Here is a 53007-nt window from a genome sequence, read left to right on the forward strand (position 1 = left end):
GTAATTTGACGTCTTCGGATTTTAATAGTATCATGTGGCGGAAATAATTTATCAGCCTGATGAACTTCATTAGGAACACTAACATCAAAATGTGCAAAGTGAATTTGTTTAGGCGGTGGTTGGTAAATTTGCCATATTGCCTGTTTGGATAACCACTTTTTAGCAGTAACACGCGTAACTTTTGCTGCTTCAGCGAGTTTACTAATTGCTGCGCTGCCCCTCCAGTATCCTCTTGGGGAATAATAAATCGATTCCATTTATAATTAATTACCAGCACCTAACGCTAATTTACCTTTCATTGCGGATCTAACCAACCAATTAGCTAATGATTCTTTGAAAGATTTATTCATAATAGAATTTAGTGCGTGAATTAATTTCACATCCGCGAGATGCCTATCTTGTAGATTTTTACTTTTATAAGCTATATCATGAGCATGACACGCCTTATCAATAGCGTTTATCGGATACTCACCTGGTTTTGGTTGATCTTGGTCATCAAGTCTAATATCAAGTCGGGTTCCTGGACCGCAGTAATTATATCCTGGAAGATGTTTTTCTCTTGGGTATTTAGCCCACGGAGTCCCAGGTAATTTTTGTTAATTTTGCTGCGATGTCACCCCCGTGTTGCTTTTTTTTTTACTTGACTTTGGCTTTGACTTTGGCTTTTGCTTTTGCTTTGGTTTTGGTTTTGGCTTTTGCTTTGGTTTTTCACCTGACTGTGTGGAGATAAATTTAAATTTCTTTGTACCGCATCGCTCACACTTGCCTGTAACCGCGGATCTGTTATTTTTTGTTGTAATGGTTGTTAGATCACTTGTTGGCGTGCGCGCCCTGCATTTCACACAATATAAATCCATATTTATATTATTCTAATGGAAATCACTGACTTTTCTGCTACAAGGAAACGAGAACCAGTTAAGCTTCACGCAGCGCTACCAAATTCTGTTCGTATGATTATGATTGGACCATCTGGGAGTGGTCAGACGCAGTTGTTACTTAATTTAATAATGAAGTGGATGAAGTGGGGCAAGTTGTATTTGGTAGCACCTTCAGTTGATGATCAACGATGCTACGAAGTGTTAAAAGATTTTAATGAAAATGCAAAATCGTTAAATGAGAGCGGAGATGATGTTGTTGAATTTGTAACTGACATTAATGAAGCGCCAAGTATTGATAATATTGATGGATTTATTAATAATTTACTTGTTCACGATGATGTAATGCTGGATAAGCAGTCCAATCCTGCCAGGATATTTTCCAGATGTAGACACAAAAACACAGATGTAATTTATGTTACTCAAAGATATGTACAGATTCCTAAAGTGATCAGAGTTAACTGTAATATTCTTACTGTCTTTAACGGAGTTGATACTCACACGTTATGTAATTTCATCATACCTGGTGTAGCGGTGATATGGACATGAATAAATTTAAAAATTTCTTTAGTCGTGCTCAATCAACCCCACACGGATTTATAACAATAAACTTACACGATCCTGGAACATGGTATCGAGTTGGTCTTGATATATTTTTTAATTCATAGCAGCAGGGAGGGCGACGACAACGAACTGGTTTATTTTTTTTGTAATCGAAGCGCCATTAATGGGTTTTTCAACCAGAAACCGTATTTGGACTAACTCAGGAGGACCTCCCAAAGAGGCTTATCTCTCCGAGAATTCCTCTTGAAACGTAGTCGACGTTATTTCTGGTTGAAACCCCCTCCTTGTGGAGACTTTATTTCGACATTTGGAACCTTCTAAATTTTGCAGGATTCGCCCTCCCTGCTGCTCCATTCGATCCAGAATCAAACACAAAATTTGTTGCACTTTCGGACTCTAGTCCAACATACCTATCCGACCTCACACAAGTGTATACACCAGCAAGATACTTACGCTCCTCTTCTGACAATCGTATACTCATTATTCCCACGATGTAAACAAAGTCATATGGACAGCGTTCTTTTTCATAACAGGGCCCAGCAACGTGGAATGAATTGCCCACTGAACTTAGACACAAAGACACAGTGATCACATTCAAGAGTGCTCTCAAAACTCACTTATTTCGACTGCAAGAACAAACTTAAAGACCTAATAATGTTTCCAACCTTAAATATTCTCAGCATGTTTTTTTTTTAATGTTTTCTAATTTCACGGTGTTTGTTTTTGTAATCATATCATTATATATTTTTTATTTTATAGGTGTTGCCTAATGTTGTAAAGCGCTTAGAGCTTCTAAAGATTAGGCGCTATACAAAGTCCTCATTATTATTATTATTATTATTATAGTGTAATTTAGATTAATTCAGGCTGATTTTTGAGCACAAGGGAGCAGTCATTTTAGTCAGTAGTGTGCTTAAATCATGTACAAGTTCCAAAAGTACAATATCCAAAGAAATATCATCCACACTACATTAATGTAGCATAGAGGTTTGCCAACATTCTCTCCACTGTGCGTGTTATAAATGCGAACTACTTCACCTTACATACGTCAATCTCTCAAAAGTACATATTAACTGGTGAGCGCCCTGATTATAGATTATACCTCAGGCTTTCTGCGCGTAAACATAGACTGGTTGCTGTCTTGCTTTTTTTTTGAAGTAACCTTATGGGAGCAGTCCATGAGAAAGCGTCAATCTTCATTCATTAGGTGGTACTGACAACATGAAGGCTAAACTCAGGATTTCCGTGCTTTTCCTGGTTGTGAATTGTTGTTGGTCGGTACCATCGACTCTAAGACAAGTCAATCTGGTAGTATTTCGTGTTTTTGTTATTTTTTGTGTTGTTACATTTTTAATTTTATTTATTTTAATAAATGTAGTCAATTTTTTGTGATTTTTTTGTGGGGTGGGGGTAAAATTAATCAATATTGCCAGTTTGTCACTGTTTTATTAGCCACCAGGTAATGATATTTTTTGAGAACTATAGATATGAAAATGTTTTCTGCATAATTTGATGGTGTAGAATTAAAAAGTCATTTAAAGAGCGGCACATTTCATTATTTTTAATACAGGTCTTTGGTCATATTTGCATATTTTCGACTTCGTGGTATTTCGTGCTGAAATTTTCACGTCTATATATAAATGTTTTGTGAGCATTTAGCCTTGAGAATTATTTGACCTTTTATGTGTTCTTTGTACTTCTGAAGCTTTTTGCTCATTTTTTTCAAAGCGACCTTCAATTATTTTTTGCCCAAAATACCATAATTCTTTGAGTAATGCACAAGTTGATTCAATTTTAGCTTCAAAATGGAAAGTTTTCTGCATAATTGGAGTGTGCAGTATTTATCTTAAGCATTCAAATACATGCACTGTCCACCATGTTTAATACTGGTCTTTGGTAACTTTTGCAAGTTGTGGAACTCTTGTCATATCTCTTACATATGATTATATTGAAATGTTTTGTGAACATTCAGCTTTAAGATTAAATTGGGTTTGCCTTTGTTCCAGGTATTTTTGAAGCTCCTCAGTGCCTTTTTAACAATTATCACACCCACCCAACAGTTTTGCATGAAATGCCATATTCTTGAGTCATTCAGTTTGAAATTATATGTTGCTTTTAAAACCAATAGTGCAAATTTATCCATTTAAGTGTTCTTGTACATATACATTGATCTGAAATCATTTAGTAAATTTGCATTTTAAATGTAGTTATGATAAGATATTTTTGTCAATTTTCACATTTTATAATAAAACCAGTTTTCTAAAACAATTCAGTTATTTTCAGCAGTATTGTGCAGTTCACCACTCTGGTGGCCTAATGGTTAGAGTGTCCGCCTCGGATGTGAGAGGTCGTGGGTTCGATCCCTAGCCGAGTCATACCAAAGACTTATAACAGTGGTACTAACAGCTGCCTCGCTAGGTGCTCAGCATTAAGAGGTTAGTGTTAGGACTGGTCAGCCTGGTGTCAGGATAATGTGACGTCAGGATAATGTGACTGGGTGGGACATAATGCTACACGTCTGTGGCATGATGTCCCAGTGCTAGACATCACTATAAACTGCCACACTGCAGACATCGTAGCAATATGGCTGAATTTTTTTAAAGCTACGTTAAAAATCCAAATCACACAAACACACATACATTATGCAGTTCATGAAATTGAGACAAGTGTTAAAATGTGGAATCAGAGAAGGAACTAGCATAGACTTATTCTCAAGAAATATTTTTTTTATTTATAGAATTGCTATAGATTGATTTTCTGTTCTTTATTGTGACAGTATTCATGTTCATATTCACAAAAATGACTTGAATTGATTTTCTTTTATTCCAAATTCAGCAAATTGGTTAAACTTTTACCTCTTTATCACCATGTACTAAATATGACAATTTTAATTTGAATACCAGTGTCTCTAGATAAGTCGTATCAAGAGTATATGGCTAGACAGTGATTAGATATGTAGAGTCTAACCTAGACAATACATTACACTTCAAACGTACTAAACATGTGCAATAAAGTTATCATATTGACTAACATTATATATGTGTGTGAATTCTTTACATAGCTTTAAAAAAAATTGTCATATCACTACGATGTATGTAGTATGGCATTTTTTGTGATGTCTACCACTGGGGCATTTTGCCACAGACATGTAGCATTATGTCCCATTTAGTCACATTATCCTGACACTAAGCCGACCAGTCCTAACACTAACCTCCTAATGCTGAGTGCCGAGTGAGGAAGCTGTTAGTATCATTTTTGTAAGTCTTTGATATGACTTGGCCAGGTATTGAACCTGCAACCTCCCTCATCCAAGGCGGATGCTCTAACGATTTGGTCATAGGAGCATTGTGACTATCGTTATAATATGATGCTTTAGTTTTTAAAAAAGTCAGCTTTTTCATAAAATGGATTTTTTTAAAAACCCAGTTTATTTTGTACTGTTTTCATTGTTTACATTTTTATGTAGCCAGGTGCTGAGAAGAATTATGGATCTTCCTGTCATGGATAACAAGAGAGTTTTATAATTTTGGGGTTTTATACAAAATATTCACACACATTTTAAAATTATTTTTGTAAAAGGAACTCCATATAGAAAAGGTAGGCATAGGTGAGCATACATGTTTTTCTGTATTTTGTAAAATTCTGTTTGTTTCTGCCAAATACATAAAGTTAACCTTTCAACTGTAAATACATTCTGATATAATAATGTCGGCATTATACATATGAATGTAGAGAAAGTGTGAGATGTAAGATAGTTGCCATTTTTTAAAAAAGTGTTAAGCTTTATGGCCATCATCCTCTAGTGCGGTGGTCCCGAGTGGTCTAAAGCGCTTACCATTCCGACCACTGCCATCTCACCTCTTCTGTGGGTTCAAGTGTCAGGCATGGCTAACCATGGGGACATGAGAAGGCTTGAAATATACTTCGAGCAGAAATGGTTTCTATGCGCATGCCCCAGAAAAACTATATAAATATTAAAAAATATAATTCACCAGAAATAATTCTTTTGAAGTTTATTTTAATTACTTAGTCTTGGGGTATAACAAGTATGTTATATAGTAGTAGACTGGGGGGGGATGGGGTAGCAGACTGGGAAGTAATAAACAGTAGGGTAATATACTGGGGGGGTGGGGTAATGTCCTAGACTCATTTTAGGCAGTTGTGTCAAATGGGTGAGCAGCTATGCAGCATAACTAGAAATACTATTTGCACAGCCTTTGAAATTCTATCACTGGGCACTTGTTGTAGAGCATGGAACCATGCTTCTGTTGGTTAGCTTTAGCTAAGGAATATGGCAAGATTAAATAATCAGTCCAGTCACAGTTGTTGTATACTGTTTGGCTTATTGGACATGTGGAAATTGAATCACTCCCTGGCAATTTGAAACATGAGTTAGTATCCAATTCATTCATTAGTATCCAATTCATTCATTAGCATCCAATTCATTCATTAGCATCCAATTCATTCATTAGTATCCAATTCATTCATTAGTATCCAATTTATTCATTAGTATCCAATTTATTCATTAGTATCCAATTCATTCATTACTATCCAATTCATTCATTAGTATCCAATTTATTCATTAATATCCAATTCATTCATTAGTATCAAATTTATTCATTAGTATCCAATTCATTCATTAGTATCCAATTTATTCATTAGTATCCAGTTCATGATAGCATGAACCACAATGATATAAACTTATCTAAACATGAAACTATTAACAGGTTTTTGGTCAGGGCTACATAAAGATGACAGACAATTAGTTATTAAAGAAAGGAAATCTGTTGTTTTTTTGTTGTTGATATGAAATATGTATATAAACTCCTGTGACACTTCCCATTACATACATGCCAAGTCTGCAGTGACACTTCCCATTACATACACTTTCCATTACAGAATGACATAGAATACAATTAATTTTACTATATATTCTCTCCATTGATTTCCTGGTACTGACCTTTCCACTGTGTGACAATCAATACAGATCATTTGTTAATCTAAAATACCTTCAAAGATGACTTCATGGTGAAGTTCTTGCCAAAGGTTCACGTGGATGCTTTTGAGAGGCTGGACTCTAAACAGAGCAGCATGTAAACAGAACACAGATTTCACTTCTGGATCATCACCAAGGCCTTATTACTCACTGTGCACTGTCACTGAAATACACACGGACAACCACACCCTGGGCTCATATTCTTAAAAATAAACAATTACCTTTAAATCCCTATCAAAAATGCATAAATCTAACTCTTCTGTCACCACCAAACCACCAAACTAGGCTAGAACTACATTCATGGGTACTATTGTGACCTGTTTCCATGCATGCCAAGTTGACTCTGACACTTTCCATTATAAACACTTCTAATTTCATACCTGCCGAGTCTCCTGTGACACTTACCATTATATACACTTCTCATTAAATATATGCCTAGTTGCCTTTGACACTTCTCATTACGTACATGCCAAGACTCCTGAATTGAATTGCCTGGTATTCTGTGACACTTCCCATTACATACATGCCAAGTCTCCTGAATTGAATTGCCTGGTATTCTGTGACACTTCCCATTAAACACATGCCAAGTCTTCTGAATTGCCTGGTATTCAATCTTTTGATTTTTGGTCCCATCTTGACCGTCTGATTTGCCAACAAAAACTCTGAAAATAAAAAACTGCCAAGTATGTAAATTTCAAGCTAAAACATCAGTTTGGCATATATATATTTCCAGCTAAAATAATAGACTGTTTATTATTATTGTAATCTTTCAATCTAGTTGTTATCGATCTGACACCTAATCAGATAGTGGCTCATAATTTGTGCTGATGTATTTATTGTTCATGTATTTATCAATATTTCAGTATTGAGTAATGTGTCATATATAATAGTTTGCAGGCAAACTGACTAGTTTAAAATAGTTCATGAATTATTTGGAAATATAATTACTTTGGTGCCATGTTGAAACATAGCCATTGGGTTTGATGTAAATTATTCCATCGGGGGAAAAATGTTTGCAACCTCAACAGTGCTTGAATAGACAAATTTAAATACATGAAGTGTAGTGAAAAAGGAGAAAGCTTTGTGTATTGTTGCTTACAATTTACCTATCAGTCATGGGGGCCCAGAGTGACCGAGTGGTCTTAAGCACTGTTACGGATGACTGCCATCTCACCTCTGTCTGCGTGTGTTTGTGTGCTGAAAAATAGTGTTAAACCCTTCAACAACAACAACCTATCAGTCATTCATGTACTATATAATAAGACCAAAGGAGAATGCTTCTCTCCTATCTTGGGCGACCTATTAAAGAATCATTGTTGGTATTTCAAGCTACATTTTCTGTAATGTAATAAATTTGTTATATTTAGCTCAAGCATTCAACTTTGTATGCCTGCTCAAAAGTTTTGACATACCTTTAAGGAATGCCAGACCATTTTCCCATCCTACCAATTGACATGGCCGTGTCTGCTGCAGTTTATTAACCAAATGCAGTATAGTGAATGGAATATTGTTTTCTCATTAGTCAACCCAAAAATTATGTACCAGTATTGCACCTGGAGATAAGTTGATTTTCAGTTGTTATGCTAATTTCCCTGATTTGAACATAATCTCCCTTATTGAGGTCATAGAAAACTTGGCATGTATGCCATTAGCAGGACTGACGATGACTTACAAGTGAAAATGTTGGTAATAAATTGTTGAGCAATGGTAGTAGTTTACTGGGCAGCCAGATTTTCAAAGCTGGCTGTCCAGGAACATCCAGTTTCCAAAACTTCCATTCCTGGTTTGATCATGTTCAGTTTGAAATATCTGATTTGGGATAATTTGTTTCCAGGTGAACAGAGTAGTTCCTCATAGGTACATGTATTTTGTGAAGAGAGTAACTCATTTAGGTTCAACAAAAGGTGTAACTTAAGACCCCTAAGAATTCTTTGTCTAAGTTTCTTGTAATTTTAGCAACATTATTGAAAAATATCCTGCTCACGTTTGGTTTGCCTGATAGCCAATCAGATCTACAGTATAAAAGGCAGTTTAATTACTACCAATGTAGAAGAGATCATATCTATGTGAGAGTGGCATCATTTTATCTCTTGTGGTCTGGAGGCATGCACCACAGATATAACACATGTATTAATTAAAATTCAATTATATTTTGTGCACTTACTTGGGAAGTGGATATATCCTAACTATAAAGTAGAGGCTATATGAGTGACTGTTTTCATATTAATTGTTTTGGTCTGTAGGCTTGCACAAAAATGTATAATGTGAAGTAAAACCCTTTTTGTTTCCACATTTACCTGTGAAGCTGATTCTGGGATACAGGGATCTAGTTTTTTTTTTATTGAACATTAACATTAGTATCTGAAAACTGCAGTCATTAATTGGTAGGCAATGTCACCATTTTTAAAAAAATTTATACTGAAGGTTATTAAATATTAGATAATACTCTAAATTAATCGTCATGGTGAAACATCATTGATAGATTATTTTATATCCTTGTTTTGGATATAGTGAGTATGGATAGTGTAATTGTTTAAAATGGGCTGTTAATCTTAGTCTGGGTAATTTAAATTCTTGTCCTTAGTTACATTCATGGCAGGGATTTTTCTTTGCAGTTGCACTCTTTTTCCATCATCATTCTGATACAGTTAATGCAAATGGGATAATTTTTAACCATTTTCTGTTACTCTTACTCTTATTGTGTACATCATTATATATGTTTTTTGTTGTTCGTCTGTTGAGTCGATGAGGACCACTCTAGTCATCCAAGGATTGGAGGGGCAGGTTCTGTTCTGAGCCCGCACAGGTGGCTGATGAGGCCAATCTTTGCATGGAATGTTCATTTGCATAAGGGACAAGGGATGAGAGGGACATCTCCAGGAGGGTTGATGGTACACACTTTTCTGGCTTGCCTCTTCAGCTCTGTAGCTGCTGTCCTGCTAGATTCGCACAACTTGGAGCCTTTATTCACGGAGGAATTCCAAGTGACTCGATCGCTTGCTGTTTGCTCCCATAAATCAGGGTTTATGTTGAACGCTTTCAATGCAGCTGGTGGTCTTGCATGCGTACAATATGTCTTGCCCAGTGTAGCTGGGACTGCATCAGGATGGTGTGGATGCTGGGTAGACCTGCTTGGGCGAGTAGTTGAGTGTCTGGAATCTTGGCCTGCCACTTGATGTTGAGGATTTTTCTGAGACTTGTGGTTTGAAAGTGGTTCAGCTTCTTGGCGTGGCATTGGTACACTGTCCACATTTCGCATGTGTTAAGTAGTGTGGGGAGCACAACTGCCCTGCAGACCTTTAGTTTGGCCTGGATGCTGATGTCTCTTTATTTCAGACATTGGCATACAATGTGCCAAAAGGTGAGCTGGCTCTGGCAATGCAGAGGTTCACTTTGTCATCAGTAGTGATGCTCTGTGACATTGTGCTGCCAAGGTAGGTGAAGCAGTTCACTACGTTTAGTTTTTGGTCACTGACGGTGATATTGGGAATCTTTCCTGCGATTGAGAGCAAGGATATACCCCAGTGGTTGTCATTGTCCTGGCTGTTCCCTTTGAGCTCATACAGGCGGATTATGGAAGCATCTTTGAATTCCTGGGGGAATCGTCTCTTGCTGCCACATCAGTGAAAACAGTTGGTGGAGCCTTTCTATCAGGGCCATGCCCCCTTGTAGACTTCAGCTGGGATGGAGTCTGAACCAGGGGTATTGCCACTGGAGAGCAGCATATCGCTTTCTGTGTCTCAAGCTATGCTTGGAGTTTCATCCAGTGCTTCGTTGATGGGTAATTGGTGGAGACGACTGATGGCTTCATCGTTGATGGATGAATGGTGATTCAGGATGCTGTTGAAGTGTTAAGCCCGTCGTTGAAGAGTCTTCTCTTTGTCAGTAATTAATGCTTTCCTGTCTGCACTGAGAAGGGGGGATGATGCAGAGGATATATGTCCATACACTTCTTTCAAGGCATTGTAGAAGTTCTTCATGTCATGCCCATCTGCGTAGCACTGGATCTCATCAGCTTTGTTGCTCAGCTATGTGTTTTGCAACTGACAGAGTTTCTGCTGTACAGTTCTGCGAATATTGTTGTACACATCTTTACTGGAGGTGGACTTTGGGTTGTTGAGGTAGGTTTGGTGGAGTTGGTGTTTCTTATCCAGCAACTGCTTGATCTCGTCACAGTTCTCATCAAGCCAGTCTTGCTGCTTTCTGGCTGAGAGTCCTAGAATTTCTGAAGCAGTGCTGTAGACCAGCTCTCTGAATGCAGCCCAGTCGGTCTTCACATTCTGTTTGTCCAGAAGGATGGATTTCAGATGTTCTTCCAGGGCATCCACGAGGGAGACTGTTTAGTACTGGTACGTGTCAGCTTGGTGGTGTTTAGTTTTTTGGAAGCCTTCCTTCCCTGTATGCATCATTTGGGCTGAATGTGGATGTTGAGCTTGGTGATGATGAGGCGGTGGTCTGTCCAGCACTCGGTGCCAAACAAGAACTTGGTCACATGCACATCCTACCTGTCCCTCTTCCTGACAATGACATAGTCAATGAGATGGATGCCAGTGCTTAGAGTGAGGGTGCATCCATGACGTCTGTTTTTGGGTAGGGATGCAGAAGACTGTATTGGTGATCAGCCTTTCATGCTCGAAGCAAGTTTTGAGCAAAAGGAAACCGTTGATGCTACAGTGACCCACTCTGTACGTTTGTAGCACTCCATTCCAGGTAATGTGATCACAGCCTACTCTTGCACTGAAGTCGCCATGAATAACGAGCTTATCTGCCAATGGAACCTCAGCAATGAGGAAGTGAAGATCCTCATAGAACTTTACTTTCACTTCATCTGGGCTGGTCAGGGTTGGAGCATAGCAACTGATGATGGTAAGGTGATTTCTTCCAGACAGGAGGGGAAGTTTCATGGTCATGAGTCTTGTCGTTTACTCCCTTGGGAGGTCCAGCCAAGAGGTCCAAAGGAGAACTGCCTAATAGGAGAAGAACTCACCAGATACAACGTGGACATTGCTGCCTTTCGCGAGACCCGGCTTGCAGGAGAAGGCAAACTCTGTGAAAGGGGCTTCAGATCCAGTTTCTTTTGGAGTGGCAGAGGAAGTGAAGAGCACCACAAGACTGGTGTCAGCTTTGTTATATATATATGTGTGTGTGTGTGTATAAAATTGCAGTTGCATCTTGATAAGTGAAGGGAAGATTTCCATTAGTCAGAACATAATCTTGTGATCAGACCCAGTTGCATTTATTTCTGTATAAACTATACGGAAAACTACTTTATACTAACTTCTATATTGGTCACATGCAAAGTAACTAACATTAACAGTGAACTGGAAGTCGTACACATTGCATGCCTTTAAAATGAAAAAGAAGTGGTGGGTTTATATTTTAGTTAGAAAATTGAATAAATTGATTTGACAGAATCAAATACATGTAATACATTTTTGCTGTTTTTCTGAATATAAATAATTCTTTATTTGGCTAGATTTGAAAAAGAAAAGCTGGGAAACTCAAAATCTGCCAAGAACATTGGACTAAGCACTTTCACTGCAGCTCATTTCAAATGAATTTAAAACTATAGGTAAATGGATATAGGGATTGGGAGGAGGGGATTCGAAGAGTTATATTATAACAGTTGGATTCACAGTCCTACAGTCTAACATGTTGACCTTGATAGTTATGATGTGGGATAGGTGGGAGGTCCGCTGAACTTCCTCCATTGTAACTGCCAGTGTTGGTGTCTTGTACAGTTTGACCATTGGACCTCCATCATTATAACCATTTACCGAGTCTTATTTTCATTTGTAAGTAGCCCCTGTATGTAGCCTACACTGTTAATCAACACGAAAATAGATTTGTAGACGCAAAAATTAGTTACATGTCAGTACAATAACAATTCGGCCAAGTCACAATGAACTCATGGCAGCATAAAATCCAAGAGTCATTTGCATGTTAAACAAAACAGTACATCCTTTGCTTCGAATATTGAAGTTCTATTCAGATCACACCCACCAATTTAGATAAAAGATTAAAAGACCATGACGTGGAATGTTCCAAACCTTAAATTTACTACCATTGGTAGAATTTTTTTATATGATAATGACATAGCTATTACGTTGGAGATTGAGAACCCTCTGTTCTGTAAATAGCTACATAGCAGATGCCTCAACAAAAATAAGCTTAAACAAGCTCTAAAACTGATAGGAAATATCTTAAAAAAGCAACATAACATAAAACAAAAAATAAAATTAGAAATAAAAACCTTTGGGTGTTATTTGCAGTGTGATTTGGCAACTGAGAGTTTATACCATGATAAACTCAGAAACAACCATGTTAAACTCTTATATATATATATATTTTATTTTTTTTCTTTTTCTTTTCATGTATGCATGTTTTAGGGAAACATGCTAATGAAAAATTTGTTTAAACAAGCCATCAGGGTGACATACATTAGGTTGACTGGTTATTTGCCCGACTATCCAATGGATAATCAAGGATAAAGAATTCAAAGTGAACCCATTATTTTGACCACAATCACAGAAGGACAAAATTATAGATTATACAAGTTTAACTCCAATGAGAAGTTTAGTTCCAATCAATAGATATAACCAGTCATACTACTATGCCACTTTGGTACATGTTACATCCAGGCAATATATCAACTGCAGGCTGCTTCTTGATTTAATCTGATAGGAATTAAATCTCAGCTCTCTAATATGAAATCCAAAACAATGTTGCTAACTTCAGTTGATTAAACATGACCACCAGTTTTGATGCAGACATGATAATGGAGACAAAACAATGCATATGTAATGAGAACTGGCATACATGTTGTATCTTGGCTATCTAATATGCCTTAAACAGGAAGTTTAGCTTGTATTGATTTTATGTGATAACGGTCATCTTTTTTTCTCCTTAAAGTACTGCTGTTATGAAATCATCCTCAATCCATTATCAGAAGATTAAGTCCTGTCAGGTACATTTAAAATCTAATGTGTATTTAATAATGGAGTAGTAGTGTACTAGTGATTTCCTCTTTATTCTACCTCCCACCCCCTTTTATCATATGCACATGCCAATGATTGAATCTTACCCACAGGTGCCCCTGCTGGATCATAATTGTGAAATCAAGAGTACTGATTATGGAATGTATAGTGAGCGCACTGGCATATATGCCAAAATTTACTCGGATTTTACTGCCTGTAATTCCACTAGCTACTGATTCTATATCTGTGCTTGAGGCTGTTGATGGTTTTCTATTTCTGCCATTATTAGTCTCAAATTCAGCCACCGTAATCATTTATGGCAATCAGGTGCAGTTTAATAATTATATTTGAGGGTGCTTTGCATTTGTGAATTAACTAATGATATTGATATTGTATATGTGAAATATTCTGCAACAATTTCACCCAATGCTTTTAGAAACAAACTCATTTTTTTTATAAAAAAAATTGGTGCAGAACATTTGTATAAATACCAGAAGCAACTATGTAAAAATTATTGTTCATGTTTATATTCATAATTTGTTTTTTGGCATTTTTGACCTTCATCATCCTCTGTAGGGGCCCAGAGTGGCCAAGTGGTCTAAAGCGCTCTCCAGTACGAATCACTCCCATCTCACATCTGTCTGTGTGGGTTCAAGTCTAGGATTCGACCAATGTGGGTTTGTGAGAAAGCTTGCCAGTAGCTTCTCATGGGTCGGTGGTTCTTCCTGGGTTCTTCCTCCACCATTAATACTGGCTGCCATGCATAGCCTATCATGTGCTGAAAAATGGCATTAAACCCCAACAACAAAAAGTCTTCTAACTTTGCATAATCGTTTTTGACTCCACCTGGATGACTGACATTTGTGGCTTGCAGGCTTTCAGTCCATCAATGATTATGGCATAGTTTCCATTTTCTTTCACAATATATATTCTGTTACTAATAATAGTGCTAAAATTAGTATTCAATATGCACTGGGTTCAGGTCATTTTTATGTCCAGGGGTTGCCACTCAAATTTAAGTTGCAGATTAGCCTTTATATGGTAGTTATCTTCCCAGGATATCATTTCACTAATGGTAATGCATGAAACAAGAGTTGAAAATGCTTTTTAAAGGAAGTCTATAATTTTTCAGCTTGTGTTTAAAAATGTGAATATAAATTCTCTAGTGAATATAAAGCAAAATAAAATTAGAAAAATATTTGAAGTTATTTCTAGTAGTATATTTACAATAGTATTAGGGACCATGAATAGCACTATCTCTGGAATTGTATTCTTCCATCTGATATTATGTATATTAGTATCCAATCCTATTAGCATTGCAAGTTGTCAGTGTTCTGAATACTTTGATAACATATTTTTGCCATAGATTGATGTGATATCATGGTTGACTTGCACATCAATCCATAAGCAATCATACAGCTTGCTGATTGCTATTCCTCTTGATCATCAATCACTTATAAAAGTAATATTTTGTGATGGGAAAACCAGTGTGACCTATTGCCCAAGTCGCCTAGAGTGCAGCCTGCATGCATGTAACAAAAAATTATTTATTTCTTTTTTCTAATTAAGCTATACTATTGCTGTTTTAGGTTTACCGCCATGGAGATCGGAGCCCTATTGAGATTTTTCCTACAGATCCTAATATTAACTACACCTGGCCACAAGGAATCCCAGGATGGTTAACCAATGTAAGTTTGTTCCTTTATTTGAATAATTAATAATTTAAAAGTAGTAGATGGAGAATAATGAATGTACCCAGTATATGAATGGATAGATGAAAATGCATGTACCAGTATATGAATGGATGGATGTAAATGTATGTACCAGTATATGAATGGATGGATGAAAATGTATGTACCAGTATATGAATGGATAGATGTAAATGCATGTACCAGTATATGAATGGATAGATGTAAATGCATGTACCAGTATATGAATGGATGGATGTAAATGTATGTACCAGTATATGAATGGATGGATGTAAATGCATGTACCATTATATGAATGGATGGATGAAAATGTATGTACCAGTATAAGAATGGATGGATGAAAATGCATGTACCAGTATATGAATGGATGGATGAAATTGTATGTACTGGTATATGAATGGATGGATGTAAATGCCTGTACCAGTATATGAATGGATGGATGAAAATGTATGTACCAGTATATGAATGGATGGATGTAAATGTATGTACCAGTATATGAATGGATGGATGAAAATGTATGTACCAGTATATGAATGGATGGATGAAAATGATGTACCAGTACCAGTATATGAATGGATGGATGAAAATGTATGTACCAGAATATGAATGGATGGATGAAAATGTATGTACCAGTATATGAATGGATGGATGAAAATGATGTACCAGTACCAGTATATGAATGGATGGATGTAAATGCATGTACCAGTATATGAATGGATGGATGAAAATGCATGTACCAGTACATGTATATGAATGGATGGATGTAAATGTATGTACCAGAATATGAATGGATGGATGAAAATGTATGTACCAGTATATGAATGGATGGATGAAAATGCATGTACCAGTACCAGTATATGAATGGATGGATGAAAATGTATGTACCAGAATATGAATGGATGGATGAAAATGTATGTACCAGTATATGAATGGATGGATGAAAATGATGTACCAGTACCAGTATATGAATGGATGGATGAAAATGCATGTACCAGTATATGAATGGATGGATGAAAATGCATGTACCAGTATATGAATGGATGGATGAAAATGCATGTACCAGTATATGAATGGATGGATGAAAATGCATGTACCAGTACATGTATGGATGGATGAAAATGATGTACCAGTACCAGTATATGAATGGATGGATGAAAATGTATGTACCAGAATATGAATGGATGGATGAAAATGTATGTACCAGTATATGAATGGATGGATGAAAATGATGTACCAGTACCAGTATATGAATGGATGGATGAAAATACATGTACCAGTATATGAATCGATGGATGAAAATGCATGTACCAGTATATGAATGGATGGATGAAAATGCATGTACCAGTATATGAATGGATGGATGAAAATGCATGTACCAGTATATGAATGGATGGATGAAAATGCATGTACCAGTATATGAATGGATGGATGAAAATGTATGTATCAGTATATGAATGGATGGATGAAAATGCATTTACCAGTATATGAAAGGATGGATGTAAATGCATGTACCAGTATATGAATGGATGGATTAAAAAAATGAGTTTTGCTTGCAAAATAGTTTGCAACAGGCTCTGTTTTCTGCTATTATGGATCAAAGGTATGTGATTAATTTAATTTTACTTTATAACTATAAACTTTGGAGTCCGCTGTATTAACATGCAGTCTTTCACACATCCTAATATTATTCTTAGAATAATGTCTGGTGATTTAATGTAATTTCCATCTTTGTCTTCTGCAGGCTTCAGTATTATCCAGTTCATCTTAACTTTGATGTCAGCTTGCTTACACCTTCTTCCTATTCATGCATTTCTGTCTCCTTATCTGCAGTTTTCTTTATTATATGAAATTGTAGAAGTTTTTTATTGATTCACCTTGAGTGTAGGATAGCCTGTTTCCTGCCATATTTTGCCTTGAGTGTAGGATAGCCTGTTTCCTGCCATATTTTGCCTTGAGTTTAGGATAGCCTGTTTCCTGCCATATTTTGCCTTGAATGTAGGATAGCCTGTTTCCTGCCATATTTTGCCTTGAGTGTAGGATAGCCTGTTTCCTCCCATATTTTGCCTTGAGTGTAGGATAGCCTGTTTCCTGCCATATTTTGCCTTGAGTGTAGGATAGCCTGTTTCCTGCCATATTTTGCCTCTTGACCCCCATATCTTGATCCATCTGGATTCCTCAGGATTGTATTTTTATCATTACTTCTGATACAAATGATCATTTGTCCCTTGGGTAGGATGGCACATTGAGTTTGTGGTGCAATAGGGAGATTGACTTACTGTGTATATTTTTGTTTTTGTTGTCTTTTGCAGTCATCCTCTTGAAAGAGTGATATCAACTTTTTGTACCTTATGCCAAAGACCTGGATGTAAACCTGTTGCATCACAGCTATCTTTTCCTAAAGCAGCCATATATTCATATGTATTCTGTGTAGGCCTTTGACACTGACAGGCAGTATTCATAGTGTTACATGATTAGGCTCGAATAAACAGTAACACAGAAAGAGTGAAAACAACAAGCTTTTTAAAATGTAACAAATAATTTATTTTCCTGGAAAATTCTGTAAAAAATGAAAAAGGAGAAGAACTTACATTTTCAAGAATCAAATCCAAAAATAATCTGAAAATAATCCACAAATTAAATTACAAAAGTCCTAGTAATAAATGTTCTAATAATTTCAAATTCGAGTCCTGATGTAAATTCCAAGATGGATAATGATGACTTATGCTGTAGTCAGTACCGTGCTTATCTACAGTTCCTTGTAGAAATACAAATAATGCCACTCCGGTGTTGGAAATCCAAATTAAATTTGTAAGCAATGTCTTTACAAAATTTCTGTGTGAGCACTCCTCAAAATATTTCCAGAGAATAAAGAATCCTTTTGAAATCCAACTGATCTGAAGAAAATTATAGCTCAAATCTGGCTACAACAAATTAACTTGGCATTAGTATTCAAAGCCCAAAACTGAGAAATCTCTCTCTACACATCTTTACACAAATGCGTAGTTATGGAAAAACTTGAATTGCGATATGAAAGTGGGTGTGTGTGTGTCACATGATCATGTTTATATCACGTACACAGAATATGGTCTTGATTTACACCAATGATTTTATTCCAAGAATAAAATTTTTAAAAAAGTGTTTACTTTTTAACCCATGAAGTCCCATCATGACGTTGACAACAACCATTTTAAAATAAGATAGAACTTTGTTTACTAATTTTGAATCAAGGTCAGAAGTTAGATCAACACCTGGTGTTTATAAACTAACGGTCAAGGTCAAACAATTTTCTGAAAAAGTATCATCTCTAGTGAAAAAATTTACATTATAATAAAATAAAAAATTAAAAACTGACAAACAATTAAATAAAATAAATATAAATATATATTAAATCAGATATATGTTACAGTAGGTATTCTGTGTAGGCCTGTGACACTGACAGGCAGTATTCAGTCTTATTGGCATGATTGCTTGAGATAAATTATCAACTTGAATATGTTGCATGTTCCTTGAATCAAGTAGATATGCTCACTGATTCAATGGTTCAGCTAGAGTTCATGAAGTCCAAGATTTAGTCTGTTTCCAGCTAACATTTAAATCACCCTTGACAGAAATATTTTGAGTAGTTTGTATGTCAATGTCACTAGAGCCCTAAGTTATGCTGTTCTCAGTCAAGAATGTTTCATAGCACTTCCAACAGTCTTCCTATAGCCAGAGCAGTTTTCTGCTGTGCAAGGCTGTATGGTTTTTGTTTTGCTTGCTGGTGGCAAAGCATTGGTATTAATTCCTATAGAAGCAACATCATGAACAGTGTTACTTTCCTGTGATCAGGTTCTTGAAAATCACATGTCTTCTGCATTCGTTCCTTCATCGAGCTGAAATGTTGATATGATTCAAGTTTGTTCCCTGGTACGCCAGTGTTACTGGCCTCATTTTCACTGCACATCACAAAATATTTTCCTTAAAACGAGATTTGATTATTGTATTGTTTGGTTAGTAATGATGATTTTATTTTTGCCACAGAACATTCAGCAGGCAAACATCCAAACAGCCGTAAAATCTTGAACTTTCCATAAAGGAATGTTGCCTCATCTTTGAGGAAATTTGGAGGATTTCCTCGACTATCTTTTCCAGAAAATAGATTTCCATGTTTTTAAATTTAAAACTAAACAGTAATTTTGAATCCTTTTCACTATCTCTGCCTCCAGTGGAAATATTGATATTGTCTTGTTGTACCATAACAAGATAATTTAAAAGACATTTTGAGAATTTTTGCGAAACTACGGCCAGGCCCCATATTATTGAAACTTTTTGAAGTTCTGGGATTAATGTCCTAAAGCTTTGACAGTCTTTAGCTCTTGTAGACTGCCAAATTTTAGTGAGAGAAATAGATGAAAAAATAGTGTCAATCTGAAGTCCAGTCTATCTACCACAGCAACTAATTTGAAAGTTCCTTTTTTAATTACTGAAGAAATCTGAAATGGTTTGAACACTTGGCTGTTAAAAGGAAGATACGGTCTTAAATTCTTGGACTCTAAATTAGCCCAGTTGAGTGTCAGTCCCTTTTAGGGATATTTATTTATTGATATATTACAATCAGCATTATTTGAACACATCACAATGCATGATATATAGATGCACTACATTTTATACATGTGTATGAAAGGAGATAATAGAAAATAGATAAATACAGTAATAAGACCAGTTGCTATCAGAGTTTATGCACTTGCCACAAGAAGTCATGGTCCTGGGCCTTAAATTCCACTCAGGTCATAAGCTTAGATGAGAGCAGATGAATTTTAAGTCTTTCTTTCAAAAATCAGTCTCATATTACAGGTTCATATTTTTAAATACAAAATATAAATGTTGGGATATGATTACAGGTGGAATGTAGATGTGATTTAAATTTTTTTTTTGATTCTCTGAGGGCAGAGGGATTTGAATGCTCTCTTGCTTGTGTGTAACAGCATGATGGAAAAAAAGTAGAAAAAATTGAAAAAAGTAGGGGGATTCTGGTACTTTGCTGAAGACTCAGGTGTTTGAATTTGTGTTGGCATCTGTCCAAATCTCTTTTTCAGATCGGTATGAATCAGCAATATGAGCTGGGACAATGGCTACAGAAGAGATACGGTGGCTTCATCAGCTCAGATTACAAGGCATCAGAGGTGAGTGTTGTATTGTGTTTTTTTGTCCCACCTTTTTGAAAGAAAAAATGGGGAGTTTGTTCCTTGTATTCATATTTGCTGTCCAGGTGTCGTTGATACAGTTTGACCTCTGAAATATTCAAGTAACCAAAACAGCTTCATTCCATTGATTGGATGCAGCTAAAAGAAACTGACCGAGTCAGATTGCTTGTTATATTTGCCATGAAAAGTTGTTGAGAATAATCACAGTAGACAAGGGATACATCACGTGTATGTTTCTCCAAGGCTATATATAAACCGTTCACACACAAGTGTCCCATGCCATAAAACACCAAAACAAAACTAAGCAAACTCTAATTTTCAAAATGACCATAGGCTTTGATACAATCCTATGATGTTGGTTGAGAAACAGTTCGTCGATTTTATTAAATTAGAACATTTATGTCAGAAATATACAATCATAATATGCAAAGTCCTATGATACCAAACACTTTTACACCATTTTTCACTGTTAGGTTGAAATTAAAGTCGTAATATGCAAAGTCTGATGATATCAAATGATTTTTCACTGTTAGGTTGAAATTTAAGTCAGCTTATATTTATCTCTGTCCAGATTCAGGTCATAAGCTCAGATGAACATATGTAGTCCATTCATATTTTTCTTTTCAGAATTCAGTTCCTAAGCTCAGATGAAAATAATTTAAATTTAGGTCAACTTGTATTTATATCTTTTCAGATTCAGATCCTAAGCTCAGATGAGAGCAGGTGTTTAATGAGTGCATACTCCAACCTAGCAGGAATGTACCCCCCAAAGACTGAAGGGCAAATCTGGAATCCAAACATCACATGGCAGCCCATCCCAGTACACACTCAGCCACAGGAGGAAGACAATGTAAGATCCACATTTAATCATCATTATTTAATTCTTTAATACTGTACCTGGTCATAATATATATGGAGAACATCCATTACATCATTACTCCAGGAACCAAGCAAGAAAATGATGTTGACCTCATCTTTTGGCTGTTGGAGCAGCAATAGTGCTGAAAAGTCATCTGCTATGTCCTCAAACATGGTCAGGCAGGTGTCAAGAGCCCTTACAATTATCTTCCAGTTTGATCTTTTTCACGTGTAGGAGTAATTATTCAGATATTTCTCACCACAGGAAGTATAATTCTTGAATTTTCCTACTGATATTTTTTATTGTGTTATTTATCACATCGTTGGTACAAGGCTTGACACTAATAGACCCATTTCATACATTATGTATGGACACTAATAAACCCATTTCATACATTCAGTATGGACACTAATAAACCCATTTCATACATTCAGTATGGACACTAATAAACCCATTTCATACATTCAGTATGGACACTAATTAACCCATTTCATACATTCAGTATGGACACTAATAAACCCATTTCATACATTCAGTATGGACACTAATAAACCCATTTCATACATTCAGTATGGACACTAATAAACCCATTTCATACATTCAGTATGGACACTAATAAACCCATTTCATACATTCAGTATGGACACTAATAAACCCATTTCATACATTCAGTATGGACACTAATTGACCCATTTCATACATTCAGTATGGACACTAATAAACCCATTTCATACATTCAGTATGGACACTAATAAACCCATTTCATACATTCAGTATGGACACTAATTGACCCATTTCATGCATTCAGTATGGACACTAATTGACCTATTTCATACATTCAGTATGGACACTAATAAATCCATTTCATACATTCAGTATGGATACTATTTGACCCATTTCATACATTCAGTATGGACACTAATAAACCCATTTCATACATTCAGTATGGACACTAATAAACCCATTTCGTACATTCAGTATGGACACTAATAAACCCATTTCGTACATTCAGTATGGACACTAATAAACCCATTTCATACATTCAGTATGGACACTAATTGACCCATTTCATACATTCAGTATGGACACTAATAGACCCATTTCATACATTCAGTATGGACACTAATAAACCCATTTCATACATTCAGTATGGACACTAATAAACCCATTTCATAAATTCAGTATGGACACCAATAAACCCATTTCATACATTCAGTATGAACACTAATTGACCTATTTCATACATTCAGTATGGACACTAATAAACCCATTTCATACATTCAGTATGGACACTAATAAACCCATTTCATACATTCACTATGGACACCAATAAACCCATTTCATACATTCAGTATGAACACTAATTGACCTATTTCATACATTCAGTATGGACACTAATTGACCCATTTCATACATTCAGTATGGACACTATTTGACCCATTTCATACATTCATTATGGACACTAATTGACCTATTTCATACATTCATTATGGACACTAATAAACCCATTTCATACATTCAGTATGGACACTAATTAACCCATTTCATACATTCAGTATGGACACTAATAAACTCATTTTATGCATTCAGTATTTGATCATTACCCACTTGAGATCCTCCATACATAAATATTTTGCACAGCATTTCATCCTTATAATATTATGGCAAATCAGCATCATGTTAATTGCATGCAGATGGTCTATAGTACTTAAAATTCATCTTTGAATTTCACCTTTCTTCTGATGCTATTATGATTATAATAATGCATATTTCTGATATGGATGCTTAATGTTTTTGACCCATTGTCAACTTTACTGCGGTCATGCAGGGATGGTGCTGGCTTTAAAAATGTTGTCGCCCAAAAAATTGCCAAATTCAATATTTTTTCACCAATTTTCAAAAAATGTTGCCATTTTGATATTACATTAATTTCTGTTAATATCAGCATCCTCATGACCAAGGTAATATTGGGGGGGCTGAAAATTAAATTGAAATTTTGCATACAAGTGGAATTTGTAAGAGATGACCTGTCGTCAGTGACTAGGATTTACACAGAGAATTTTGTTTGGAAATTTTGATTAAATGAAGACAACTAGTCTGAAATACACTTGTATATTGACAACTTACATTTGTGTAGTACACTCCACAATGTGTTAAATAATATACATGCATATGAAAAATCCATGAATTCATGTATTTGATCATATGTGAGAAAATTCACATACCAGTCAAATCCCATTTGAAAATGCATCTAAAATGGTATTCCTCATTTTGAACTATCTCTCATTGTCCACAAACACATTTCTCAAAACAATATACTCTGATATTTATTATCCTAGTAGAATGTGGCTGTATAGTTGTTTATGTTACATGTACCTGTACTTAAATTGGGCTAGACTTTGGTCAGCCAGAGACAACTACCATGATGTTGAGGCTGCAGAGGGGATGCAGCTCTTCTTAGGGAAATGAAAACATGAGAACAAATTAAAAAGTTGAACATTCTTGCGAGATGTCCCACCTTCATTTAACTTGACAACCAGATATCTATTGTTTCAAAATATTGGAACTTTAATTGGGATTTTAAACTGCCATTGGTAGTGATCTTAAGCATGAACATTTTTGTTGCAAACAGGTAACTATCACAGTCCAATAAATATGTTCCAGCCACTGTGAAAAATGAAACAATGCATTTATTTAGGATCATTACAGTATACAAGTACTAGAGGTAGCCAGCTTTATCATGCATATCAAAGCATGTACATTGCAGTATACAAACAGTATTAGAGCTAGCCAGCTTTATCGTGCATATCAAAGCATGTACATTGCAGTATACAAACAGTATTAGAGCTAGCCAGCTTTATCATGAATATCAAATCATGTACATTGCAGTATACAAACAGTATTAGAGCTAGCCAGCTTTATCATGCATATCAAAGCATGTACATTGCAGTATACACACAGTATTCGAGCTAGCCAGCTTTATCATGCATATCAAAGCATGTACATTGCAGCATACAAACAGTATTAGAGCTAGCCACCTTTATCATGCATATCAAAGTATGTACATTGCAGCATACAAACAGTATTAGAGCTAGCCAGCTTTATCATGCATATCAAAGCATGTACATACATGAAAAATTCAGTGGACAATTCTTGATGAAATTTACCAATTATAAAATACATATTCAGAAAAATTCACTGTAAATCTCTTAAGAAGGAAATTGAGTTAGATATCAGCACATGTTCACCAAAACTTTGTTTGAAATGTGTGTTATGTTATAGTTTCAGGATATGAGTAAACATGTTATTGTGGACTTTTTGACCTTGGAAGCTGTTGAAGAGTTTATGATGACAGATTTGATGGGGTTATTTCAAAATGATGTTTTGAAACTATCTTAGTTTTTCAAATAAGGGATAATTGACTGAAAATTATTTATCCCAAGCATAAACATCAGTCTTTGAGGAGACAAATAGCTGTGATCATTTGTGTGGATTTATTCATTTATTTCAGTTCATTGGAATTACAAAGTGCTCAGATATACACTTTCATTTGAGGATTGACTGTTTATTATGAAACAAATAAAACTCACATGAAGCACGTGTTAGCATCTAATATCTTCCAGCTGATCAGAGCTGTGAATTGATGTCAGTTGGCGATCTTTTCTCAGACTGTATTGTATTATTGTACCATACCAAATGAAATTCAAAATCTGATTAAATAAAAGAATATTATTAAACTATGAGTTTCATTAACTGTGTATGCAGTTGAATTTAATTATAAGGATTGGTCATCTATTTTTTTAATTGAATGAAGGATGAAAAGAAAACTGGTGTGCAAACCTCTCTGTGATCCGCTTCATCGATCGTAGTTTTCATGGCATTTTGTTCATACGTCGTTGAATTTAACAAATAAATAATCAATCCTTAAATGTTGTCAAGACAAAATCTGCTGTTGCTAATGTTGAATTGAATTGTCCATTGTAGATCTTGGTTATGGGCAAGCCCTGTCCTAAGTATGACCAGTTGCTGGATGAGGCCTTGAAATCTCACCAGATCTCAGAGGAAGAGAAAAGAAATAAAGTAAGTTCCCCACCCCCATTTCATTGACCAACTGTTTCAGTATGCTGGAGAATTGTGATGGTACTGTGTATTCTGAACAATTGACCAAGCATCTACAGCTATTTAAGCATAAAATTGAGGAAGAAAAGATGAATATTAGATGCCTAATTTCCATTTCAAGCCTCTCATTTCATTAAGTTTTTTTATAGGCCCTCCACCCACCTCCTTAGTAGAATTAGCTGTTCTGATTGCCTCAGGGTCCATAGCTGTCCTTAAAAAGCCCTGAATTCCATTGGCATTCTGGAACACCTTGAAAAAGGCTTAAATTTTAATACAATCCTGTCAATTCTGTCAGGAAAACATTGAAAAATGAAAACTGATGCAATCAAAAAGATATTGTGTGATCTCAAATGAAATTTTCATGATTTTAGGTAACCAATGGTTTTGCCTGATTAAATTAACTTTTGAATCAAATATTGGCATTGGTTTGATTGCCCTTCAACATACATGTGATTTTACCTGCAGTAGGACAAAAGTACCATTTTAAAAATGGTCTAGCATCTATATTGCTTTAAAACAATATATAATTAAATTTTATAACAAAAAGTATCGGATATTTGTGCATATATTCTCCCCATATTACAGTAACCAGACATAACCAGTCTGTTAGAAACTGGAAATGTAATACCAGTGCAGTCAGGTTACAGAAGCTGACCTGTGTATGTAACAAGCTGTTAATTGCTTACCTTATTGTTGTAATCTGGAGAGTTTATGGTCAAATGAAGTATGTTTTATGAGGTTTTAAAGTAATAGAGGTCATTCATAATGGCTTTCAAGTCTTTAAAAAAAAATCAGCTGACCTTTGATTTTTTTTCGTGTTGTTGAATTGTGCTTTTGTTTATATAGAATATTTAAGGAAGTTGAGATATGTTTTAGTTCATGTCAGAATGCCAAAACATAAGATTTCTCACATTAATAGAAAAAACATACATAGGAATATGAAACTTGGGACTAGATCGTATCTAACTCTGATACCTTCTCCTCATTATCATGTTGGCTTGGAGGAGTATCGGATAACAGTCTGCAACTTTAAAAACCCAGTCACAGATAAACTAAATTTTAATCTTTATTGCATGCTAAGTCAATGTCTTTCTGTACTCTCCATACTGGTTGTTTTGTGGTTGCCACATTCCAGTGCTGATAGAGAGAAAACATTCTCCATACTTCTCAAAAAATAAAATTATTCAAGGTGAATCTGGACCAGAAAAGCTTTGTCAGGACAAAAGGGACAAGTATATTCTTCATTAAATTCGTCATCATTGTATGATTATTTCATTTTGTGTTCATTCTATATGCTTGATCAACTGGACTGTATAAAGCTACAAGGTCACAGCTTGGAGTAAACACTACTTGTACTCTGAATGGTTGCTTTATACAGATTGGACTGCAATTTGATCATGAATCATTCAAGTTTGTTTTGCATGCATTGATTTATACCTTGTACACATTTAACAGGGTACAAAGACCATGTGCTCATAAAGACTAACTCTTAATGGTCTCCTGAGTGGTATCATGCATTTTCTTTGCATCAGAAAATTCGACTGTAGATCGTTCAGATTTTTGGCTTGGAAAAATTTAATTCTTCATAGGCTTTTGCATACCATTTGCTCATGTTTAATAAAGATACTTTGTTTCAAATTTTATATGTAGTTTTTCTGACAATTTGAACTTGAAAGGTCAGCTTCGATAATTAAATGGACATAACTAAAATTTTAATCCTTAGAGGAAGGAATTTTCTCCCTAGAGATAGCTTGACAGTTTTTGTGTAGCACTTAAAACAATGCAGGATTATATCAGTAGAAGATGTTTATCAATGATAATTCATTAAATATTTTCTGAAATATTTTGTGGATTTTTTTAAACATTTATTTGTTAAGAGATAAGAAATGACTTAACAGATTTGCAATTAAGACTGTCTATTTAGACAGATTTGCAATTAAGACTGTCTATTTGGACAGATTTGCAATTAAGACTACATGTATTTTGACAGATTTGCAGTTAAGACTACAGGTATTTAGACAGATTTGCAATTAAGACTGTGTGGTTAAACAGATTTGCAATTAAGACTGTGTATTTAGACAGAACATGTATTTAGGACAATAAGGTATCTCTCTGCCTATGATCATTAAAAAGTTTGCAAGTTATGTTCATCCTTTTCATCTGGTTTTATGCAGTATTATTTGAACACTCGTACCCATCTGAATTCTCAATACTTTCATATTTTTTTTGGCATGCACAGATTTATACATTTATTAATTCATATTTAACAGCATGCTTGTAATTCAGTGGTCAGAGGATTCAGTGCACTTGGCTCCAATCTCTTCTGTGTTATAGCCAATTCTGTGTTAAATGTGCTGTTAACCCCTATCAGTCCTTCCACTTCCACCAAACCAAATTATGCAAAACACCATGTAATCAATAAAGCTGTCCTTTAGGTTGTCTGGTGCTGTTTGAAGATAGCCATGATAATTGACTTAAACTGGTCCGACCCCTGAGTAGTTTCTGTAAATAGGTTAACCATAAAGTAATTGGACACGTGGTTGGTTGCTTTGAACAGTTTAAATTTAGTCATAATGATTGACTTCAACTGGTCAGATCCCAGAGTAGTTGCTGTTTGCATGTTTAAATGTAGTCATAAAAATTGACTTGAAGTGGTCGGATCCCTGGGGTGGTTGCTGTGTACAGGTTTGACTATAGTCATAGAGAATAACTTTAAGTGGTCAGATCCCTGGGTGGTTGCTGTGTACAGGTTTAAATGTAGTCATAACAATAGACTTTAAGTGGTCCCACCCCTAGATGGTTGCTATACATAACTTTTACTACAGTATTACATCAGATTTATTGCTAATTCAGATATTTTATTTTTATGTGTTGGTGCAATGTGGGTCTATGTACGGCTTTAACACTTGTATTAGATACTAAAGAACTTGTATATAATAAATGAAAACCATACATGCCCACAGTATGTAATATGAAAACCATTCATGTCCTTTATATGTACTATGAAGACCATGCATGTCCTTTGTAGTATGAAGACCATGCATGGCCTTTTTGTGTAGTATGAAGACCATGCATGGCCTTTTTGTGTTGTATGAAGACCATGCATGTTCTTTGTATGTAGTATGAAGACCATGCATGGCCTTTTTGTGTAGTATGAGGACCATGCATGTCATTTGTACATAGTATGAAGACCATGCATGGCCTTTTTATCTAATATGAAGACCATGCATGTGTTTTGTATGTAGTATGAAGACCTTGCATGGCCTTTTTGTGTAGTATGAAGACCATGCATGTTCTTTGTATGTAATATGAAGACGATGCATGGCCTTTGTGTGTAATATGAAGACCATGCATATCTTTTGTATATAATATGAAGACCATGCATGGCCTTTGTATGTAATATGAAGACCATGCATGGCCTTTGTATGTAATATGAAGATTATGCATGGTCTTTGTATGTAACATGAAGACCATGTGTTTCAGTTGTGTATGTAGTCTTTTTCTAATTAAGTGAAGATCTTAAATATAATTCACTGTTTTCAGGGTAAAATAGAAATTCTAAGCTGGAGGGTCATGTTTACCTATTTGTTAGTACATGTATCTGCATAAATTATAGAGACACAGAGTAATTTAACATAAACAGAATGATATGTTCAGAAAATAGAAACTGAAACCTCTTAGAAGCAATCTATGACTTGAACATTTGACATAGAAAAGGAAGGTTTCCTTTTTCATGATGTTTTGATAACTTAGGGATGTCACTCAAACAAGGTCACTGTGACCAATATTTTCAACCCAAGTCAATTGTTTTAACCTTTATATTTAGCTTAGTTTCTTAGACACTGTTGTCATGTAACTTGGTATGTATATGGATCAGGAAGAGTACTACACCCATAAGACACAACTAGATGACTGTGATCTATATTTCACACTTAATAGAATGCCTTAACCTTTGTGCTAAGCTTATTTTCTCAGATACTGTTTCCAGTATTATTGAAGCTTGATATGTAGATGGTTCTCAAAGTACTGCACTTGTCAATAAAAAATAAGGCAATGCAGTCTATATTTCATACTTCATTCATCAAGGTTGACCTATTTTATTTCAGTTACTTAGACATGCAGTGTGTTGATGCTGATGAGAAGATGCATCATAATAAGTACTGACACCATTTATGGTGACTTTAGCTTGCAATCGGACCATTTTGCCATTACCAGTTTGTCTTATTCTTATTATGGAACTCAGGAAAACTAATGTGTTCTGGCCAGGTAAAGCATGTTGCATTATGGAACTCAGGAAAACTAATGTGTTCTGGCCAGGTAAAGCATGTTGCATTATGGAACTCAGGAAAACTAATGTGTTCTGGCCAGGTAAAGCATGTTGCATTATGGAACTCAGGAAAACTAATGTGTTCTGGCTAGGTAAAGCATGTTGCATTATGGAACTCAGGAAAACTAATGTGTTCTGGCTAGGTAAAGCATGTTGCATTATGGAACTCAGGAAAACTAATGTGTTCTGGCTAGGTAAAGCATGTTGCATTATGGAACTCAGGAAGACTAATGTGTTCTGGCCAGGTAAAGCATGTTGCATCATTTATTTTCTTTTGCAGGACTTCTATACCTATATTGGAAACAAGACAGGCTGGGATCACAACAACATTACCAACATATGGCGTATAGCAGATGGTCTTTTTTGTGAGGTACGCTTTTGAGTAGCTTGTTAAGTTACATGGTAGTATCTCAAATATTTGTTGTCATTTCTGTATCTTGCAAAAGAAATATTAATCTGGTGAGAATGTATGCATTTGTCAAACATTGTTTGGTGAAAACTTTTAGTTTGGTAGACAATAAGACAAATTTAGCATGAAAATATATAAATGTGGGATATTTTGTTATTAATATAATAACAGCACCATTCTCTTCCTTGTACAGCATTGTTTACCTGGGGTGATTTGAATCTTATTTCAATTTTGAAACTGTTTTTCTCACCTGCAAAGATATGGTGAGATGTATTATTCACTTTGTCAACAGCATCAACAATGCAAGATATGTGTTGCAGATTTTAAATATCACATAACTTTGACATAATTTATCAGATGAAACTATTTGATATTACATAGGGTTTATGGTTTATGATGTGATATGCTAGGAGTTCCTATCCTGTACATCTTTTGCCCTTATTTTTTTTCTCTTATCTTTATAGGTTTTGTATTTTTACAGAATTTTAACATCTTTTGCTTTTATCATCATTGTACTTTGTTTATTTGGAAGGGTTTATCTTCCCCGAGTTTTTTGTGGTTTCAGTTATATATATTTTTAGAACTTTACTTGAATTGGCACCATATTTCCAGTATTATGCTGAAGTGCTGTTAAATCCTAATGCATACAGACTTGTCACCTTCTTAGGCATATTAGAAAGCAGTTTTAAAGTTTTGTATTTGTTTTTGAAAAGACACATATCTTCTTACATTTATCACATCTTCAGCTGAAACTTTGGTATGATATTACAGTAGACCTAAATATTATATGCTAGGAGTTCCTGTCTTGCCTACATCAGGTGGATGGAACACATTATTTAGATCATAGATCTTAGACATGGGAAGCATAAAACATATTTGCTGTTCTAAAATGTACTATATTTCCTGTAATTTGAATCAAGATTTTTCTTGTACTTTCAGTTGACCTGCACTTCCGCATCTATTTATATATGTATTCAGTACAAAGGACTTCTTTTTTATTCAGATTTTATGTTCCTAAGAAAAACAAAAATTTGTTTTTATCTTCTAGTCATAGACCAGAAGACCTAACTTGATGACCTGTTGTCTGTTTGTGAATCATCAGTCTCTTGTCTGGCCATGATCGGTCCATTAACATAAATGTTATCACTACTTCCCCTAAGCATGGAGCATTGGCAAGAGAGAGAGAAGAGACACACACACTATCTTGGTCCAGCTTAGTGAAGCCTGTCTATTTATTGTCAGTCTGCCCACCAACAATTTGTTCTCCACAAAGTAACTTTGGTACACGACTTTACTCGAATGACACCTCAGAATAATTCAGTGTCTGGCCTTCTGTGTCATTGTATCTAGGAGTTGTGGACCCTGATTGCCCTCTCCCACACTCAAATCACACCAACAGCTTTATAATTCTACAGTGTAATTTTCACAGGGAATGTTGGACTTGAATCAAATTTGGCAAGCAGCTCCATGTTCATAAGATTTTAAGTGAGTTCGGTTTCCAGCATTTAACATCTGCAGGGGTTATGGAGAAAAGAATATCCATAAATCCATGACATAAGTCATTTAAAAATTTAAACTGATAATTTAGTAAATATTTAAACTGATAATTTCTATAAATTTGTTTTAAAGCAAAAGCCATGGGATACTATAACAGTTTTGGATGGTACAAATAATATTTTAAGCACTTGATTAGATCTGTTTATTGTGTTGAGCATTTGTCAGGACCCAGTACTTTATGAGGCAGTCAAGAAGAAATTAGTTGCTTGTATCAATGTCTGGTAAATAAACATTTTGGTTTCTAAAAATGATGCGAATGTAAAACATTAAGAGTGAACAAGTCTGAATCATGTTGATTTGGATGATGCTGATGTGAAAAATAATTTTTGTACAATTAGTTGTACGTCTTATAAATATTTTGACTTGAAGACTTCCTCATGAAACATGTTTTATATTTCTTTTGTTTTAGAAAACCCATAACTTGACGTTACCAGACTGGACATCTAATAGGACGGTGGAGAATATAACTGTGTATGAAAAACTAAGATTGCTAGAATCTTATCAGTTTACTCTGTTGTTTGGAGAAAATAGGAGCCTGTACAAGGGAGGTAAGTTACAGATTTTAAATCTTACAAATATTTGTGCAAATGAATAACATTTATTATATTGCAAATGCAGCTTGATTATATTGCAGATGCCATTAGGGGTCTACTTTGAGCAAACTCAAGAGCAGTTACTCGGCCTTTACCTTTGGTTATAAGAGACAACACAAATAATACTTAAGGTGAAAAAGAAATTGTGATTGCTTCAGCTCAGTTCAGACTTACAGGGGATGTTGGGTGGCCGAGTGATCTAAGGCTCTCACCTTTGCAGATGAATGACATCTCACCTCTGTCAGTGTGGGTTTGAGTATTGGGCTCGACTAACATGGGTATGAAAGAAAGCTTGCCAGTAGCTTCTCTTTTGTTGGTGGTTATTGTCAGGTTTCAAAGTTTTGCAGACAACCACACTGAGGATTTGTGTGAATTTTGTTTGATATCCACATGGTGTGCTTAAAAACATCTTATTTGCATACATTTCATTAGATTTTTGGTTTGGTTTTGTGGGATTTGACACAATTTTTCAGCACGTGACAGGCTATACATGGAAGGCCAGTATATTAGGTGGAAGAAATAACTACCGACCCACAATAAGCTATTCGCAAGCTTTCTGTCAACGTGGGGTTGGTCAAGCTGAGACTTAAACTCCCATGGACAGGGGTGAGAAGTGAGGAATCTGTAAATGCAAGCGCCTAATACCACTATGCCACCGAGGACCCCAGATTTATGCAAGTGCCTAATACCACTATGCCACCGAGGACCCCAGATTTATGCAAGCGCCTAATACCACTATGCCACCGAGGACCCCAGATTTATGCAAGTGCCTAATACCACTATGCTACCGAGGACCCCAGATTTATGCAAGCGCCTAATACCACTATGCTACCGAGGACCCCAGATTTATGTAAGTGCCTAATACCACTATGCCACCGAGGACCCCAGATTTATGCAAGCGCCTAATACCACTATGCTACTGAGGACCCCAGATTTGTGCAAGCGCCTAATACCACTATGCCACCGAGGACCCCAGATTTCATTAGTTATCATCCACAGTGTGCTTAAAATATCTTAATTGGGTGAATTTTATTTGGTGAAAGCTCATCATAAACACACACACACACACACAGTGATATCAGTGTCTCAATTATGTGTATGTACATGATTTAGATAAATTGTAGCAGCTGCCTTCTGTCGCAATAGGCATGCTGGAATGAAGACCAATATGGTTAATAATGGAATTTTTTAAAGTTAGTTTTGACAGTCATTTGAAATCTTGTGTACATTTAAGTATTTTTGTAGTATTGACATATCATTAGCAAGAATATGTTATTTTAAAATTAATAGTTTTAGAAAAATCAATGAAACCTGTTTCATCCTACTGAAGTTTGAAATTTTTATTTCAAAATTGTATACAAAAATTATTTGGAGATATATTTTCTTTTAGGTCCACTCCTAGGTTTGATGTTGGACAACATGAGGAAAATGCAGAACAATACAATAGAGACAAAATTTTTCATGTATTCTGGGGTGTGTACAAATGTCTTCTGCCTGTTTTATGGTCTTTTTGTTTTGCAATCATTTTTTTATTAACATGAATGAAATTGTTCCTGTACACATACTATATTTGCTTTTAAATAGCACATGGCCATCTGTGAATGCGTAGATCTGTTTTCTGAGGCATAATGTGTCTGCTAACCAGGGTCTACAAAGGATCTTCTATTAAAGTCATAACTGGTGGTAATTTTGTCGGGCCATTATTGATGGATAAAATATAACCTTGACCCTAGTTATGAAACTTTACTAGACAAAACTTAATCTTAATGCACAATTGGGGTGTGTGTCTCCTAAAAAGATTATCAATTTTCAGTTCTTCTTTGCTGTTTGCTGATGAAGATTCAAAGTTATAAGAAGTGTTAAGATAATCACTTACATATTTTTCCAACAGTTAATGTTGAAGGTAATCTAGAAAGCATAAGCTATAATGTTGTTCATAGGTCCTGGAGTAGAAAAGTAGTTATTCTGAAATGTATCCTGTATGCAACCATATTTTCTTTGATTATTTTTGTACTGTTAATCACCCAAATTTATCTTTTACCTATATTACCCTTTATACACAACATTTACATTCCATGTCGATTGGGAACCGTCATATATTTTCACCACGTCATTGTTTTTGTACTTGAATCACTTGTTGGAACATTTTTGATACGTACATAATATAGTCTTATTTATGGCTATATAGCCCTACAGTGCCATAAAGCCCATGATCATCCAACTAACCAAGCTTGATCTTGTAGCTTATAGCCCTAAGACTGGAAATATCAATGTGTTCTTTTCATATGAGAGCAAAATTTGGTGTCAAATTAATCAGCAGCCCAACTTCTGTTAGATTGTGTCTTCCCAGTAAGTAAACACTGTCCCATTTGTATCATCCATTCATCCTGCAGTGTGTGGCTTTTGTTTATGAGCAGAATGTTTCTTTTCCTCATGCTATTATGTCATTTCAGTTTTGGAAAGGTGCTACAGAATGTTTGTCTTGCATATGTGATAATGTTGATTGAACTTTGAGAAGGTGTGAGCAGAATGTTTGATTTGCTCCTGTGATAATGTTGATTGAACTTTGAGAAGGTGTGAGCAGAATGTTTGATTTGCTCCTGTGATAATTTTGATTTAACTTTGAGAAGGTGTGAGCAGAATGTTTGATTTGCTCCTGTGATAATGTTGATTTAACTTTGAGAAAGTGTGAGCAATTACTGGTGGGATTTAGTTGAGGGCTCATCAAAATAAGAAATGTGAAAAAGATAGAAGTTTATAACTTTTGTTATTGGACAAAAATATGCATATATTAATGCTTTTAATATTATTCTATAAATTAATGAAAACCATGGCATATGTAACTTCAATGATTTCATTTAACAGTAATGACCATAATCTGCTGGTGTATAATGTGATGGCATCTTTGATCTGGAAGTTGCAACATTTTTTTAATTGGAGCTTCACATTCTTTTGTCAGCCAACCATAATGAACTTTACTTTTGTAATTGGAGCTTCACATTCTTTTGTCAGCCATCCATAATGAACTTTACTTTTGTAATTCCACTTTTTATTGGTTGAGAGTAAAAACTCAATCTTACACTCCAGCTCAGATTTTTATGATCTACAGGCATGGATTTCTGCTGTTGATGTGTGTGTTGAAGGGTGTATTTGCTGGTGTATGTATGTGTTGAAGGGTTTATTTGCTGGTGTGTGTGTGAAGGGTGTATTTGCTGTTCTGTGTGTGTTTGTTTTTTATTGAAGTTTCTTTTTGCTGTTGTATGTGTATGTGTGTTTGATTGAAGGGTATATTTGCTGTTTTGTATGTGACTGTTTGATTGAAGGGTATACTTGTTGTACTGTAGTGTTTGTTTGATTGAAGGGTGTATTAGATTTAGAGTGTTTGTTTGAAGGGTGTACTTGCTGTAGTATTGGGTGTTTGATTGAAGGTGTATTTGCTGTAGTGTATTTGATTGAAGGTTGTACTTGGAGTAGTGTGTGTTTAATTCAAGGGTGTACTTGCTGTAGTGTGTGTGTGTATGTGTGTTTGAAGGGTGTACTTGCTGTAGTGTGTGTTTAATTGAAGGGCGTATTTACGGTAGTGTGTGATTGAAGGGTGTACTTACTTGCTGTAGTGTTTGATTGAAGGGTATTCATGCTGTTGTGTGTTTGATTCAGGGTGTACTTGTTGTAGTGTGTTGATTGAAGGGTGTACATGCTGTTGTGTGTGTGTTTGATTGAAGGGTGTACTTGCTGTAGTGTGTGTTTGTTAGGGTGTACTTGCTGTAGTGTGTGTTTGAAGGGTGTACTTGCTGTAGTGTGTGTTTGATTGAAGGGTTTACTTGCTGTAGTGTGTGTTTGATTAAGGGTTTACTTGCTGTTGTGTGTTTGTTTAATTGAAGGGTGTACTTGCCGTAGTGTGTTTGATTGAAGGGTTTACTTGCTGTAGTGTGTGTTTGATTGAAGGGTGTACTTGCTGTAGTGTGTGTGTGTTTGAAGGGTGTACTTGCTGTAGTATGTGTTTGATTGAAAGGTTTACTTGCTGTTGTGTGTTTGATTGATTGAATGGTGTACTTGCTGTAGTATGTGTTTGATTGAAGGGTGTACTTGCTGTTGTGTGTTTCTTTGATTAAAGGGTGTACTTGCTTTTGTGTGTATTTGATTGAAGGGTGTAATTGCTGTTGTGTGTTTGATTAAAGGGTGTACTTTCTGACAGCTAATATTCATGTAAATATGTCAAACAAAGAGAGGCTCAGCAAGTTGAATATTCATACTGCCAGTGAAATTGAAGTTTCTTTAACACATTAACCCCTGGTGACGAGTTTAAGTGGCAGGAGGTAGTAGCCTACTGCTGAGCTCTGTAGCATCTTGGTCATGTGTGATACACTAAAATGGGTTGTATTATAGAAAGGTAGACAGATGTAGCTCTACAATGATACAAAAAAATCTGGAATTCCTAGTTCCACTACAAAATACAGAGGGAAAAATCTCAATTTTTGGACCCAATTTTTTTCTACCCAAACTTCGCCTGTGGTTGGAATCCGATATTGTGTCTGGAGTTTAGACTTTTAGGTCTCAGATCTCAGGCAGACCAGTATGAACTGCAAACAGACAGATAAACCTTTACAAAAAGTATGATAAAGATGGGCATTTGTAATAAAGAGTAGTCTCGATATGAAAATAATGGGTCCATTAAGCACAAAAAAAGCCAACTTTTACCCTTCTGCTCACGCACGAGCCAAATAGCCAGTGAAAAACAATGTTTCTAACACAACTAGGCAGTATGTTATTGGAAGATCACCTGGAAGTTGGTGTTTTAGGATGTATTCAGAAATACCTTTCAAAATGTGTTTTCTACTCGAATTTCAGACGAAAACGACAAACACCTCCAGGGGTTAATGTTTTAAAAGAAATGCTCCAAATCTTATTAAAATATAAATTCTTGGAGTTGAAAGGAGAGTTTGTTATATGATTAGAAAGATCTATATCATGTAATTTGTATCCACTATCAGTTTTACTCCATAATGGTTGCTGCAAAGAATACATTTATATACCAAATGAACAGTGATTGTTTTGAGAAACATGAGGACCTCTGCTCATATCCAAATGTTTTAGTACCAAGAAAGATGACTTTTATTTGTGCAGAAGTTCAAGATAAATGAATAATCTGCCAGTGACAATTAGTTTCATTTTATCATTTTCTTCATTTAGCATGACACAACAGTTTCAGCCCTTCTTAGTGCCTTGAATCTCTTCAACAAGAAAAGTCCAGCATATGCTTCAACAGTTATACTTGAACTCCATGAAGACCCACTTAAGAACTATTATGTGAACATTCTTTACAAGAACACAACAGACAATTATACCAACATGGTTCTGCCAAGTGAGTTTCTTTTGCTTCTATACCTGTGTGTCTTTTATTTTTTTTAAGAATTTTGTTTTTAATTAACAAGTTCAGTGCAAAATATATATTTTTAAAATAAAAAATAAAAGGGCCTGGATCACAAGTCAACTATTCTTTTCTGAATGAAGATAAGATCCCAGACTTACCTGTTTGACATGTTAACTTGCCAACTTATCCAGCTTATTTTATGTTAAAGCTTCAGTCTTGTTAAATGTAGACAATTGTATATACTTGTGTACATGTTGAGGCCACCTCCAAACAGCATAGACCCTTATCTACCATTGCATAATGCACTGGTAGATCAGGGTCTGTATCATTTGTTTTACTAATTAATTATAACAAAGTGCAGAAACCCAGAGATGCTGGTGCATTAACTGATTGCAGATCTGGGTCTCTGCAGTTTACAGTTTGGCATGGTGTCTGTACTATTATCTTTTTAAGAAGCAACATAATGTTGTTAAGTGGTGTCCCATGTACCATCACAATATATCTTTAATTTGCTTGTATTCAGTACTAGTAATTCACTTCATGTTATTTTATTGCACTGGTCTGGTTAAGATGTTGTTCTGCAATTCTGTGTCACATAAACTTTCCCATTTGAGATGTAGAATAGGTTAAATGTGTTATTTAGGGTTTAAAGTTCAGAAGTTTTTTTTGCTACATTTCTGTACACCATTGTGCCCTTTGTCCAGGGTAGTAGAATTCCAGAAATGTTTGCTTATTTTGAATGATGTTTTTCATGAAATTACAATGAAATCAGAAATCTGAATTTTCCACTCATACGTGCCTCCCACTTTTCACAGATAAGGGGGATATAAATTGGGGTCTGTATTTCTATCCTTCTTTCCTTTCATCCATCTATTCATAGATCCTACTTTCACTTCTACACAGTTAATATTGTATTTCAGTGATATATTTTATGCTACTAGATATTGATAAAATCTTGGCTGTGTAGTTGTCAGCATTGGTATGGGCTGTCAGCATGGGTTTTTCACTTAAAAAATTAAAGCAATATTTAGCTGCTTCTAAATGAATATTGTATTCATCTGATTTCCAGCATGGTACCATAGTTACCTTCTTGAAAATCTTGTCGCCAGGTGCTCAAAGAAAATGTTGTCAGACTCAGACCCAGTTCAAGTGACTCTGAAAAGGAAAAATCACTTGCCCTGACTAAAATTCCTACACCAAAAGATCCATAATTTATTGCTATTATTTTGACACCGCATGACATTACCAGAGACAAGTTCAGTGATTTCTATACGTGATATTAGGTTCAACGTAAAAGTCAATGATAAAGGTGTTTGTACTACACTTACTGGCATCTTGTGAATGTCATGTTAATTTTGATTACCTGATTTAAAGTTTCTCAAGAATATCAGTGAATTCCTGTCAATTCTTTCCTGCCAGTCGAGCATCAATTTCTTTGTGTTACTCTTTTTTTTATGGTATATATTGTTTTGACAATACATGTATATTTCATTTGTGTGAGCCAGTTGAAGTATATTTTGATTATCTGTTTGAGTGATTGGGATGTTGTTCAAGTGTAAGCATTCCAGTGACCTGAAGACTGGAATGATGTGTAAGATAGCTGAAAGCAGAAAGTAACAAAAACTTTCACTGACCTGTTTTATGTTGCATGCTCTGTCAATGCCTGCAGCAGTGTTTCTTTGAAACTGAAATATCACTGTTAAAGATTGAAACTGTACCTACTGTGCATGTGATGTGGATGTTTACTGAAGGTATTTGTTTGTGCTTAACAGGTACTTTCAATCCCGTCTTCCAAATATGCCTCTGTTGCAACTCTGTGGTCTTAAACTAAGTAACCAAAAGAAGCAAACCAACAAGTTTATTAAAATTAACAAATGTATTTCTCAAAGTTACAAAGTGAAAATTCAAGAGGAACATAAGTAATGTGAATTAAATCCAAAATAATCATACATGTTCTTGTACTAGTCCATTAGTTCAGAATGATCCAAATGAATTCCAGTAATCTTGATTAATGTACCGATAGTCTTAAATGAGCTGATGTATCAATAGTCTTGATGTATCACAATGTTATGATCCAGAATGTCTTTGAATGAATTCAAAATAATCCCAAAGTTTTACTCCAAAACGTCACTGAGATCTTTCTAATTCCAATTTTAAATCAAATTGTATCTGAAGAGTAAATGATTCAACTGGCTGAACTTAAAACAGGAATGAAAAAGTGTTTCCCTCTCCATCAAATTGTAAACAAATTTGCTTCTAAAACATTCTTAGTAAATAAGGTTGAGCCCTGAACTCAAAGTGAAGTAAACATCCTTTAAAAAAGATGTCACCATTCAGATAAGCCAAAACTCGACCGTCAATTATGGACAAAGGTCATGCACACAGTATAAATTAAATATCCATAACACTTAAAATAATTTTGTTTCACGAGTTTCTTTAGTCATATGTCAGAACTGTTTATGGAATGGTCTATTGTACATTGTCTGTCCATCATTTGTCATCATCAGTTGTCTGTCTGTCCATCAGGACATGGTTGTTATTGCTGCCTCTCCTCAACCAATTGCAGGATTGCCATGAAACTTACTACAAACACATTATCCCATGGCTTGTTGGTCCGAAATGAAAATGGTGCTGCTTGGACATACATTAATTACCTTGAAATTCTTGTCTCTACTTCTGAATGGATGGTCATATCGACTTGGGTTTTCACACAACAAATTCTTAATGATGTCCAATTGGTCTTAAACAAATATGGTGCTGATCTGACATAAAATCTAGCCATTACAACAGCCATCTTGAAAATCTTGTTATTGATATTCTTCCTAAATGGAAAGTCACCTTGACCTTGGATTTTTACTTATTATGATGTCTAGTTGTTAGTAAATGAAAATGTTGCCAATCTGATGCCTGATATGGCAGCCATCTTGAAAATCTTGTAATTACTTCTTCTGAACATAGTCATATCAATATGGATTTGTCACCAGAAGACTTCATGCGAAGTCTGCTTGGTCTGATTGAAAATGATGCCACTTACAATTGTCACCCAGTCTAATAAATTCTTTCGGTTTGCTTGTTCATATAAAATTCTGGGTAAGTAACACAATTCTTTCTCTCTTTATCAGTTTGGGACTTTTGGAGAAAGCTTTGCTGAGTACTTCTACCATCATGGTTTTTATTCCTAGAATAGGCACATGTATTCCATGATCAGTATTGTTTTAATTTTTATTGTGGATGCAGAAAAGTTGCTACCACTTTGAGCAATACTTAATGTAGAGCCTACTTCATTAATTAATTTTAATGTAATTCTTGTTCAATCAATGTATAATCAAGGAAATATTGAAATAACAACAGTCTTCCTTTGTGCATGATTTTCTCTAGATTGATTCAGATTATGTCTTGATTTGTGTATAACCGCTGCAGTGCAGGAAAATGTCCTTTTGGGGAAAACATTCTCATCTTGCCATTTAGTCAGTTTTACATGGAACATGCTGTTCAGCAAAAAAATTTTGATGCCAATATTTGTAATAAAAATCGATATTCCTTTTGAATTATTATATTTCCAAATTTGTCCGCGTAACACATAATTTCCCTTACAAAGATAGATTATTGGAAGGGACATTTTCTTGCTTTAAAAAAATCTTGTATAGCTACTTGATGTTCAAATTAATTTGTTTCAGACTGTACCATGAATTGTTCATTTGAGATGCTTGTGAAACTTACAAAACACAGGGTACCAGTCAACTGGGATGAAGAGTGTGCTCTTCCAAGTGGAGACCCAGGCACTGCAACATGGAAATTCTCCACCGGTATGGATTTCATGCTTTTTACAGCTCTTAGTCTTCGCACTCATTAGAGGCTAGATGCTATTGTTGTACACATTTCCCCAAAAATCTTGAACACAGGTTCCCATTCTACTGCGAAATCAGGATAAAGTTGGGAGCAATGATAATTTCTTTCCAACTGTGAAAAGTCATTGAATTTTGCAAATATTGACGAAAGTTGGGAAAAAATCATGAATTTTCCTCTACAACTTGACACCCAAAACAGTTACATAATTGAGTCGTAACTGAACTGATTGCGAGTTAAATATATCGAGTTCTAACCAGAATATTTGGTGGTTGCAGTCTGGATCATTTGGGTGCTTGCCATAAATATATTTGTGGAGACAATCCAAACGATCAGTGGATTAGATTCATCTGGTATAGTTTTTGTTTCAGACTTTTCAATATCAGTATCTTTTTTTTTATATGGAATGTATGAAAACCAGTCTAGCATCACAGGAGGCCAACATGGTGGCATTAAAGCATAATCGCTTTACGGATGGGCTAGCCAACTTAAACGTTATTTGTTTTCTCAGAAATTGCGAGTATTAAAATCGTAATGTCTTTAATCTGCTGATAGACGATAAAACTAATGTGCTGATGAAATTTGAGCTGGTACTAATGATTTTGATTGCTAGTCGCACGAGCACACAGAATCTCACAACTGTCCTTTTCAAATATAGTTAAAAGAATATTAAATGAAAGTCTTGTACTGAATGTAATAAAAATACAAAAACTAAAGAGCACAAAATTACCTATATTTATTCCAAGATCAACTTCTGCAGTTTTGTTGTATCACGTGACTACCATGTTGACATGTGCTCTCTCATGCAGGGAGCATACGAAGCAGGGAACCAGACTACTCTGCTTGATGAATCAGACGCCAAGTTTCTTCTAGTTGTTCTTGAAATAAATATGTTGAGAATTGTATGTTCTTTCTGGTTTTTACAAAAGGTGTTAGACTTTCATTTAATATAACTGAAATTTTGTACGACATTTAAAAGGAGTTTGTTGTTATCACATGACTATTGGACTTCTGATGTCGTTGTTTGAGAGTTGTGAAGTCATGTGATTATTAATGCAGATGGCGAGTACGGGGTCCGGTTTCATCTATGCTGAGTTTTGTCTACTCTGTCAGCGGATTAAAGACATAACGATTATAATACTTGCCGTTTTTGAGAAAATATATAATTTTCCTATCGATTTCATGCAGGTATAAGTCGATATAACATAGCTTACCAGCGGGCCCAGCAAATTTAAACTATCTTACGGTGGTGGCAGATTCCAAATTTTTATATGTAATTGCTCTGAACCCACACTCCATCCTAAGTGTCCAGATGTGAAAAATGGGGTTGGAATATTTGGAGGAAACCTGGATTAGAAAAATTTTGAATCTCTGAGCTGAACTTTGGTACAAAACTATTACACAGTGACATTTAGTTTGAAGCATTGGTGAAATAGGAAATGGGAAATTGTCGTCCCTTGTATTATATAGTAAGAAACGATAAGTGCCCATGTATCAAGTTTTGGGACTGGTTTATTGAACTACAAGAAGACAAGTTGATTTTACAGAAAATTCTGTCCTCGTTTATGCAACAGTATATAATTTGGAAGGTCAAAAATTAAATCAAACCTTTTGTAAATGTCTTTAAAGGATGGAATTTTTAACCAAATTGTCTTAAGGAGTTTAGATTGGTTGAAAAATCTTGAGATTTTATTGGCACACATAAATTCAGTGTTAAACTTTTTTCATTACAAGATAAGATACTAATTCTTTGCATTTATTGGTTTTTTTTCATACTGTGATAGGAAATGTTTAGTTTGTATAACGTGCACATATATTGCTCTAGAATTCTTTAGAACTAAAGGTTTGAAAGGAAACCAAATTTATGCTCATTATGTTGTTTCCACGTAGCAACATAATGCAGGTCAGCAAAGTAAAGTTAAAATTTGTAGTCTGTACATTGAAATGGTTTCAAATGCCAATCTATAGGAATATAGTCAGATTTGTTTCATGTGACTAATTTTGTGGTTTTGTAAATGATCATCTTTTCTGACATATATTTTTAGGAGAGTCTTGAAAGAGAAACATCTTCAGATTCGGAAAATGCATGTTTTCTAATCCAAAATGTTCTTTAATTCCATTCAGTAATGGTCATACGTTAACCTTGAAAAATTAATTTCATCTTGAAAAAACCTGGAAAAGACCTGGAAATTTATATTTAAAAAAGCGTGGGAACCATGTAAACATCTTTCAGCATAGAAAATGTTCTTTTTTATCTGCATTTTTGTGTGGGAGTGACACACAGAAATACTGTTGGTGATGCTGCTATGTCAGTGGATGTCACGCTTCCCAGAATAACTGATCTCAATATGTTGTTTGCAGCCTTTAAATTTTTTTTTATAGCTTTGCTTGCTTTGTATATGGCTAGGATCAGCCATATACAAAGCAAGCAAAGCTTAAAAAAAATTGTGTATTGAATCACAGCTGTATTTCAACATTTTACCTTCAAACTGAATCACACTTATACACTGTTTGGACAGCAGAAGTAATTATGTTTTGTGTTTTATACATGGAGTGAAACCAGAGTTTAAAGAAACTTTGCTGCTTATCATGAACTTGCCAAAACCTTTTAAGAAAAATAGGCAGTGAGGTGTGCTAATTTTTTTTAAACATACATTTCTTTGATTTATCTATAACTTTAATGTATTGGTTAGTTCCACTTTACCTGACAGGTGCAAATTAACCTCATGGGCTCTCCCACAGCAGTATTCAAAGAATTTAATATGGCTTTACCCTAGTTATTCTCAGCCACTTGAGTAACCTGTGAAATGGTGGTTGCTTATATATAACCACCTTAACTTTTAATTAGCTGTGATAGTCTATTGTACAAACTTTCCAGAGGGTAGTTTTATATGGACTCTAAGCAGGGCTGTTCACCATTTATACAGACATCATACTAGGAACATATATTTACTGGTGCTAACAAGATTACTTTTTTATATATTTGTATCTAAGACTTTTGAAAATCATGTCTTAAAATATAACCGTATTGGTGATGGGTGTTGCGAGTAACAAATCGTGTTTTTTGCATGAAATGTTTTGTTGTGGCAGGTATGTGTGCATTGTGTAGATTGACACCAAATTAAGTGCTGTTTTGCAAGAATTTAAAATACTCAGCAACCTTAGTGGGTATAGTGCTTTGTCTTTTTCACATGCTAACTGGGTCAAGGTGTGTTAGATGTTAAGTGCATGCTTTTTGAAGTTAATGACTTGGTCAGTTTACATAAAGAGCGGAGTATCTTATCATCAGTAATTTGTAAGAAGTTAAAATTTCATATTTGTATTCCTAGGACATGCTTGGGTTGCATATTATAAGCATTGCACGTTTTGATGTAATTTCAGCTTGGATGGTTACGATAGTCATCTCGTATCTGTTCCTCATGGTTGTTGGGATAATCATCTACATTGCAATAAGAAAGAGACAAGAGGGAGATTTCCTGACCGAATCTTCAATAATTTATAGAAAATTAACATTTCTTATTTATATCCCTAAAATATGCTTTGCATTACTAATTATAAACCACACTTGTGTTGATCTGATTTCAGTTTGGCTGCTTGTAATTGTGCTTTCATGTATGTTTATATTTGCATTTGGAGTAGTCTTTTCTTTTTGTGTTAAAAAGAGACCACATACATTTTGTCTGTATGGATTTAAAATATTGTATAGAAAGTTAATATTTCTTATATGTATCTTTGATACATGTTTTGGGTTACGAATTATAAGCAGTGCTTGTTTTAATGTAATTTCAGCTTGGATGGTGGTGATTATCATCTCATGTCTGTTCCTCATTCTTATTGGGATCTTCATCATCTTTGCTGTAAAAAAGAGAGAACGGAGAGGCTTCCTGTATGGAAAATTTGACACAACCCAGTAGAATATGGATACATTTATTCTGTTCTTGATTCATAACATCAATGACAACAAAGTAAAATATATAAAAATCTAAAGTGAAAGTATAATCATCGTTCTGGATGGCTGCACATGAAGTCCCTACTCATTATAACGCAGTAGCTGGTGTCTGTAACTACTGACTGCATTTTATACAAAACCATGGTATAACGAGTATGATAAAAAATTTAACCAGTGTGTATATGTGTTCTGGGGGATGGGGGCATTCAACAAATAGTTATCATTTTAGTTTATGTAAAATTTATGGTTATAGAGCATTTAATTCTTACCACCAATCATTTTCAGTCAGGAAAAATAAATGTAATACTAAACTTGATGTTGTTTCTTTCAACTATTTACATACGCTTGATGGATCAATTCAAGTGCAATGGTTTAATTTTGGTGATAGGGTCTACAGCAGTTTTACATTATATCAGTTAACTGTGTTACAATGAGAGACATTGTAATGAGGGAGAGCTGTGACTTTCGGTTGTATTTGTTTTTTACTCAAGCAAATGTTTGTTGTGTTTACAGTTCATTACTTAATATTTCAACAAAACATGCAATAAATTGGAAAAACAGTGTTTTTATTTGTAGTTCTTGAAAGATTAAAACATAAATTCTACACAAAATGAGATTTTAATACATGTGTGGGAGAACTGTAACTTTAAACTTTTATCTGTTAGTTTGTGCACCAAAGGAAGCATAAATTTGCCTTGTTTCCACTTTAATAGTATTTTTTTTCCTCGCCAAACATGCAGTAGATTGACAAAGTGATTTTTTTATATTAATATTTGTAGTTTTGGAAAAGTTTTTCCAAATTTTCTACACAGAACTGAGATTACTTAATATCTTGATCTTTTGTAACTGATTACACAAATTGTATTAAACATTTTGTGCATGCTAGTAGTCCAAAAAAAGAGACCCAAGCTAAATGGAAAACACCTATTTTGTACAGATTATTCTTGTCCTTTATACAGTGAAACTTGTATTAAGGGTCACCGCCATATCAAGGTTACCTGCCATATATACTGCCCACAAGTCAGATACAAATGTTAAGTCTTGGATCTTACATCGCATAATGAGCTGGCTTATAAAGGTCTGTGTAGTTAGTAAAGGTGATCAGTAGAACTAACAACGTAGACCCTGATTGGCCAATGCATTATGCAGATCTGTGTCAATATAGGAAGTTGGGCACAGCTTGTACTTAAGAATATATGGTACACAAAATGGCCAGATTCACTTAGTCGTCATCTCTTTAATGTCGGGGCCATATGCTGAACAGCCAGTGGTCACCATACATGGTCAAAAAAATTTGTATTTAATCTTGAGATAGGCATGAATTTGTGTATTTTAAATGCAAGGTATTTATTATTCAGAGTTTAAATTATTGGTATAAGTAACATGTCAAAAAGTTGTGTGTGTATTATTTTCTATACTTGGAATTGTAAATAACAGCTTCATTTCTAATTGTTTCTCTTCTATCCTTCTTGTGTCAGTTTGCCACACTAATTGACTTTGTGAATTAAAGAGGCCTGTCCAAAAGGCCATTTATGGCCAGTCCTGTAGTTAGCACTTGACAGTAAATTAGACTGTAACTGATTCTAGATAAATGAACCAAGTTTCAGGGAACATTCCTCTTATCACAATAGTTTATAAATGTTTGTAATTTTTATGAAACTTCTTAAATTTCAACATATTTGAATAAGATGGTGTCCAGCTATTTGACATATAGCTATAGCTTACATTGTTTTGCAAAATTTAAATATTTTGACATCAGCATGTCAGGGAGACCTTCATAATTTTTGTAACATGATAGTTAACAAATGGAAAAGAGCCTCACTTATTGTTACATTGTTCAGCAGGGTTTTAATTTAATTTTTTGGAAAAATGTTTTGAGTATATTTGGATAAAATTTGTTTTTGCACCTTAAATAGGAAATGTGATTAGTGACTCTGGGAACTGTGACTAGTAGATTCCACATGAACAGGGAAATTTGACAAATAGATTATGCTAGAACAGGGAGATGTGACGAATAGATTACACTAGAACAGGGAAATGTGACAAGTAGATTATGCTAGAACAGGGAAATGTGACAAGTAGATTATGCTAGAACAGGGAAATGTGACAAGTAGATTATGCTAGAACAGGGAAATGTGACAAGTAGATTACACTAGAACAGGGAAATGTGACAAGTAGATTATGCTAGAACAGAATGTGACTAATAAATTAGACTTAAATAGTGAAATATGAATACAGATTACACTAGAACAGGGAAATGTGACAAGTAGATTACACTACAACAGGAGGCCCTGAGTGGCCGAGTGGTCTAAAGCGCTCTCCATTACAGATCACTGCCATCTCACCTTTGTCTGCGTGGGTTCGAGTTTAGGATTCGGCCAATGTGGGTATGTGAGAAAGCTTGCCAGTAGCTTCTCATGGGTTGGTGGTTTTTGCTAGTAATTTCCCAGGTTCTTCCTCCACCATTTATACTGGCAGCCATGCATAGCCTATCGTGTGCTGAAAAATGGCGTTAAACCCCACAACAACAACAACACTACAACAGAATGTGACTAATAGATTACACTTAAATAGTGAAATATGAATATAGATTACACTAGAACAGGGAAATGTGACAAGTAGATTTTGCTAGAACTTCAAAATGGTATGGAAATTTATTGTGATCTCATACAAATAATCATTTTTGAAATGTTGAAGTATTTAACACTTAGAAAAGTTCTAATTTTACATAGCTTTAATTCCATTGAATCCAAAATCACTTCAACAAGAGTCCCTCAACAAGAGTCCCTCAAACGGACTGATGATCAGCTGGCCCTTTAATTGTACATAGCCTTAGATCGTTTCAATCCAAAATCATTTATAGATTTGTGTGCATTTTCTTGTGCTACTATTTGTCAGAACTCTGCCCAAGTTAACATAGAAAATTGTTGAAAATTTGTCCAGTCACTACATTTGTGAAAAAATTGAAGAATCCATCAAATCTGGACAGGTTGGTTTTAGTACAGCAGTTATTGAGATCACGTTGGTTTTCTGCAACAGAAAATCTGATTGGCTGATTTGTGGATGGTCATAGTTTCCTGAAGATTTCCCAAGGCCTTGTATATTTTGTAGACTTTATCATATTATTACTTTTGTCAATATTTTATAAACATTTTTTTTTCATTGTTAAATAAGCAGCAGAAGTTGCAACCACAATTTATGTCCAGACTTTTACAGGGTTCGTAGAGTTTTAATGCACTGAGGTAACAAATTATATCATATTGATACAAAGATACCATCATTTTTAGTAGTGCAGTAAGCATCGATTTTAAGTACCTTATTGTTTATGTGAAACATTGTATTTTACACTAAGAAAGGAAGTAGTAAAGAAATATGAATTTTGAAATGAAGTGGGGAAAAAAGAAATTTTATGTTATTGTTATCAACAGGATTATTTGATTGCATGATGCATGTATAACAAATTACATTGACCTTGGTTTGATGTGACAACAGAGCTTGATCTACATTGATATAAATTGAAGATACAGTGTTGACCCTAATCTGTCAGGGTTGATGTGATCATGATCTTGGTCTACACTAACATAAACTGAAGATACAGTGTTGACCCAGATCTATCATGGTTTTGATGTGACATCAAATCTTGGTCTACACTGATATAAATTGAAGATAGTGTTGACCCAGATCTATTATGGTTTGATGTGACATCAAATCTTGGTCTATACTGATATAAATTGAAGATACAGTGTTGACTGATATTGTTTTCATTTTGTTTTTTTATTTTGTATACATGATCACATAGACTATAACCTAATTATATGGTGAGAGTTACAGATACTTTTTGAAAGTTTCCCTTTAACTTTGTAAATCTTTGAAATATTTTATTCCTCATCATGCCAAGGCTGCCTCAGTGAGTTGTCTGGAAATGAACATGGTTTTCCATTCGTAATGGTAATAGCCAATACTGTGTTATAAGCGCCATTAAATCAGTCACCATGTCAGATGAGAAATGAAAGTAGGCATATTATAGGCATATTATTTAGCAACTTTATTGCATTTTGTAGTACAGTAGTATATATCTGTTAGTTACTGTAGATGCATCAGTAGAGAAAAGTTCTTTTTTTCTTTGTTTGGTTCTTGTCATATATTTTTTTATAGATGAATTCTTTATATATATATATGAAAATTTATTGATTTATATTTGCACTTTGAAATATGAAGTTTTTTGTGCTAATATATTTCTGTCATTTAATTTCTAAATTTGTTTTTAAGGTTTCTGTACCATGAATTAGTAATATATGATTAAGCTGAAATATTATTGCATGACCTTTGGTTTTATGCTTTGATAAATAAATTTACTCAGTTTTTATAAAACTAGCCATTATATTGTATGAAATTATATTTAAGAATTATTTCAGTTAAACTAAAAGGTTGAAATACAGGCTCTCAGTATATTGAAAAAGTCTGTTTAAATTTGATGTTGAAACTGACCGTTCTAATATATTAATGCGTATTCTTTTCCTGAAAATGTGACCTTTTTCCAATGCAGTCCATATCAGTGTGAACAATTTTAAAAACTGTTTTACATGAAACGAACAATTTATATGAATACTTTGTTTTATTATGATGGGTGCACTTAAACATGATGTTACATACTGAACATTTTCCTTTCACATGATAAACTTTGTGCTTCCTATGTCTTGCAGCATGGTGATATTTTGTAACCTTTTAAATGCTTGTGGTATTGTGGTAAGCAAGTTTCATTGCATAAGTCCGCTTTACCTTGGAACACCTTACCTTGGTATTTGAAAATTGGTCATTTTGCAGAACACTTTTTGGTAAGCAACAATGCAACATCTGATTTCCAAATACAACCTTCCAATTTTATGGAAATTGTTCTATTTCCCCTCTTTTCCCCATCCTTTTAGCTTGCATTGGGGACATTCTGATTTGGTCATATCTGTCTATATGTAGTCATACATCCATATATCATCTGTCCATCCATCCATCCTTAGAAGTTTGTTAGCCTGACAGCAAATCAACTCATTGTAGATATATTAAAATCTCTGCTAGCCAATTTCTATTCTAATTTAGATGACCTGAATAGATTTTTCAGGTCAATATAGCAGTATAGTTCTTTAACACATTTTTCAACTTTTGGAACTCAAGACCTTCTGACTAAAACCATCATAGCATGACCACTTCAGGTTGATAAGTGAAATTTGATATACTTATTTTGATTCATATATAGATGAACCAAGTAAATTTGCATGCTATTGCAGCAATTTTTCACATTTAAATTCTTTGGTTTATGGTGGGACCATGCATGCATACATGTTTTACTCAAACGGATCTACTTTCTTTGGACAGCATATGTCTTTGTGACAGGACACTGATGTCATGCTTTGTGTCCTTAGGCCTTGTGTCCCAAGGGAGACCACTATCCATGAAACTTTATCCCATGTAATTTTCAGTATCAAATGTTTTGCTCTCTCTTCACTTCTGTATTGTCACCTATTTGTTGTTTATTAGTAATTTCCATATGATCAAGAATGTTCCAGGTTTCTCCAGCTCATTTCTGTATTTTATATACATTTTTGTCATGTACATAATACTGAAGAAGGCAAGTGATTTATGGGCCTTATGGCCAAATGCTAAGGTCATGGGCCTTAAGGCTAAAATATAAGGTCATGGGCCTTAAGGCTAAAATATAAGGTCATGGGCCTTAAGGCTAAAATATAAGGTCATGGGCCTTTAAGCTACAAGCTAGGATCATGGGCGGTAAAAGTGGGTATCTCATTTCTAGTGTTTTGGAAAGTTTTTGCATTTCTTTTAGATACAAGTCATATGTTTAGAACAGCCTTCAGAAAATTTTGTTTTCTATTCGATAGGTGTGATAATCTGGAACAGTGTTTAGAGATATTCGTTTTTTGTTTAATATAATTGATACATCTGGAACAGCGTTTAGAGAGAGAATTGTTTTTATTTCCAGAAATTTTTTCAAATCATGCAAAAAAATATAAGGAAATGCTTGATTTGCTTAAGGAAGATTTCCAGATTTCCATTATTGTTCTTGTGGCCATATTTTAGGGAGTTTTCTGAAGACCTAGAAGAATAATATATATATATGCCATGTCCTTGGTGTGCTGATCTTTGTCCATTTTTCTCCATGGCTACTTGTGTTTCTAATATAACATGTAATGCATATTCACCTACAAGAATGACTCAGTGTGACTGAAACATCCTTGTATCTTTCTAATGTGAATCAGATAATTTTGACTCAGAAACTCAAAGGTGATCATGGCGATACTTCTTAGATTGGTAAGCATTTGGACAGTGAACATCTGGCTTGATGTGTGAAGAATAGATACTTCAAAAATCATATGTTAAAAAAAAACACCTGATAATTCAACAATCAATGAAATATCCAGACTTTTAATTTTAAATTTTAAAATGCCACAGATTTTTAATGAAAAATATGGAGTAATTCATTTGGTTTCATTAGTCTCAAACTGTTGCTTACATTGATATTAGTGTTGACCTGATTGTGATCTTAAGTAATTATGATCCGATAGCAGATCCCAGGCTTGGAGGTAGATTAGAGTAGCCATTCCTTACATCCAAGGTCTTTTTCTAGCATTGGATGGAAATGGCATAGGATATTTGTATATGTGTAATCCAAGATCTGTCATTGTTAGATGTGCTGGCAAATCTCTGTCTATACTGTTCCCAATTGAGTGATGTGGTCAGTATGGTATCTTGTGGGAACAACTCTTGTGCCAGTAATCACATTTTTCAGATAATATCTTTTGTTTTGTTTTTGTCATTGTTATCATGCTTTTCTTATTAACAGTGGAATGCAAGCCCTGTATATTTTGACTGTTGATACTGGATTTAGAAGAGTTGTAACTGTTTTCAAGAAGACCATCAAAAGTTCTTCTTTAAAAAAAAAATTATAAAGTAAGTACAGAACTTTCACCCTTATGGCAAGCACCACAGTGAAATTATTCACATTAGGGATCAATTTTTTTAAAGAAACAGTGAAAATGCCAAGAAAAATTGGATGTCCAGAACATTGTCTTTGCCTTGTAAGATGCTATGGGAAATTATGTTATCAGGAGGTGTTATTAGAATCATATAATAAGGGACATTATGTTGTCAGGTGTTACTACATGTGTTCAGTATGGGACATTATGTTGTCAGGAAGTGTTATAACACATGTTCAATGTGGGACATTATGTCATCAGGAAGTGTTATTACATGTGTATAGTTTTGGAAAATATACCACATTATATTAACCCAGGTACAGACATGTCATGTGATAAGTTTTTTTTTAAGTTTCTTGTGTACAAATAGTACATTTCATCTTATTTATCTTTAAAAATAAAGGGTGTGAAGAATTTCATTTATTATTCTTATGATCACATGTATTAGTATAGTTCTTTCACCTTTCCATCAAGTAATGCGAGTTCATGGTATGTCTGGCATCCACTCAGTTGAAGCATCTGTTATTTTGGACTTTCTCACAAAACCTCCTGTATCAAAAAAGCCATGCTTTGAGGCCTTTTAAAGGCTATTAAAATGATGTAGAGTTTATCAAACTTTACAGGAATATGACAACCTACCATTACTGAAATATGATAGCCAGTCATTACTGGATTATGATAACATCTCGT

General features: G+C 34.8%; 1 protein-coding gene across 1 annotated transcript; it reads left to right on the top strand.

Moving 5' to 3' along the window:
• The first annotated feature begins 2566 nt into the window (after window positions 1-2566).
• On the top strand, window positions 2567-52733 carry LOC149776218 (prostatic acid phosphatase-like). The gene is made up of 11 exons (XM_089942607.1): window positions 2567-2747; window positions 15002-15100; window positions 20197-20283; window positions 20999-21154; window positions 25148-25243; window positions 29890-29979; window positions 31985-32123; window positions 33559-33641; window positions 37359-37530; window positions 41217-41345; window positions 45175-52733. The coding sequence occupies exons 1-11, from the start codon at window positions 2661-2663 to the stop codon at window positions 45297-45299; spliced, it is 1263 nt and encodes a 420-aa protein (XP_089798733.1). The 5' UTR covers window positions 2567-2660; the 3' UTR covers window positions 45300-52733.
• Window positions 52734-53007: the final 274 nt, after the last annotated feature.

This window comes from Sinohyriopsis cumingii, chromosome 18 (assembly GCF_028554795.1).
Source record: "Sinohyriopsis cumingii isolate HCF-2022 chromosome 18, ASM2855479v2, whole genome shotgun sequence".
Lineage (NCBI taxonomy): Eukaryota > Metazoa > Mollusca > Bivalvia > Unionida > Unionidae > Sinohyriopsis > Sinohyriopsis cumingii.

Coding starts and splice junctions, on each gene's coding strand:
- LOC149776218 (XM_089942607.1), top strand. CDS start 2,661: ATGAAGGCTAAACTCAGGATTTCCGTGCTTTTCCTGGTTGTGAATTGT. Junction 25,244..29,889: donor AGGAAGAGAAAAGAAATAAA/GTAAGTTCCCCA, acceptor TTTCTTTTGCAG/GACTTCTATACCTATATTGG. Junction 37,531..41,216: donor TACCAACATGGTTCTGCCAA/GTGAGTTTCTTT, acceptor AATTTGTTTCAG/ACTGTACCATGAATTGTTCA.